This window comes from Lipotes vexillifer, unplaced genomic scaffold, assembly GCF_000442215.2.
Source record: "Lipotes vexillifer unplaced genomic scaffold, Lipotes_vexillifer_v1.1 scaffold493, whole genome shotgun sequence".
In the NCBI taxonomy this organism is placed as follows: Eukaryota; Metazoa; Chordata; class Mammalia; order Artiodactyla; family Lipotidae; genus Lipotes; species Lipotes vexillifer.
The window spans coordinates 741,044-797,883 of record NW_006786277.1 but is presented as its reverse complement, the minus strand read 5'-3'; the positions used below and the strand labels follow the sequence as shown (position 1 = coordinate 797,883).

At 36.5% G+C, this 56,840-nt stretch overlaps 1 protein-coding gene across 2 annotated transcripts; it reads right to left on the bottom strand.

Moving 5' to 3' along the window:
* Window positions 1-5,381: 5,381 nt before the first annotated feature.
* Window positions 5,382-50,020, bottom strand: CRISPLD1 (cysteine rich secretory protein LCCL domain containing 1). 2 transcript variants are annotated; one of them, XM_007458442.1, is made up of 15 exons: window positions 49,977-50,020; window positions 48,730-49,049; window positions 23,478-23,596; window positions 22,995-23,127; window positions 21,850-21,965; window positions 20,970-21,070; window positions 19,159-19,299; window positions 18,929-18,989; window positions 18,753-18,819; window positions 18,425-18,555; window positions 16,556-16,599; window positions 16,390-16,462; window positions 13,293-13,368; window positions 9,160-9,290; window positions 5,382-6,489 (listed from the first exon to the last, which is right to left on the bottom strand). In XM_007458442.1, exons 2-15 carry the CDS (start codon window positions 48,985-48,987, stop codon window positions 6,438-6,440), a joined length of 1,503 nt encoding a protein of 500 aa, XP_007458504.1. In that variant the 5' UTR covers window positions 48,988-49,049; window positions 49,977-50,020; the 3' UTR covers window positions 5,382-6,437. The 2 variants fall into 2 exon arrangements, with proteins under 2 accessions (XP_007458504.1, XP_007458505.1); XM_007458443.1 differs by lacking the exons at window positions 21,850-21,965; window positions 23,478-23,596; window positions 48,730-49,049; window positions 49,977-50,020 and having other exon boundaries at window positions 6,438-6,489; window positions 22,995-23,062.
* Window positions 50,021-56,840: the final 6,820 nt, after the last annotated feature.

Here is a 56,840-nt window from a genome sequence, read left to right as displayed (position 1 = left end):
GGTGGGCGGGGCGAGCGAACTGCCAAACTGCGCATGCGCATCCTGCGACTCTGCATCCGGGCTCTTTGGGGTCGGTCCGAGGTCGATGCCTTGTAGGGATGGGCCAGGCCCATGTGGCCGGGGACTCCCGGCCAGATCTCAGGGGAGCTTCTTAGTCTTGCCATCCCAGGCAGTACCGGGAAGTCGTCTGGTGAGAGACGCGTGGGAGGCCTGACTCTGGCTCTGTGTACCTTCACGGCGCAGAGCCTTGAGTCTGGCTGCAAGGAAGTTCCTCGCTCCTCTTCTAGAGTGCAGTTGCGGGAGCCGCTGGCCCTAGGAAGATGGCCGCTGGGCAAGGTTGGCCCAGGTTCACAAATGTTCATAGGATCCCCTGGAGTGTTTGCTTAATACCAGCCTGACTCAAAAAAGAGCAATGAGAGAAGAATAAATGGAACTTTTTCCAGAGCTCACCAGGACCCAGGAAACAAGCTCTGAGCATCCGGAGTGGCTATTCCTTGCGTATCAGTGGGAGCACTTCATAGAGACCCCAAAAAGATTAGACCTCAGTATGAGACTAAACAATCTCTACATAGTAATAAAGAGAAAATCTTGAAAGCTGCCAAAGGAAAAAGAACCATAATGTAGAGACGGATACAAATAGAATGATTGCAAAGGTCTCTTCAGAAAATACATAAGCCAGAAGGCAATGACATGACATCTTTAAGATGCTAAAAGCAAACAACTGTCAACACAGAATCTTATATCCAGTGAATAGTTTTTAAAAATTAAAGCAAAATTAGGACTTTTGAAGAACACTTGTAATAAAACACAAAACAAAAAAAATTAAGTTGCACTCCATCAAATTTAAATTTTCTGCTCTCCAAAAAACATCATTAAAGAAGCAAAAACATATTTACATATATACTGCTTAAAATACATATCCTTATATGTATATGGATGTATATGACAAAAGCCTTATATCCAGGATATATAAAAAACTTACTATTATAATTCAATAATAAAAAGACAACCAATCATTTAAAAATGGGCAAAGGGTTTGAATAGACACTTCACAGAGTAGATATATAAATGGCACATAAAAAAATGCTCAACATTATTATTCATGAGGTAAATGCAAAGTAAAACCACCATAAATGAGGGAGGATTACACATGTATTGAACAGCTAAAATTAGAAAGATTAAATGTAGTCAAGTTTGCCAAACATGTAGAGCAACCAAGAGCTCTCCTACATTGCTTGTGGGACGGTAAGATGGTACAGCCACTTTGAAAAAAAGGTGAGCAAAAATATTTTAAACACATATTTGCTATATAACCCAGCAATTCTTCTACCTATGTATCTAAAAGAAATGAAAATATGTGTATAGGCAAAGCCTTGTACATGAATAGTCGTAGCAGCTTTATTCAATATTTCCTAAAACATGGAACATTCATCTGCAATAGATGAATGGATGAGTAAATTGATGGAAATTCATACAACAGAGTACTATTCAATGTTTTAAAAAGAAAAATTACCGATAAATATAACAACATGAGTAAATCTTAAAAACATTAAACATTATGCAGAGCAAAAGAAGCAAGGCACAAAGCAGTACATACTATATAGATAATTATATTTATATGAAACCCTAGTGGTGTTCAATCTAATACTGATAAAAAGCACAACAGTGATAGCCAAATCTGAGGGCATTTGGAGGATTGACTGGAAATAAGTAACACAAAATTGGGGGGGTTTATGGAAATGTTTTATATCTCCTTATAATGGTAGTAAATACAAATGTATAAATTTGTCAACACTCATGTAGTTGAATTGTGTTCTCCAAAATTTACATGTTTAAATCCCAATCCCCAGTACCTCAGAATGTGACCTTATTTGGAAATAGAGTCATTGCTGATGTAATCAGTTAAGATGAGGTCATATTGGATGACTTGTGTACTTATACAAAAGGGAAATTTGGACTCAGGCACACACATAAAGAGGATAATGTGTGTATCTTGGGTTTATGCCACATGCCAAGGGAATACATAAAAATGTCAGCAAACCAACAGAAGATAGAAGTGGGGCATGGAACACATCATTCCCTAGAGCATTCAGAGGGAGCCTGGCCGTGCCAACACCTTGATCTGGGACTTCTAGCCTCCAGAACTGTGAGACAATAAATTTCTGTTGTTTAAACCACTCATTTTGTGGTACTTCATTAGAGCAGGACTAGGAAACTAATACAACTCATCAAAGTGTATAATAAATGCATACACTTTCTTGAATGTAAATTATACCTCAATAAATTTGATTTAAAGTGATTGAATCTAGTTCATTAATATCTGAAATAAAGTCCATAACTTTATTTAAATAACTTCTGAGCATTTACACGGAGATAAGTTACTTAACCTTTTAGAATCTACATTCTAATACATACATTTGGGAAAATAATCTTGCCTCACAAGTTGTGAGAAATCAAATAATATACATGAAATCTAAAGCAGTGTTTCTAACACATTGTTGGTGCTCAATACATGTCATCCCTTCTCCTAGAACAAATGAAAGCAGAAAGCTTCAGGAGGGGCTGCTATTTGTTCATTTATTCGTGTTTTTCATTGTATTGTTCCTAACCAAGTTGTTCCCATACGGCTTTAAAAAAAAAAAATCTTGGTTTTAGCATAAGTGAAGAGCTCAGTCAGGCTGGGATTTTAACCCTCCTAATGTTATTTTAAATCAATCCATACACTTTTAAATATTTATTCCTGATTTCTATTTCATCTTACATACATGTCCCTTTTTTTTTTTTTTTTTCTTGCGTTATGCGGGCCTTTCACTGTTGTGGCCTCTCCCATTTGCGGAGCACAGGCTCCGGACGCGCAGGCTCAGCGGCCATGGCTCACGGGCCCAGCTGCTCCGCGGCATGTGGGATCCTCCCGAAACGGGGCACGACCCCGCGTCTCCTGCATCGGCAGGCGGACTCTCAAGCACTGCGCCACCAGGGAAGCCCCATGTCCCTTTTTAAAAGTGAGCTTATCAGATACAGCCCTGTGTAGGTCCGCTGTTTTCATCTTCATCAGCATAGTCATAAATATAGTGGACAATTAGAGTTTTAATTAGAAGATATTTTTTAGTAGTCGCTGAAAAATTAGTTTTCACAATTTAATGATCTAGTACAAAGATATTTGCTTATCAGCATTGTTTAACACTCATTATTTTGCAGAACATGACAGCGATTGGAGAATTAAAAAAAAAGAATATCTAACTGGTGGGCATAATAGTAGAGTTCTAAAAAGTTTGTCTTTTAAAAATCTCAAAAGTATAATTTAGCCTTTAATTCCAACAAATTAGTGAAAGAGGTTCAGGTAATTTGACTAAACTATTTCTTCAGCTCCTAAATATTATGGTGCCAGGGTTGAAACACCACATCAGATAAGTGTTTTAAATGCACCTAAACAATGTAATTCTTTGTGCAATAAATTAGCTTAAACCCTAAATCTTGAAGTTTGGTATGTTTGCAAAAATCATTGCTTTGTTTCTTTGCTTAGCTCACCATGTTCTTCAAGTGAGTTTATATTTAAGAACATTGTAGAAATGCTAAAGTCAAGACTTCAAGTTACAATATTGAAAAATATACACTATAGCATGTAAATTATCAACAGATTAGGAAAGAAAAAAATTTTGATTACTCTGCTTTACTTGAAATTCCCACATTATTTTTATTAGATGCATAACATTAAAGTAATAGTTAACATGTGGTCTGTTAAACTTTGAAAGCTAAAATAATGATGTTAATATTGATACTATTATATAAGCATTGAACTCTGTTTTAAGTCCACATTTAGAATGTTTATCAATAAACTATTTTAATTAGTTATATTTTATTTCTGCTGTGACAACATGCACAATGTTTACTTATGTCATCAAGAATAAAATTAAGAATTGTTGGACTATATATTCAACAATACTGACCCACTATTTATAGAGGATAAAAATTACTGTGTCTCTGGGGTACAGAGATAGATAAGAGTATTACCATTATCCAGGAGCTTATCCTTAAATTTAAAGAACTAAATATAATATAAGGCAAAATTTAAAAATTAATATGGTTAAGTTAAAAAGGCACATTAGAGAGCATTATTTTATTCTTACCAGGAGAGTTGCAGAAACATTCCTGGAGGATTTCACATTTAGTTAAATGCTGAAGGATCAGTAGTGTATTATGACAGAGGCATAGTTTCCCCGTGGTAAATAACAACAAAAATGATTATAAAGATATTAGTAATAAAAACTAACGTATATTGACCATATATTGTGTGTTTAATGTTCTTTTAAGTAGGTTATACATAATATCTCAATTAATTCTTAGAGCAATCCCTATGAGGTATTATTGGTCCCATTTTTCAGGTGAGGTAATTGAAGCATAGAAAGTTATGTAACTTACTCCAGGCCACAGCCTGTAGAACAGCAGAGATAAGCAATATGGAGCAAGACTATGGAGGGTCTTAAATGCTTTTATAAGATGATCTGTTTTTCTTAAATAACGGACTTATGGAAGACAGTAATTCCAGTAAAAATTAATGATGCACTGAAAAAGAATGGAGAGGAACAAAATGAAAAGGCTCCACTTGGAGACGTGGCAAGAGTACAGAAAACTGATGATGAATAGCTAAACGAGAGACAAATATAACAATCCTTATACTGACAGAAGTAATGGGGCGTCCCTACTCAGGGGGGGAGGAGTGAGGAACAGAAGATGAATCTCACTATATGTGTTTACATTTTAATCACAGTATTTAAGAAGGTGTCTGTGTCTTTTGGAAAAAAATATGATCCCACAAAATTTGCTTTAAGTTTTGACATTTTTAATATATAAATGGTTACTTTTTGATTACCTACATTTTGAACCAATTCTCAGCCAATACTTGATAACCGATCGTGGTGTTAGTTTCTTCACCATTTGCCTCTCCAGCAGCTGTTTATGTGAGCCCCTCTTTTCTTTCCTTTTTTGGTATGATCCAGATCTCTTGCTTTCTCTGATCCCTCCTGTAATTTATCTCTCTTTTATCTGTTCCTAAACACCTACTCATTTCCTTTCTAAAAATATTTGAAGTATTTGTTGCCAAATTTTCGTAATCACTTTGTATCTTTCAGATTCCTTCCTTCTAGTTTATAAATAAATCTCTCTTTTTCGAAATTTCCCTTAATATAATGTTTCTAAATATATGATTGTCTGTCTTCTCTTTCACAAACAAATAACTAAATAATCAGGGTGACTCTGCAACATCTGATATAAGGGGTGTTGTTTAGATTAATGTCAAAACCCAAATTCAAAAGACTTACAATAATTTTGTTAGCTGAAAATGATTTCTAAATCAAAATAAGGATACAAAGGGGACTAAAAAAAATACTTTGAAACATGATTAATTTTAATATGTTTACAAGGAAAGAGTAAATTCACCAGCAGAAAAAATATTACCAAAATTAACATTTTACAGTTTTTTAGTCTTAAAGCACAATACATTTTTCATACAAACAAATATATCACCATTATAGATACCATAATATGGCAACATTTATACACAAGGCCATTTACCATTAAGAAAATCAGTGGCAATGGTGATGCAATACATCAGTTCATGTTTGTTAAACTTTTTGCTATTATACTTCCTGGCCCGCAGGAGTATTTGCCAGGATACAATATAAATGTGTGACCCCAGTTTGAACAATACATAGAAAGCTCTGGTTGCCCATGCTTAATCCTATATTTATTATATGATCACTAGAAATGTTTTCGTACCACTACTCTGACGTAATTCCATTTACTATTAAGACCGTTCCCAAGAAATCAAACATTTTAACATTCACTTGGATATTAAGGAATTATTTTATACAAAATAAGTGCAATATCAGGACTTAACATTCTATATGCCTAAACTTAATAAAAGAGAAAAACTATACAGGTATTATGTGGAAAATAATTTGATATTATATGGAGTAGGTAATCATAGCATTGAACTTGGGAAAATGCAGTATGTGTTTTTTTCATTTTTAGAGTTACTATTTTTATTATTGTTTTTAAACGCACCAGATGATTTTCTGAGGAACATTCACATTCAATGTTTAGTTTCATTTTACTAGTGGCATATACAAAGCACCATATAATATAACATATGAAATGTAGAACAATTATGACTATGTAATACTGTAGAAATAACTGCTAAGAAAATATAGCAATATTTAACACAGGATTTCTAAAACCATTACATATTCATTACTTTTCCCTAAACTAATAATGTCCCATGTTTTATTTTATAGACGTAGTCTAACACAATTTATATGCATTTGACACTCATGGGGGGTTGAAAATAGTTGATATCTTCTGTACAGTAATGTTACAGTTTTATACAAACTTCAGAAATATGGCATTTGGAATAGTGTTCCTCCTCCAAGTGTTCCATTTCACACAACAGCAAATACTCTGAATGCCTTTCCTCCTGGAGGATTCTGTAAACTGCAAAAAATACACAAAGTGTATTGATGTCATCTTCATATATAATCCTTCAAACAAATCATGCTTTCTTATGACAGTCAAGAAAGCAGCTCTGTGAATCCAGATGGTCAACTTTCTTAGACTACTATAATTTATAGTTATTGGAAAGCTTGAGTGAGGATGACATAATTCTTAAAATCTTGGTTGTACACAAGTTTACTAAATAAATGTAAGGTGCATAGTGGTAATAATAGTACTTTATATAGAACGTTATAGATTCCAGGTCATGTTTTCATATATTACCACCTTTAGTTCCAATAAAGTAGAGTTAAGTGGCTCTTATGCCATTTTACTGGGGAAATACTAAGATACAGGTTTACAACTGACCGGCATGGTTAAAAGCTAACTGCAAGTTAAAGAGATGGAGATACTTAAGAGATACTCTAGAATACTAACTTATTATTCCCTAAGTCTGACAAAATTTAAATTATATAGCTAGCATACTTATTAATATTTTAACATCTGTGGTTTCAAAAAAATCTTAGTGAGGAAATTTAATGGTCAAATCTGGAAGGTCCTAAGTATTTCTTCACTGAAATGGAAACATACACACACACACACACACACACACACACACACACACACGGCACTCAATCTCATTTCAGAAGTATTTTAAAACAGAACTTTAAAGCAATGCAAAATCATTCCTTTTACTCTTTATTAAATTATTTATATTTTATTTGACAATATTAATCAAGGTATGTTTTGCTTAAATGCCTCAAGTTAAAACTGGTTGATAATGGCATTAATCATTATTTATTCTAATCAAATGTAAACTTTTGAAGTCCATATTTTTTGCATAAAGTATTATTTTCTTAATAATACAAAAAAGCTTTTAGAGATAAACACAAATGCTAAGAGAGAGACAAAGTGCAATTTCTTTTACATAGTTATTCATGTGTAAGGAAAGAAAGGGGAGAATTTTAGAAGAAGAGATGAGAATGTCACAAGTGTGCACACACATTACGCAATAAACACACACACATACACAAGCCAGGTTTTTCATACAAGCAGACGGCTAACTGAAAGCCATTTTTATTTGTAGGAAACAAACTGACAAAGTGCCCTGGAAAGTGTCTTTTTACACAGTGATACACCGGAAAAATACACATTTTTGAACTTAACAGAACTAGTTCTGAATCTGAGCTCTGAGACTGACCAGTTATATGACCTTGGGCGTATCATTTAACCTTTCTGAGCCTCAGTTAACATGTCTGTAAATTAGGGTTTAGAGAACCGACTTTGTAAGGCTACTGGTAGAGCTGAGTTAATATACTTAAAGGGCCCTCCAGCATCTGGAAAATTCGTAGTAGATGTTAATAAATAATTATTATTCTGTTTTCTTAGGATATCATCTACCTTATAGGTTTAAAATAAATTTAAGAAACATGATAGGTAAATGAAGCCACATTACTCAGTTTAGCTTATAAAACTGCATATCATACTCTATAATGCCATCTACTTTATATATTGTGTCTTTCATATATATAGACAGAGAGAGAGAAGGAGAGAGATGGGGGAAGGGTGTGGGGAGTGAGCTATGTGTGTTTGTTTACATTTCAGTGAAGAAATTCTTAGGATCTTACAGGTTTGACCATTAAATTTCCTCACTAAATTTTTTTTAGATGTTAAAAATATTACTAAGTATGATGGCAATACAATTTAAATTTTTTCAGACTTAAGAAACGGTAAGTTAGTACTCTAGGGCATTGATATGAGTCAGCTAAGTCAGGTTGTGGAGAAGCCACCTCCTTAACAATGGCCTCCTGATACAGTCTCATCTGAAAATAGATGCTAAATACAAAGCTGTCATTTTATGAAGATGGCACCCAGATGCTTACGTGGAAGGCAATCTAGGTATCCTGCATGGCACCATCCTTTGGTGTCCTTTACAGAAACTTTACCATATGTGCAAACCCTCCACTGGCAATTTTGAAGAACCTAGTAAATGTTTAAAAGTTAGGGATTTATCTGTATCTATACAAAATACATGGGACTTAATATTACTTCCCCAAGTACCAATGATTTAAAAAAAAAATCACTACAGGGTTTTTTTCTCTTAACTTTTATTATTACTCGATAAAGTAAGTCACATGAATTTTCTCAAACCACTGAAATATATATTACTAATGAGCCAAATACCAGATGACCTGAAAGAGTTCATTTACATCATATTAGGCATCGAACTTCCAATCAAAAAGAGAATTTGGTTCCGGGGAAAATCAGACTCATTGTTTTGGTCAAACACTTTGCCAGACAACTGGAGTAGAGAAATATTCAGTGCCTCGCTCACCTAGAAAGAGTTACATGTAAAAACTAACCTAGAAAATCCAGAAGAGGATGAAAGAAATTTCCTTATTATAAGATCAATTAACAAAAGAGTGGTTCTGACTCATAATCCGATTTTCATGTTGATTTTTATAAGCCTGCAGGAGATAGGCATCTCTGGTACTGCAGCTTCTCCCATCCCTGGAAGACCTACTATTACACAGCGTGCAAAGGAAGCACACTGGCTCAGTCCCGAAACCTCAAAGCCATGCTAAGGAGAGTTGGTTGTAAAGCCAGTATAATGGGAAAGATGATATATCTAAATACATATATGTTTATAAACATATATATCAATTTATTTACCTTTCTGAGAAGATTCCATTCTGAAAAGAAGCAGTGTAAGTCTTTCTTTTGTCCACAGGCATCACGTCAACATAACCCCCGTGATTTTGAACCACGCCAGCATGTACAGCTGCTCTGCAGATACTGGACAGCTGAAGAAGAAAGGAAAAAACCACCATCATTAGAAAACGTCTGCTGAACTTGTCCAGCCTACTCTTCTATTGGACACAAGGTTGCTGACATCTGTCTCTGTGTGGATACCCAGTGAGCAGTTACAGGATGATGTTTTGTGCATAAAGGAATGTTTTAAAAGACACAAAGTTAGAGCCAAGCAAGTCGCACCTGAAGGTAGATCTTAAGGGTGGCTGCAAGGATAAGATCCTTTCACCAGCTAATCTGTCCAAACAGCAAGCTTTTACTACTGTCCAAGCAATAAAATGCAAATTGGCTCCTTTTATCTCTTCAAGGGCCTACTTATCACTCTTAAATTTCAGCCTTTGCTAGTTCCTACCCGGGTCACTCTGACCAAACGTTCACAGGGGGGATTATCTGGACCTCATTTTATATTCAGTTTTGACTGAGCAACTCAAACATAGTTCTATATATCTCTACAGTCCCTTTTCCAAAATACAGGCATACATTAAACGAGGAGGTTTTTCCTATTAGATAATATAACCTATGTAGAGAAAACTTGCCCAAAAGAATAAGCCCAAGAAGAAAAAAAGATGAAGAATAATCATCGCTTCTACCTAGATTTGCAATGTACATCATTCTGGTCTGAGTGGTCTGACATGAGGTACTAAGAAAGTTCTATTTTTGCATTGTACCAGTTATATAATCTGAATTGAATGGAATTTCTATAAAGGAGAAAATTGTTTCAGGTCCAACAAACACTTTCCATTTTTTTAATACGACTGAGTTCTAGAAGTCAATGCTTTTCTTTTGGCCAATTAAAGTCTTCTGTAGACTTTGACAATTGCTTTCATCCAAATGTTCTACCAAAATTTGTCAATAGCTGAGCATAGCCTGACAAAATCCTACAAAATGAAACGCTTGAACTCTTTCAGTATAAAGCAATCTACCCCATATCCCGATGGGTCTTTTCTGAACCCACTGGTGTATTCTTTTCTTATCTCTATGCACATGTGAGTGACCTAATGTGCTTTTCTAAGTTCACATAAGCATGTGCATCTTACGTGACCTTGCTTTATTACTGTGCTCTGAACTCTGTGGCATCAGTCAGTATTTATTAGGTCAGAGAGACCGAATGCCAAGCTGTCTAATACTTTGCATGTTTTTGCTATATCACAAAATACCATACATCCGAAACCCCATATCCTTACTCTGAGGACACATTTTATTCACCATTTAAAGTCCCTCACTGAATTAATATTTGTGTCCGATATGGTTCATAACAGATGGAATTAAAAATAACTGTACACTTTTCAGTATTTATCCTGTTCTGTTAAAAGGTTATCATCAGCATTTTTCCCAAGGCAATAAAAGTGCTTAGATATAACATTCACTGAATCCAAGCACTTAATATGGTTTGAAACTATTGTTTTGCCCGTAACTATGCAGTCAGCAGGCATTACGATTTGAGTTCAAAGGTCAGAAGAGATTTTCTTTTCCTACCCGCATATTATAAGAACTACTATACCACGAAAAGAAAAAACCATATCTGTGAAAACACTGGAACATTTTTAATGAATGCAGAAATTTAATTTCAGCTGTCATAAATGAGAAATAAAAGCTCAAAGCAATAGAATGTACAAGTTGTAACTCTATAAATGGAAAGAGAGAAAGATGGGGGAGAGAGGGAGATTGATAGATGGTTTCTCATTTTTCCACGTCTTGTATTTAGATAGATAATGTATTTGGTAAGGGATGGGAGGATTGCTTAATTAATGGCTGAATCTCTGATTCTGTACTTAGCACATAAAAATGTATATTTCCAACTTGTTCTATATAGTAATACAAAATTTCTTACCCCATTTCACTGAGATAGAAAAAGATAAAATGATCTCAGGATATAAGTTCCAATAAAAACCTGAACTCTAGCAAAGAGATGGCTTATAGGTACAGAAGTGTATAGGATATTTTGAAAGATTTTCACCAGACATGAGTAAAATTAAAAGTTTTTTTTACTTAAAGGGACAACCTGGGAAGAATGATTTCTTTGGAAATCTCTGATGATTCTAGATTTCCTCATTCATATATATTTATTAATTTTTTTTAAACAGACATTTATGTTTCAAGGTGTTTGCCAAATGTCTGATACCACTGTGTGCTCTAAGTTCTGTTAAAGCAGGAACTAGGCCCATCTTGTTCACAGCTTGGCACATGTAAAATTGTTGGTGAAAAAATAATGCATAATTTGCCCAGCTGCTGCCTTCAAGAAACTTTAATAAAAGAGGTGGGGAAACAATCATAATGCCTAACAGAATCAGTTAAGTGCTAAATAAAAGGAAAAAAACAAAGTAATAGGGTTAAAGAAAAGCAACACCGGGCTTCCCTGGTGGTCCAGTGGTTAAGAATCCACCTGCCAATGCAGGGTACACGGGTTCAAGCCCTGGTCCGGGAAGATCCCACATGCCGTGGAGCAACTAAGCCCGTGCGCCACAACTACTGAGCCTGAGTTCTAGAGCCCGTGAGCCACAACTACTGACCCCACGTGCCACAACCACTGAAGCCCGTGTGCCTAGAGCCCGCGCTCCGCAACAAGAGGAGCCACTGCAAGGAGAAGCCCGCACACCACAACAAAGAGTAGCCCCCCTCGCCACAACAAGAGAAAGCCCACGCACAGCAACAAAGACCCAACACACCCAAAAAACTTTTTTAAATAAATAAATTTATTAAAAAAAAAAAAAAGAAAAGCAACACCATACTTGGATTAGGAGAACCAGTAGTACACTTCACAGAGAAGGTGGCAATAATTCAGAAGGTAAAGAATGACCATGATGTTCACAGAAAAATTAGAAGAAGCATGTTTTCAGAGACAAGAAGATAAGCACAAATTGTGAGGACTACCAAATTAAGATACCAACAGGACATTGAAATTGCAGATAAGAATACTGCAAACCTGGAGCTGGGAGAGAGACTTAGATTTGGAGAATAATTTTAACGGTAAAGCTGAACTGAAAAAAAACAAAAAACAAAAAAACCGGAACCCGAAATGAATTCACCAAGTGGTGGTAATCCTCACATTTCAGGACTCTTCACAATTGAATTTACATAGTATTCTACTGAATACATCAAGTACCTCAAGAATATATTTCTTAAATTTCTTTTGGAACTCTTTGGATTAGATATTGGTAGTGGTTTCCAAATGTCTGCCACATAAAATCTAAACTTATCAGCATGTATTTAGACTCTCATTTAGACTCAATTACATGTTTCAAGAGCCGGATCCCTCCCTCCATCCCTCACACTAAGTTGGCTGCAGCCCCTTTTAGCTTCAAATCTCACCAGCTCAGATACAAGCAAACCTACAAGTCACACCCACTTTCAGCTCACTTGCTCTCACCTCATCTCCAAGTCTTTGTAGGTGCCATTCACCCCACCTAAAATGTGCGCTAATCCTCTTTACCAACCCACACTTGAAACCTGGATCAGAAAGCACTTACCGGCCCTGAAGCCATCACAGCTAATCTTCCTCGTCCAACCCCAGTCCTGGCATCCATTACAATACACCCTCAACTGGTTTCCTTTTGTATGTATTTTAATGATTACCTGTTTTTGATTCTATGCTACTTGCTAAATGCCCATTTGGCAGTGAAGATATTGTTCATACATTTGACAAACTCTTAATTATCCAGTTTATACTTCAAGTACTGAAGAACCAAAAGGAAGGTTAAAGAAAAGTAAAATGCTTTTTCCTTCCCAAGGATGCATCCAAGCTATTTCATTTAGTATCTGATGTAAGAGATATAGATAGGATATGTAGAAAAATTTAGTTAAGATAAATGATTATGCATGCATATTTGCATATAGATATTTAGTTTTTAGTGTTACTGATGATTGACCTTTCCGAGAATATGTATATCAACACAGAATCTGTTCCTTTTTCTGTATATAAATGTACATATATACATTTAAACACGTGTGCATGCATACAGATAGATACTGAGAGCTGCATAAATTAGGGTACTTACATCAGAATAAATTCGAGTTCCAATTACACGAGCATAATGTGGATTTGCCTGCATACAGTTCCGAGGACAGTATACTCTAAAAAATAAATATATACTTACAAATATTAAGTAGCTGGTTATTTCAGTCTTTCTTATTAGTAAGATCATAGACATGCATACACAAAAGTAAACTCAGCATTCTAAATCCTACTCATTATTTTTTATTGAAGTATAGCTGATGTACAATATTATATGTTACAGGTATACAATATGGTGATTCACAGTTTTTAAAAGGTTATACTCCATTTATAGTTAGTATAAAATATTGGCTATGTTCTGTGTTTTACAATATATCCTCACAGCTTATTTTATACCTAATAGTTGGTACCTCTTAATCCTCTACCCCTATACTGTACCTCCCCACTGGTAACCACCAGTTTGTTCTCTGTACCTGTGAGCCTGTTTCTTTCTTGTTATATTCACTAGTTTGTTGTATTTTTTTTTTAGATTCCATACATAAGTGATATCATAAAGTATTTGTGTTACTCTATCTTATTTCACTTAGCATAATGCCCTCCAAGTCCATCCATGTTGTTGCAAATGGCAAAATTTCATTCTTTTTTATGATTGTGTAGCATTCCAGTGTATATATACACACGTTTTCCTTCTGAAATAGGTCAATCGTACAATCCCAGCAGTAAGCACAATTGCTCCTGCTTACTTTACCTACCTCCAGCTTTTGGCACAGATGTGTTTCTTTTCTCTTTCTTTTTTTTTTAAAAAAAAAAAGCTTAGCCAGGAAGCTTTCTAATTTGGGGATCCAAAGCAGAAACAAACATCAGCAAGTAACTCTCTCTCAGTATCTGGGAATTTGGTACCCAATATGACTGCAGAATTTAGTAAACATATAACTTGGAAAAACTGAATCATTGTCTGCCACAGACATCTCATAGTTTCTTTTCTCTATGTTCACATCTTTGGTATCTCATCCAATTTCATGGCTTTGATTATCATCTATAAACTACTGATTTCCAAATTTATATCTCTAGTTGGGACCTCTTCTCTTAATTCTAAATTTGTATGTCCTACTGCTTACTGAATATATCCACATAGACCTAATAAATATCTCAAATTTAGCATATTTGAAACCAAATTCCTAATCTTCTCACCCAGTCCACAAATATCTTCTTTCTGTAGGCTTCCAACAATAAATGTCAACTCCATTATTCAGGTGCTCAGGCCAAAAAAACCTTTATTCTATCCTTAACTCCCTTCCTTACCTCAACCTTATATTCAACCCAATTTCTATTCATTGTACACTGAAATAAAATCAGAGCATCCTTAAGCACCTCAATCACTGTAACTCTGCACTTTATCTTCCAATATCTAGCTCACTGCAATAGGCTCCCCTATGGTCTCCCTGCTTCCGATTTTGCCCCCTCCAATCTATTTTGCCACACACTTACACTGAAGAATACAAGTCTAGTCATATCATTCCTCTGCTCCAAATATTCTAGTGGCTTTCCATCTAATTCAGAACAAGTGACAGGATCCTTATAATAGCCAATAAGCCCTGAGTATTCTGTCTTCCCATTACCTCTCTGACATTATATCCTACCCCTCTCTCACTTTCTCACCCAGCTCCTGTCACACTGGCCTAATAGTTATTCTTCAAACATACAGAATAATCTCATCCTCGGGGCCTTTGAGTTTATCTTTCCCTCTGAATGGAATGTTCTTTCTCCAGATATCCTACTCCCTTCCTGATACTTTGGCTCCTTTTTTCAAAGTTTCCAAAAGTTCTTTTATTTAAACATAGGGTCCAATTATCAGTGTTCAGTCAGTCACATGATATTTTTAAAAATTCACTCCCAGAGTTTAAGAAACTGCCAAGTGGCACTTATTTAAATTGACTGGCTCTTCTGAATTCACATACACACACACAAGTACACACACTCATACACTAAAAGGAAATCAAAGCTAAGACTGGAAAAATACATAATTCATTCTACATAGTAAATCAGAGTCTCAACAAAATGACTATATGAAAATAATTGTTTGATAAAAGTATCAGTTTTCTAAAAGTATTCTTAAAAAAAAACACAAAAAAACTTCATTGCAACTACCTTTACCAATTGAAGCCGATCTTCCTCAACAGTTTTTAAGAAATGACTACATTTCTTATTTAAATTTCATGTTCCTAAAATTTGTATAACACAGTACACTTTAGCATCTAAACCAGAACCACTTAAATATAAGTAATAAATGAATGAGTTTTTATAACTTTGAATTAAAGGGTTGATTTTTATAAAAAATGTCTTCTGTAGGAGGAAGGCTGTCCCCATTGACTATAAAATTTTATTTTTGCATTTGAGAACTGCTGCACACTCATTGCCCACCCTATGACGATAAAACCAGCTGCTCTGCCCTTAGGATCATGCTGTGCATGCTCTACCTTAACCATATTTAGCACTTGGTCTGTGGAAGGCCAAGATCAGTAGATTCAAACTGAGTTCATTTCTTCGTAGGTAAGTTCAGGTCAAAGAAAGACTGCAGGAGCTTTTTGCTTGTCTGAGTTCTAGTCTCTGGTTTTAACACCTTGTTATATATTTATGAGAATGTAGATAGTGATCTAGTAAACATTCCTTCGTCTACAACTTCCATTATGCTTTGAATAAAAATGCTGACACATTTTAACAGTACCTGCCTTTACATCTAATCATAGGGAAAGGGGCTTCTTGGCCCTGATGTGATCCATTAAAGAGTCATGCAATGACCAGACAAGTGCCTGACGTGTGTAACTTGTAACTTACTAGGTGGCCAAGCCTCATAAAGCTGTAGGGGAATGAACATGTGATTCTTTCTTTTAAATGCTAAAATAAAGATTTTCGTGGAGACAAAAAAAAAAAAAAAAAAAACCACGTTTTTTGGAGAAAGTACACTAGGAGTGCCTGGATTGCATGCAGTTTGTGGTGTCCATTGCTCCCTGCTGCTAGCAGTTCAAGACGATACATCTTCTGAGTCCTAGAGACACCAGAATCTCAGGCAAAAGCAGTTATCCAGGGTAAAAGGCTCCCTGTTTACAGGTTAAAAATGGAGAAAATCTAGAAAACAGTACCTTGGGCAATGTGAAGCAGGCTTATGAAAAGGACAGAGCTGTTCCACAGTTGTTTCACAAGTGACAGCCTGAACTGAAGAATTCAAACACAAAACAATAAGCAAATCTTTTAGAAAGAATAATGTGCAACAGAGTGGTAAGAAAATAAGACGAAAAAAGTGCTAACCTGTTACTTTAGAGACTGTGAAGGAATTAGCAGACTGATACTTGCTGAAGATAAAAACATAAAAATTTCAATCATCAACATATTACATGCATCACCATCAACATAAATTCTTATAATTTTTAAGTCTATAAATATTTGATTTTTTCTTAAATGTTCTTATTTAAGAATATTTTCTTAAATGTTCTTATTTAATATATTGCTTCACAATGGGAAAAACTATAAATTTGTACATTCTTAATGAAACTAGAAAATTTAGAGTTTTAGCATGATCTTTATAAGCAAAAGGGTTCAACTTTGAATTCTACATCTACACATGTAGCAGTATAAGAATTAATCATCTGTTTTATGCTAAATTCATATTACATTCAAGTATGAGCCAAATAAATACCATTCTTGATATCAGAGAAAGATCTCTTTTCATTATCAATCTCAAAAACTTATATATAGCATAAAATAATACACATTTGTATCTATATATTTGTTTCCTATTAAAATTAAAACTCTCAATATACTCATTTCCTGTTACCACAGAACCAAACAATTTAATCTTTCAAAATAGTCAATACAAGGCAGTGTAAAAAGACTACTAAATAATAAGTACCTTAAAGGAATATGCATCATTCATTTTTTTGTTCCCCCTAGTATCTAGTAAAATGTCTACAATAAATGAATGAATTCCTCCTTACATGTTTTATTAAAAAGCAAGAATATAAGAATAGGTATTTTAATTGGTTTATCTATACCCAGGCTTTCATAAAAAACATCTATTGCAAAAGGTAATGCTTATTTGTGATGGTACTTTAATATGACACACACACATCTCAAGAGAGTTTATATAATAAACAATTAAAAAAACAAGTTAAAAGAAAAAGCTAAATAATAGGAAATAAATGTTCTTTAATGCAACACCCAATGTTTGGCTTACTAAAGCTAAAAACTAATATTTATTATTTATTTAAGATAAGTATCTGCTGAGTGAATAAATTAATCAATAAGTGTTTCTGTAAAGCTTTTACTTAGAGATTAATCACTAATGGCTAAAAACCACACATCAGGCCTTTGAATAAAATTGTATACAGAGGGCATCATTCCACCAATTTACAAGGATTCTTAACAAATTCTTTCTTATCATTATGAATTCTATACTGTGGAGTTTCACGCAATTGTTCAGGAAAGGAGACTATCATATTTCCTCAGAAAAGGCATTCCATTATGAGGTTCAATAATGTCTATCATTTTACATAGGAGAAAGAGAAACTACAAAGATATTTCAAAAGGCTACATTTTTCTACTTTCTATAGATTATATATGAAAATATGCTGCTTTATAGTAATACATTTAGTATATTTAATATGACAAACATTTCAAAAGTTAATCAATGCTTTTATACTGGGTCAAATTACATTTTAACAGACAAAAGAAAGGTGACATAATGTATTACATATTTAGAGACTTTGCAAAATGCTCTTTTACCTAGTAATCTATCTTATTAACAAAGTTACTGTTGCATGAAATAAATAATTCTCCCAAACAGGGCAGGAAGAATATGCAAATCATTAGCCTTCTCAGGCACTTTTTATCATAGCTGAAAAATGTACTGCTTCACAATGGGAAAAACTCCACATCTGTACATTCTTAATGAAACTAGAAAATTTAGAGTGTTAGCATGATCTTTATAAGCAAAAGGGTTCAACTCTGAATTCAGATACTTTTCCTTCTTTTTGCCCATGGAAATTATGTAGTTGAAATGAACCTTGAAAATTACCTTCTCTCTTTATAAACTAAATTCTTCTATGCTTTGCTCTAAATGAATGTAACTTGTTGTTACAACTTAAAACCTCTGGTCCAAAAGATTATTTAGGTACTTACCCAATTGTTTGAACACCATTTCTATTGGATTTGATGAAATAATGTTTTCTTCCTTGTCTAGTGATATCCACCCAACCACCATCATTGTCTATTATACCATAATGAATTGCAGCTCTACAGATGCTGGATTGCTGGGAGAAAAGGAAGGGATAAAAGGATGTTAAAATGATAAGAATTCTGCATAGGATACAACTCGTTACTATGTATGACTTTAAACAATTCTGAGTAAAATAGCTATACATATATAAATTGTTATTTTTCCCATTAAAAAATCAAAATATTATATGAAAGGATCCTATCCTCAAATAATGATATTTATAATACCTACCATTTCATAATGTACACTGCCAATAACTTTAGCTTTACTATCCAAACAGCCAGCAGGGCATTCATATCTAAATTAAAAAAATGGGGAACAAAATTTAGCTTCTCTGAATGTCCATATAAAATGAAAATATTTTTTAAATCTTGCCAGTTAATTTTGAGAGTAATCATAAATATTACCTATTGCAGGTTGTGCCTTTGCACTGGTCTCTTAACCTTATTTCGCAAGAAACAATTTGAGCTAAAATTTAGAAAATAATAATAATTTAGATGATGCGACAGCTGCTCTAATTCATCCCATACAGTCTAACGCCAAGTTTTTGCCATTCTAAAAATGTTCAGATTAATAAAATATAGCTGAATATGCCAGCAATGTAAACTTTAAAATGTAAATAATGCAGAGATCTTACACATTTGCTGTGTGCTTATGACTTCATTTCTGTTACTATCATCTGCTATTGTCCGGATGTGGGTGTCATGGACTTGTGATTGCTGCCGTTCAATTTCATTTGTTTCTTCTTCTTGAGGAGGGTAATAACTATCTGATCCTTCTGTTAGAGAGAATGGATTTAGGAAATACGAATCCATCTTAAATGTGCACAAATTACCCATGATACACCTTTATATGCCTGTTTAACACTGAAAGCTACTAGAAAAATCAGTACTGTACACTGGCACAAGTTTTGGCTTAAGGTGGTGATCTTACATACTGCATTGGAATAAATAAAACAGATGCATAAACCTTTGAGCCCTTGACTCATTTATGCTAACATTAAATGGAATCATTTCTAAACTTTGCTTATATTTTAAAGTGGTATCAGTGATTACCTTTCATAATGACATCATGAGGTCTACACAGTGATCTAATGAAGTCGGGCTTAGTGAATTTGAATTTGTTTTCTCAAATGAAATCATATTTTCAGGAGGATAACACTTAAAATTTTCCAAAGGATCACATTTAAAATTCTCCTGAAAGGAAATTCAGCCTAAGAAGGATGGACATGCGCTTGCTATTTACCACAATATCAGTTTCCATGGAAAGGTTTCTACTGCAGAAGGAAATTCAATGTGCAGAAATTTAAACTTAACAATGGAAAATATGCAAACTTTGAATTTAATATTTTTTCCAGGTTGGCTTGTATTAAGGGCTTGACAGGGGCACATTTTGGAAATGTGGTTATTTGCATGTATGTCTAAGAATTCAGAATCTAGAGAAAGGAAGTACGAATTCAGAGGAAAGTCAGCTTTAGTAAGACACTGTGGTCATTGACAATGGAGCAAGCAGGTTGGAGGTTTGGGGGATGGAAAACAGACTCAGGCACAATGAAAAAAGCTTTCAGGAATTAAAAATGGCTCCTATTACACAGTGAACTATATGCTTACTTCTTGTCTACTTATTATAGCTAGTGAGCACTCAATCATTAAGGAAAAAAGATATCTCTTTATAAGTACTGAAAAGTGGCTGCATTTACACATATTTTCAAATACACCTGGTCTGCATTAATCTTCATTTAGTCATCATTAAGAACAAAGTAGTAAGAGTGTAAAAATGTTCACTTGGATGCCCAATAAAAAGCATGACTTTCACAAAGCTTTGTCAGGTAAGTTTTATCTTCATGTGTTACAAAAAGGACATCATATTTATATTTATTTTTGAGGACATCCAGTACATTTGAGACAGTAATTTTTGCAACAGTTTTATAATACTATTATATATATTTTTGTTGTTGTTATTTTGGCATGACAAATTGTATACTCTGCAGTAAGAAGCAGAGAATTAGTATAATTCATTGGGTATGGTTCAGTAAGATTCATGGATAGGTATTTAGGCAAAAACTCTTAAAGTGCTTAAAATAAATTGTGTTAAATTCTTCAGAAATCATGACATTTATGGAAATAATTCTAGTCAACACTATATCAAGAAATGAATGGCTTTTAAGATTGAAAATATACTTGTCACTCTGGGATAATTTCAAAGTAGAATTAAGTGGTTAACTGGAATAATCATGAAACTTTCCTTTAAATACATGTTGGTATAATAGACTTATTAATATTATAAATTTTTAAAAAATATTTTAAATGACTTCTAAATATTTGAAATAGAGTTCTAGGAACTTTTCATGTAATAATTAAATGTGCTTTTGGCTTTCAAACACAAATTAATGCAGAAGTTGGATGAAAATATAAATCAAACTGAATATTACAACACAGTATCACATACCTTTGTAGCACAGATTTTCTCTACAGCCTCCTCCAAAACTAGGTGGGCAAGCAGAACAGGGCCGGCCATGTTTGTAGGGGGCATGGCCCCACCAGTTTCCCCTTCAAAAGACAATCCACTCCATTAAGAGGTGGTCTAGTTTTAGTTTTTTGAGAAATCTCCATACTGTTTTTCCACAGTGGCTGCACTAATTTACATTCCCACCAACAGTGGACAAGGGTTCCCTTTTCTCTACACCGTCACTAACATTTGTTATTTGTGTTGTTTTTAATGATAACCATTCTGACAGATGGGAAGTGATATCTCATTGTTACTAAGTTTAAACATACACTGCTACCTCATTCTTTTGAAAATATTTGAAATAATGTGTTATGTATATTGCTAAAAACTGAAAAACCAAACTTCTGCAAAACACTAACCTCTGCTATGGAATATTCATCTATATCCCATTTGTTTTAATAAAAACAGATTTTAGACGTAGATTTGACCCTAAGTTCCGTTGTACAATATTTTCAATGTAATTATTTGAAGGGTCTTTACATAGGTGAAAATACATTTCTCAGTCTATAGTTTCTCATCTCTAGTAGACCAAAATTATTAAACATTTACACAATATAGTAGTGCAATAAATCAAACTGAAGCCCTAAAAATATGATTCCTATCTTTAAAAAGATTATATTTTCAATTTTCATATTCCTTTTAAGCACCAGTTTTACACATCAGGCAACCATAATTGCTGCCATATGACATAAACTCAGTTAAAACAATGCACTTTACTCAATAATACACACTGAAAATAAGGAAAAAAATCAAGAATATAAAGTTATTTTTATGTTGTTAAGAAATACTTACATATGAAAGTAGTGTTTTGTTTACTTACTTGGGGGAATAATTGCACACCAAGTAGACAGCTTTGGGCCATATCTGCCCCCAGATGTTCATGTTATGGCACAAATTAATGGCACAGCCTATTCTGCTACTTGTTGCCCACACCACCTACATTAGAGAAAGGAAAGGCTTAGAAAAAGTAGGCTGAGATGAAGTAAGACAAAAACATATCTGAGAGAAAATGCATAAAAGTGAACTGGAGAACCAACAGTTACTATTCAAAATGAAATGAGGCAATGTCAGAAACAATATTTTTCCTGAGACTTGGGGAAATACTTAATTTAACTTTAAAAAAAAGAGAGATACACAGGTATATAACTCTATCCAGATATAAGACATAAACATCTTATTTATTACTAAATAATTCAAATGTTACATCCTCACAAACCTAAATGCTGTATTAATTTTCCTGTGAAGAAACTTACCTACCAAATGAACAGAATTTCTCATCTTAAAGCAGAAAGTACTGAAGCAAAAGTTTAGGTGTTCAAATTTCTTACACAATGTGACATTTTCACTGTGCCACCGGCTATCAGGGAGTCCAATACTGATCTTAATCTTGTCCCATGCAAGGCATACAGAACCATTTGCTTTATAGTCACTAATAATCAGTCATAGAAATTCTAGAAACTCAGATCTGTAGTGAGCTTTATCTAGTCAAATCTCCCATCTGTTGTTTGATTTAGAAGTTTTAGAACATGTCCAATACCCAATCCAAACACTGAAAATTTAAAAACATGATAAATGCTGCACACATGTGAATATTGAATATCATGGTAAATAAAACCATATTTTTATTTTTTGAAAATAAAAAAATTGCCATCTGAATTTGAAGATGGTAACCTTCTTCCCATTTGCATTTATTGGGGTCATATTAAAGTATTTTATATGTAAAATCATTGAAATAATATTTTTAAGGAAATGTCTGTACTTTTTTCGATAATTATTCTTATTGTTTATAAAAATTTATAAGCTTGTGCTACATAAATCAATATTAATATATTTTAATAACCATACAAATGACATAAGGAAGGCAAATGTTCAGTATCCTAAGTTCTCCCCCCCCCACACACAAAAAACTGTTAGTTTACACGAACTCAAATTAAACGAATGAAGTGTAATATACCCAAAACATACCTGTGTATAATGAGTACATACAGGACCAGAACATCTGAATGGACAATACGGGTTGCACTCATGTTCATATGGGTAGCTAAAGTCTTTGACTTCATCATACCATGCTTGTACATGAAATGTTGGGGGCCTATATCTATTTGAAAGAAAATAACCACAAAAATCAAGTAAGGCTGGAGAAAATATAAAACCAACTATTGCCAAAAAGATTGACGAAGTTGGATAGAGAGGCAGTTTTGTGTAACTTATTAATATTAAATACTTTTGCACTTTACATCACTAATATATCAATTACTTCAAACAAAAATAAGTTTAAAATACTACTGATCATTCTGGCATGGTATTTATTTTTTCTTATTTGTCTTGGTGTGACTGCTTGTTTTCCTTTTAGGGACTAAGCCTTTGAAAACTTACAATGATGAATTAGTAAGTATTACATTTCACGCTCTTATGTTTTCAGAAACAAGAAGTTGTATTTTAAGCTACCTTCCCCAATGTGCTCCCAAATTCTGTCCAATTGATGGAAGCATGCTTGCAGGTCCATGTTCCCACAAACAAGTTTCAGCCCAGGATTCTGCAGATCTTTCCAGTTCTACATCCCATGTCTACAATTCAAAACAAAAACAAAATACAGACACGAACAGATAATGTATATATAGAGTGTGGATATTTCTTTAGAATATAGTGTTACTCAGTTCTTAGGTTTTCTCCCTTCTTCTTTGCAAAGTCAGCATCTTAGTCTGGGTTCTCTCCATCTCTCACATAGATTTTTGCACTAGCCTCCTAATTAATCTCCTTTCATCCACCTCTCATCCCTCCAATCTGCTCTACAAGTGTTTAGAATTACCAAAGTGGACACAAACACGCTTAAGTGATTCCTCTAACCGCATCCAACAAATCTCTGTATACTGCTCCCTGTCATAAAACACGTTATTCCTTGTATTCCTTGCTTTTGCTGGCATCGTTTCCTCTGCCTAAGACTTCCTTCTCCCAATTATTTGTCAGACAGGCTCTAACTCTTACTTCACAATACAGCTTTATGTAATACATTCTTGACACATTTTCAGTTCTCTTAGAAGTAAGCTATTCCCTACTTTGGGCTCTTAAAGCTTTGTTATGCTCCTTTGTTTAGCAGCTATTACACAGCAGTGTTAGTATTCGTCTATATGTCTCTTTCATGGGACTGTGAGTTGCTTGGGGGCAGTTATTTAACTCATGCTGGTATCTTCGGCCTATTAGCTGTGTCTGCCATATGGCAAGGTGGTTAATAAACATTTGCTCAATACATGAATGGTTAATGAATCTGTATCCTATAAAATATAAATGCATTTTTGTGTACAAAATTCAATAATATTAATTCATATTTTAAAAATTATTTATAAAGTGATATTTAAAATTATAAAATTATTACTGAAATAATTTCATATGTCCTGGGTTTAATATTCAATTTGTTAATTTGAAAATCAGGCAGTATAGTGAGTGTGGTGGTAAAAACAAAGAGCTGGATAGAACTGGACTCAATATTGGCACAATTACAGGATTCTGGGCATGTTAAGAGGGTAGAAAAATAGTCCTGGAACTAGAAAATGAGGACACAACCTAAGGTGATAGCAGTGAGACTGGAGAAAAGCAGACAGTCTGAAATAATGTTTAGGAATTTAAATTCGTAGAAGTTGGTGGATGACTGAAGGTAGGTGGTGAGGGGAAAAAAAAAAAAGGGTGAAGATTGATGAGGTTACCAAACTGTGAGAAAGAAAAACAGAAAGAGAAATAGATTGTTGTAATAGAAGTGTATGTCTATTCACTTCAATGCATATTTCAAGGATGATGTGTCAGGTGTCTGTGATACATGCAGTATATATGTCAAGTAGAAAGTGGAAATAGATGACTGGGGTTCTGGGGAAAGAAATACACTCTGAAGATACGGATTTTGAAGTTATTCACTCAGAGATGAATTTCTTCAGGAAGATGATACAGAATGAGAAAAGAAATGAAAAGAAAATTCTGGGGTTATCAAAATTGAAGGGGAGAAAAAAACAATGAGTTAGTAAGATGAACTAGGGAAAATGGAATCAGAAAGGTTAAGGGAAAAGTGAAAGAGGATTAAATTATAAAAGTGACAGGACAAGAGATTCCAGGAGAAGACAGTGGGCAATTAAGGTCTAAGGTCACAGAGAAGTCAAGGAAGATGAGGTCTGCTAGGTGCTAATTCATTGTTAAGAGCAATTTCAGATCTGTCCTAGGCAGAAAATCACAACACAGAAGGTTAATAAGTGACTGGAAAGAGAAAGTGGAGAAGGCAAGCGGGAGTTACTTTGTTAATACTTTAGAGAGGAAGAAGAAAGATGGGCAGAAGCCAAAAAAGATTTGATGCCAGGCTCTAGAGAGAATTTTACTTTCTTTGATTTTGAAAGGATGGAAGAAACCCAGTCATGACTATAGGCCAAATGGACAAGACACTAGAAAGAAGCACCAAAAAAAAAGTATGTGTGGGGAAGGGAAGTTTCTTCACTCTTCATATAATCTTTTTATATTAAACATTCCTCCTCATTCACTTGTGGATCTGAAATACATAAAATCATGCTTTCAAAGCCAAAAAGTAAAATGTATACAAAATTAGGGTAAGTATATTTTTGTTATAGTGCATCTTTATTATCTAGCAAAAACACACACAAAAAAAATGTATTTACATGCCACTAAAAAATTAACAGCAGCCAAAGTATCCGGTTTTCATAAAAACTTGAATTTCACTTTGAATTAATATCAAATGTTCAAGATGACTGATTCTGTGATACAGACATCAGTAAGTATTTATCAGGCAAGCACTTTATTCACCAAATACAAGCATACTATTAATTAAATTCATTACTTAAGTTAGACCTAATTTTTATAATTACGTATTATATAATATGCAAAGGCATAATTCAACTTGCTGTCATTATATCCCCAGACAAATTAGGTAAGAAACAAAGAATTTGGCTGAAGTCCCAGAAAATGAGTAAGATGCTGATTTCCTTTTGTTTTCAGAAGGTTGGAGAGAGAGTCATCTCTCAAAAGCAAACATGTTCCAAAGTAGCCTTCCCTGGAAAGTAAGTTGTCCTTAAGAGACAATCAAATTTTTGTTTTCAATCTTGGAAATCAGGTTCTCATATAATACTTTAGTCATAAGCATAGTGAAACTATACTTATCCATAGGTTTCTAATCTAGCAACACAGCAATCTCATAGTCAAAGAGCAGCTGGGAACCAGAAGAAAAACGTAAACATTCCTAGATGGAAAAAAAAAAAGCCTTGAAACCACTGGGATGGTTTTAAAACACTCTTCCCACAAAGGGTGGAGTTGAATTACCTCCCCTTCACTTCAATTTAAGCTAGATAGTGATTCCCTTCTAACAAACAGAATGGTGCTGTAAGACTTCCCAAGCTAGGTTAGGAAATACAGACTCTATCTGATTCTTTCTCTTTTAAAGACACACCTCTTAAAAGACCTGAGTCCACAAATTAATTAGGAGTTCAGCTACCCTAAATAGGTAGCTGAAAAAAATCAGATGGAGAGACCACACAGAGACACAGATGCAAGAGGAGTTCCCACTGTCTGAGTTTTCCTAGCCCAGTCAAGAGATCTGTGTTTGCACATCCAGGTCACTGCAAACAAGTGAGAGACCCAGAGCAAGAAACCCCACCAAGGGAGTCCTTAAGACCCTTATTCAAGGTCAATTTAGTCTTGTTTTACACACAATTCTACAACCTTAGATGTCAGTTTTTCTTACGAAATTGAAGATGGATCGTTTTTAGAGAAGCTATACAACCGTTTCCAAATTCACAAATACGCTGTATTTCCAAAGTTTGTTTATATATCTGTTGTGTAGAAACTGGAAAAAAAACTAAGACATAACATTAAAATGCTTTAAGCTATGTTTTCTTATTTGTAAAATGTGTCAGTTGAGATAGAAGATAACTCAGGTCCCTCTGAGTTATCAATTGTTGAGTATATATTATGGATAAGTTGTTTTATAGCATAACTTGTCTTCTATTTAATCCGTTAAAAATGGGGGGTGGAGCATATAAAATTAACTATTATCATATTAAAATAGGGACATACATTATTTTAATATAAGAACTGAGGCAGAGGGCATGCAACTGAAATTTGCTATCAATATTTAATAAATATTAGTGACAATTTTAAAAGTAATCACTTGAAAAATCTAATCAAGCATTGGTGTTTAGGGCAAATTCAATAATACAAATCAAGGACATTCTTTTTAAACAAATCACTGAAAATATAGCTGTCCTGTAAGAAATACGATCATTTAACATGACAACAGCATGGAATGTATATTTTTATGCTACAACATAATGTTTTAAGACTGGCAGTAATTCATACCCATCCCATTTAAATGCAGGTTACTCTCTATACATTTCTATTTAAATTCTAGATTGCAAATTAAGTCAAGATGGCCTAACTGGCTTCATTTTTTCTCTATGAACTATTCACCCAGGACTAATTTAAAGCCAAGCCACACTTAAAATTACCATTTCTTTATAGAATGGGTACTTGAGGTGTGCAGAAATAAAAACCACTCTATTTTCCATCTACATAAGTAAGCTGTTCCTTCTGAGAACATAGTAAAGTCTTTAACTGAAGTTTTATTACTAAAAGAAACATTTAGAATACTATTAACATACTTTGTCTCCAGTGACATTTTTCAACGAGTTCACCATAGTGGCCTATCGTTTCCTGTGTGTGTGTACATAAGAAACCTTAAACCTTGACAAAGGACTTTCAAAAGTAAACCTAGAAACATATAGTCGTTTTAGCACTAAAATACTGTTTGTAAAAATCAAAAATTATGCAGCTAGACATGTACAGAAAAATTCCATTGACTGCTATCGTTTGTGAAATATGGTGGGCATACACAATTCATATTCCTATCAGAATACTTGTTATCCTATTATAATAACCGTCAATGACAGTTGCAAATCACTCAGGATTGTAGTTTTTAATAGAGTTAATATTGCTAGCTTACCAGAAGTTGTATCCCTATACATTAGGCAAAAACAGTCGTTAGTAATATGACTCTTTCTTTCTCTTTGATATTGAGAATAGCTTCTCTCTTACAAAGGATTAAGTATTTTCAAATATATTCTTTGACTGTTGTAAATGTATAGCTCTTTCCAGATTTACGTAATTCTAAAATTCATGTCCTGGAAATCACTGACTCTTTATAGCGTCAAAATTATTATTGTAGTACATTAAACAAGAGTTGAAAGCCAATGTTAATTAGTCACTATGAATTTGTCTGAAGACCATTTTCTTAAAACTGAGGCTTCAAAAATATTAGTATACAAAACTAAAGTGAACAGTAGACTCTTTTTCAAATATGTCAAACATTAATCTGAACTTTTAAATTAATTATTATTATTTTAGATTGCATTAAAGCACATGAAGTAAAGTTTTGTGATATTATCTGCTTGATGCAAATTTGTGTAATTAGACTCTTCATACATAAATCCTCAAAGATCAGAGGTAGGGATGGAGATAATGGAAATCCCTTTATCCACAAAGGTATTGATAAGCACTTCTTGGTGAAGGTACCATGATAGTTAGTCTACCAAAAGAAATACGCTAGGTGACACTGAAGCTGTGAAGCAGTTTATTTTATATAGTTAAGTTCAGCAATGAAAAAATATATATGAGTAAACAAAGAAATTTTAACAGGAAATTGACCTGCATGATCTGATACCTTTAAAAGCACAGAGAAATAATCTCCTGACTGGAAACTCTCACATAATTGAATAACTGTTCAGTGTCATTCTAAGCAGGAAGAAATAGGATTGCAAGATTTTCTACCATTCTCTAGAAATAATGTTTTAATTCATTATAACTTTTTGCAGAATTGATACAGCTTTACTGGATTTCCAAGATAAATGCAAAAAAAAAAAAAAAAAGGTCTTTGACTATCTTACTATTAGGTATCTTAATTAAATGGCAATTAACACCAGTCCATGACACAATTTGCAACTTAATATGGACTTTTAAAATATGCATTGCCCTCTGGCAAAGTAATAACATCAAAGCACAGTGGTGTTGAAAATGCAGTTATGCTGGAAATCCAGATCTAGGCTGAAAGCTCTGGTCTTACCTTCCTACTAAAAATGATAAATAACAATGAAATTATTTTAAAAAAACTATATAAGCATTTGCAATAAAATTTGAAAATGAATCCCACAAAGATTTGTCTTTTTAGACACATACATATGCATACAGAAAACCACCCTCATGTCTCTAAGCCTACCTCAGTTCTGAGCAGTCACTGGCTGTCAGAAGTAATGATACCATTCCAGCTTTCCATATATTGAAAATACCTTTGAGTATTGAAAATACTCTTTCCTTAGGGCTATGTCTTCTAGACATACGCAAGCAAGGTCATTAATGATAAGTGTTTCTTTCGTTCTTTTATATAGACAGAGATAAAACTAAGCTTGCACTTGTTCCAATTATTCAAACTAAGGTTAATTAAAATACATGATACACCCTGGAAGAGTCTTCTTTCCCATTTAAATTGTGTACTTTCATATTTATCTCTTTGATTATGTCAAGTTTGGCTTCTGTTTCCTTGTCTCTGACATTAGTAAGCTAGAGTAAGTCTCTTCAATTCCTTTTAGCTTTAAAATTCTATTATTTTGTACTTATAGTCTCTTCTAGAGTGCCCCGTATTGCTTGTAGAATCCCATGAAAACTTTCAAACATAAAATAATATTTCTGATGACAAAAGAGGCTATTTCTTAGCTAAGAAGAAAAAGTTGATTTGTGATTTTCAAGACTGCAAAGCCAAGAAGGTTTCAAATCTTCAAATTATGAGTCTAGAGAACTGTTTCCGAATCACCTCTACTGGAGAAAGTTTTAATATTGTCCAAAACAGAGAAATACAACTGAAAACCTTCCGTAAACCTTCCCAGTAAAACTTCAACATAATTGAATATGACAAGAAGACATTCTCAGTAAAAAGTTCTTAGTCCTGAAAACCAAATGGTAAAATCTTTGAAATAAGGCACAGACTTTCACACGTTAATTTTTCTACACAGCTAAAAGGAAAACCAGGATTTTTCAACCAGCTCATGAATATAGAAGCAGTTGAAGAAAATCAAAGACATATAGAGCTATCTCTTTCTAAACACAACCTTTAAAAGATAATTCTTAGAGTCCGCCCTGGTTCGTGCCCCGGTCCCGGAAGATTCCACATGCCGCGGAGCGGCTGGGCCCGTGAGCCATGGCCGCTGAGCCTGCGCGTCCGGAGCCTGTGCTCCCCAACAGGATAGGCCACAACAGCTAGAGGCCCGCGCACCGCAAAAAAAAAAAAAAAGATAATTCTTGTCCTGTCATACCTTCTGGAAAAACAGGTTTGTAAATATCCATCATATGTCACAACATAAATCCCTCCCAAATCACTGTTGTTTTCCTACTTAAACCAGAAAGTGCAATCCCAAAATCTTATGGAATAAGCTGTCAGTGTTATCTTCTCAATAGCAATAACTTGATCTCCAGGAAAGAATTTGTTTTCCTATGGAAGTAACACATTTGACGGTTCACAAAACTTCAGATTCAAATTCCAAAAATAATGCCTCATCATAAAATCTTAGCCACCTTCTTTTCTCCCCGATGGTGGAATTATCAGAACTATAACAAAGAAATAGACGTCAATGAAATCAATTAATCAATCATTCAATCTACGCTGAAAAAGTGTATGAGGTTTCTGTGACAAAGTCATCTGGTATAAAAAGCACTAAGGAAAACAGTAGTAGTACATTCTTTACAACTCAGATATTACCTCAGGTGTTTAACTTCTGTGCTTCACCTGCTTTGAAAAGACTGTAGTTACAGGGAAAATGCACGAGGCTCAGATTTCAAAGGGAACACCTGTGTTTCAGGACATAGAGGCTTTGCCAGGTACTGAGAAAGTAGCAGCATTACCTCAGGGCAATGCACGTATCAGGGTCTCCTGTAAATTACAGAGATGCGAGGCAGATGTGGCAGAGTTTTAAAATCTACTTCAAAACAAAGCCTTAAAAGTCTTAAAAAAGATCATTTAAGGGAACTGCCACTCCCTTTTACTAAAATTTAAATAACTTTTGGAACGGAAGTTTAATGTGTGGATAAACTGACAAGATCATTTTAATTAAACCCATTGTTTCAATATTATACAGATAGACCGAATGCATGGTGTAGGGCGGATTGTCTCTGTGAGGCAGCCTAGACATTAATTCAACAAAATCCTTAACATTTCTACAGAATATCTGCTGATTCATCTCTCATCTCCCTGCCAAGGCCCTCTCAAGTCTGGCGATAACTTACCTACCTCACTTATAACCCACTCCTCAACATGGGTCCTCTACTGCTGGCTCTCTGGAACATTAAAGTGCCGGTAAATCATCAGGATATCTGATTCTGACTTGGTAGGTCAGGAGAGAAATCAAAGTTATGACATTTCTAACACTGGTGCCAGAACCATACACTGAATACTTCAAGAAGCAAGGTTCTAGTACCTATCTGTTCATATTTCTCGGCCATTGAATCCATCAGAAATTTTCCCCTACAGGACTGTTCTTTCTTTCCCCCGCTCCTTAGTTACTTAAACTTTATCCTTTCACCAAAGTCCTGTTCACAATCACTCTCCTCTTGGAAGTCATTCCAACCACAATACATACTCCATTTATCTCACCCTTCTCTGAACCTTCTTAAACATATAATTTACCAATTACTGTATGTTCTCCTAGATCTGTTTCTACTACTTTCGGTCTTAATTCTCAAACTAGAATTTTAAATCAAAAACTGTCTCATACTTTTTCTGTGTTTTCCTAATGTCACCTAATATACTTGGCATATAATATGTTGCCAATATGTACTCATCGATTATCTCTAGACTCAGCTGGCCTGTTCTGGGCAATAACTTGGATCAGAGATACAGGAACCTAAATTCCCTGCGTCAAACATACATGTGTGATATAAACTCGGGCGAAAGGGTGTTCATGATGTACCTAGGCTAAACAAAAGGTAATTCTTGAAAAGTTGAACTCGGATTATTTTTGTAAAGGTCATATATATCTATCTTTGTATTGACTTTGTGATAAATTCAACACTATAATGCTTTCATTATTTTTGTTGTCATTTAGGAGAAAAGTAGTTAATCTGCAAGATTATATTCTGAATGTTTAAGGAGACCTCAAAGGAGACTTGAGAAAGTACAGTACCACCTAACAGTTATTTAGGTCTTCATCTACAAATATTGAGCCAATTTATAAAAATGAGGACCTATGTTTTAGTTTATTTATAGCTCATAAATTTAGATAGATATATGATTAATCTAAAAGTCAAGCCTACAATATGCATGCTAGGAAAGATAAACTTTCATAATAAATCACTCTGCATGCATTAGTTCATATATTTAAATAGCAAACTGAAAGTAACAAGTTTTTCAAGGAAATAAAATATTAATTGCTTTTATTTATTGTACTTGGGGATGTCTTTTTAATTTTCAAAAAGAAAAAAGAGATGGGTTAACGAATGAAAACTTCTTTTTGGAAAAATTAGTAAAAGATAAAGTTTATGGACAAATAGAAACCGAAACCTAAAATTTAACACCATTACTTCAACTTAAACCAAAGGCTAATATAAGAAACATTTAAATGCATATGTTTACATACTTTTTTTTTTTTTTTGCGGTACCCGGGCCTCTCACTGTTGCCACCTCTCCAGCTGCGGAACACAGGCTCCGGACGCGCAGGCTCAGCGGCCATGGCTCACGGGCCCAGCTGCTCCGCGGCAGGTGGGATCTTCCCGGACCAGGGCACGAACCCGTGTCCCCTGCATCGGCAGGCGGACTCTCAACCACTGCGCCACCAGGGAAGCCCTGTTTACATACTTTTAATGAAACTGCTATAGTAAGCTGCTCATTGTTCCTATGTTGGGAATTCTGTGTTAAGTTTTCACTAATAATTCCTGCTTCAAGAACGATAAATTATTATGCTTCCAAACAGTCATTGAGAGCCACGTAAACCATATGGTCTCCTGTTTTCCTTGGCTGCTAGGAAACTCAAAGCTGGTTTAGTAACCATAGCATGGTCAATCAGATGTTTAGGTGTCCCTTAGGAACTTGCCTATACATTTGTCTTCAACAACTAAACAATGACTTAAGAAGATGACGTAAAAAAAAAATACGGTTTACCAAAGTCTTTATTTGAAAATCTGAGAAAGAATATTGTGTTAAATATTCTTCATTTTTTCCCACATAGTCACTCTCAGCCACTTGCTGCCACACTCTATGTTCCAAAACGCTCAACTCTACATCCTGAGTTACTTCAGGCTCTCTTGGCTCCTGGGTTCTAGTTGAATTTGGACAGTAGAAGACATGGACAGGAAGTCAGAGGGTGAGAGGTGAATTTAAGTATGTATTACCCCCTCTTCAACCCCACTCATCCCCTGAGTACTCTGCCTCACAGTGATGGCGCCTGTGTCCTTTCATACAGCCCTACTACCAGGCTCTGGTCCTCACCAGGCTATGGTACCACGATTCATGCCTGGGTGTCTCCCATCCTTGTGGCTCGCCTAAGCCCTGCCCACAACTCTGCATACAGAGCCTTCATTAATTTTTTCCTGTTAAATCCTTGTTATTGTGGCATTTGTTTTCCTAATGAGAAATAATATCTGAGAATAAAAACATCTCATAGAATGTGTATTAGTAAGCTGCCTAACATATTACCTGATACCTAATATATCTTAATAAATGTTCTCTTATTTCTCTGTTCCTCTAAGAATCTGCTTCATTTGCTGTGATTCACATAGCCTTTTTATGGCACATTGTTAATATTCACGAGACTAAGGAAGAAATTTAAATCCCAAATTTTGAATGATTAAAAAAAGATAATAAAGATAATAAATTTCCAGTGAAAAAGTAAATTTCTTAGAATTCAAATTTAACACACTGTTAGTTATAAAATGAAGTTTAGAGTAAGTTATGCCTAGATTTGCTTTGAATCTATTGACAATCAACTGTAAGTCAGGACCTTTGTTCACATTAAATTTCCAGGATGATATTTCCACTGAAGCCTCCAAGTGAGTACCTGTGTAGTTTAGGTTTAGTTTAGTGTACACACACACACACACACACACACACACACACAGAGGAATAGTTTAAAAAATGTTAATAAAATCAAAGTTTGGAAATCCTTTGTAATAACTGTATAACTTACAAAAGTCAAACTAATACCAAATTATGTCAAATAAAATGCTTCTTCATAGGTATGCAGAGAAGGAAAATGCATAGGGCTATGTTGTTCAAGTCTGCCATGAGTCGCACTTGATAGAGCAAGATTATTTTCATCTTTTCAGCTGTTCTCACAGATCATGACTGCCATGCCCTCTTCTTTGAATCAACTGTACACATATTCTCATATCAACATCTTATCAGTTAAGGTTCTCATCATCCAATGCCCTCAACCACGGTCCCTACCACACATTGACTATAACGTCTTCCAAACCTATTTCAAAATGTACCTCTTCTAAGAAGACTTTCCTGGTTACTGCTTTATTCTGAAATACTTTTAGTTAGATTTATATACAGTTTAAAATATATTCATTTGTACTTCTTATCACACTCTGATTTACATTTTGAAAACAGTTCTCCAGCAAAAGCCATGGCATTCTGATCATTGTATCTCCTGGAAGACTCTATCCCTACTTGCTGAAGGGTCTGGCCATCCCCACTTCATGAGACAGAGGTGTCCATAACCCAATATAACTCTGAAAAGTCACTAAAATCCAATGCTAATTTAGCCACTTGTCATACTTATTAGAATGATTTTACCCTAACCAAAAAGCTAATGTACTTAAAAATAAAACATAAATACTTTGAAATGAATGCTTTGGGAAATTTCTAATAGTATTTTCTTGTCAAAACAAATCAAATCCTCTTTCATTCTGCCCATTTTAGAATTACTGTTGAAAATCCAATCATCTTTTTTATTTTTTCATTCCTTCATTCCATTTTTTCCCTTTCAACTAGCATAAACTGAGCTTAGAGCATGTGTCAGCCTCTCAGCTGGGGAAATGCAAAAATTACGAAAGACAGTTCCTTCCCACAAAGGAAAGTAAGGCTAGAGAAAGAGACAAGGATGTAAATAACAGAGGCAAAGGCAGGTAGGAAACGCTGTGGAAGCCAGGGAACTGGAGTGAAGTGCACCTAACTCCGTACAGGAGGGTTTAGACAAGAGAAGATTCGTCTTTAGAGGTGAGTCTTGAAGGAAGAGCAGAAATTCACTAGAGAGAAAACGAGATGCACATAAGTCATTCTAACATCTGCAAAAGCAACAGGGCTTGGCAAGGTCCCTACAGCATAAAAAAATCCAAGGTATATGGAATAACGGTACAGATGTTCCTGTGAAATAGCACTGCTTTTTATTTGTTTAGATGTATTCACTATGTTCAGGGAATTCAGTTCACAAAGCTCTTCTCTCAGCCCTTTCTTTCTAGACAGGAGTTCTGATGCTTTATTCCATCTTCATTCAAAAGCCTCCCTCACCCCCCCCCCCCCCCCCCCTATTCCCCCCCCCCCCCCCCCCCCGCCCTTTTTTATCTCTTTGGTTTCCTGCCTCTGGGCAACATCTGGTCTCACTGTAGCTTCTTTTGAGCATATCAGTCAGTCTTTCAGTATTTCAGATTTGGATTTGCCATGTCTTCAGCAAACATAAGAAATAGTTTTATATTTTACTCCCCTGTTTAGATGGTTACTTTGTACTGTTTGGTTACTTTGTACTGTTTGAGTTGCAACAATAACGCAAAGGGCAGAGTTATAAAGAGTAACTCCCATGCTCATTCTTGGGTCTTATCTAATAGCTCATTATCTGATCTAGCTGACCCTTCCCAGTCCCACACTGCCACCTCCTTTCTTGCTCGCTTTGGAATTCTACTTCCTTCTCACTCATACGGCCTTTAGAGTCTCTCCTGTCACTGACTGCACTTCACTTTCCACCATCCTGCAGAACTGTGCCATCAACTAAATTTGACATTTCATTTTCTACCCCTCCTCCAAGCAGATTTAAACATTGAGTCTTGGGGACTCTTAACTGTTCAAGCTTCTTTATCTTTTTGGTTTCTAAGCACTTCATGAAAGGGAGTGAAAAGGAATTTCTATTTTCCTGCACTAATAGCTACAGTTGCTACCTTATAAAAAGGAGAAGGTGAATGTGAGAGTTGAGATGAAAAAGAAAGAATCTGGATCCTCGCGTCAACTTTTAATGTCTTAATTTAGACCTCGCTTTCTCCAGGGAGCCTACAGCTTTCTACTCAAAGTTCCATTCCCAGACAGCAGCTGCCTCTTCACCTGGGAGCTTGTTAGGAATGCAGAATACTGGGGCCCACCCAGACCTACTGAATCAAAATCTGTATGTTAACAAGGCTCCAGGGAATTCTTATGCACAGTAAAGTTTGAGTGGCACTAGACTAAAGCACCCCTTATTTCTATTCCCCAAATCATACCTAGCTGCTTTCCCATGAAAAACACTTGCTACTCAATTTCCTGATGTTTGACTTCAAATTTTTCTTTGATTAAAAACAGAATATAAAGCATGTATAGACTATTAAATAGATTGTATCCATATTCACATACTGCCTTTAGGTTAATGAGTTTCTAATAGAGAAAATCTGTTGCCTTTTTCCCAATAAGTTATATCTAAGCAGTTGACTTAATTGCACCTCATTGATTCTGTTAACTAGTTAAAAGAAGAAAAAAAAAAAAAGTAAGCTTCCCTGGATCATAGTTCCAGGTTCCTACATTTGGTGAGTTTAATAACCCACTAATCCAAGTCACATATTTGGGTCATTCCCATAATTTAATTTTTAGGGTTCCCATCCAACTATGTGTATTTAACCTCACTCTGCAATTTGAACCTCAAACACATTATTTGGTCTATATCTGTATCTGTACTTGATCTGTATTAATGTACTATCTGAATACTTAAAAAAAATCAACCGTCCTCCCCCCACGTGGGCTAACATGCCTTTAATGTCTTTCACACCTCCAGGAGCTGCCTAGTCAAATGTCTTCAGAGGTCAAGCAAGTGACACCACATGATGTGGCTGGGAAGAGTGGGGGGACCAACGGCAAACCAGAGAAATCATTACTTTAAATCTTCCTGCTTTTTGGAAATACTTTACTACTACATACTCTAGTAACACATACACTAGTAAGCCTCTTCCCTATCTATCAGATTTTGTAACTTAAAGCATGGTGAACCAAATGAACTTCCAATGAGTACTTCCAAACATCTCAGACATTTGACTCCACAGAGATCTTTAGATAGTAACTCCAAAATTACCATTTCATAATATCCTATCCTCACACCCCTCCATTCCTGCCTTCTCAATCTCAGCTGACGATCTTGCTACATACTTCACTGGGAAAAACAGAAGCACCCACATGAAAATTCTTTTTCCATTAAATACACCAAACGACCTGCCTGTGTACCTACAACCTCAGCCTTTCCTGTCAAAATAAATGAACTGACTTTGGAGTTATATTTTCTCCATGTCAAGTGCTTTCTCAACTTGTGCATTTCCATCAACTTACAAGCATGCTCTTTAAAAAAGAAAACCAAGGGTTTCCCTGGTGGCGCAGTGGTTGAGGGTCTGCCTGCCGATGCAGGGGACGCGGGTTTGTGCCCCGGTCCGGGAGGATCCCACGTGCGGCGGAGCGGCTGGGCCCGTGAGCCATGGCCTCTGAGCCTGCGCGTCTGGAGCCTGTTGCTCCACGGCAGGAGAGGCCACAACAGTGAGGGGCCCGCGTACCGCAAAAAAAAAAAAAAGAAGAAAAGAAAACCAAGAGCATTGCCACATACCCGTGTAGCGCTAGCTACTTCCATTTCTCAGATCTTCACAGCAACGTATCTTGAGCAGTTACTTAGTTCCTTCTCAACCTCCCCACCTTTCGTTCTCTTCCTCCCACTTCAGTAAGACTTCGGGTCATACTCCACCCCTGAAATGACTCTTATCAAAGTCACCGGCAGCCTCCGTGTCCACAAAACCATTGTTGGCTTTTCTTCCTCTTACTTCACTCCTCAGCAGTACGGAAGCTGTTGAACTCTCTTCTCCTGGCTTCTGGGACACCAGTGTAGCCTGTCTTTTCCCCCAACCTCACTGACCACTTGTTCTCAGCTTCCTTTGCTAGCTTCCCCTTTCTGCTCAACCTCCATATATTGCTGGGCCAGGGCTCAATTCAAGGCATTCAACCTCCATCCATAAAAATCTCCTCGGATGGTTTTGTTCAGTCAGTTAAGATGGTCCCTAATAGGATCTACATGATTTCCACATTTTTATCTCAAGTCCCACCTCTCCACTGACCATTAAACTCAACTAAGGATGACATGGTGTTGCAAGATAAGCTTGGCCAAAAAGAGACGCCTGATTTCATGGCCACCTTCTCCTTTCTGTTTCTCCTCCTGTCTCAACGAATGCTTCAACTACCCACCAACGTGCCTGAGTAAAAATCTAAGATCCTTATCCTTCACCCTTCACATTAAAGCTATCAGAAAATTATCAGCAATACCATCTAAACATACCCTGAAACTACCCACTTCTCTCCATCTTTACCACTATCACCCTGGTCTCAGTCACTATCATCTCTCACTCAGAAGATACCAGTGGCTTCCTAACTATCTCTCTGCTTTCAGCTGTGACCCTCCTGCAGCTCACTCTCCGTAACATAGAGTAATTTTATGAAACCAGAAGTATGACCGGGTCAATCCCTTGCCAAGAATTTTCCAATGACCTTCCGTTTCACTCGAAATAAAATCCAAATTTCTCTTCACCAATGACCCAAAAGGGATTCTGGCCCCTGTTTATATGTCTACTTCATTTTCTAACACTCCTCATTTCTAAATAAAATTCGGCCACCCTAGCCTTCTTTGTGGTCCCTGAAGACTCCTACCTCATTCCTGACTTAAAGACCTTTTGCCCAGTATTCCTTCTGCTTAGATCTCTGTAGCTTTGTTTAGCTGACTCCTTCTTGTAATTCAGCTCTCAGCTCAAAAGCCACTAACTCAGAGAGGTCTTCCGCAACTGTTTAACGTGTTAGCTCCACCTTTATCATTCTCTATCATCTCACTTTGCTGATTTTCATTAGCTTGTTGAACCTTTTATACACTAATGTATGCTTTAGCACCAAAAAACAGTGCCTGGGGCTTCCCTGGTGGTGCAGTGGTTGAGAGTCCGCCTGCCGATGCAGGGATTGCGGGTTCGTGCCCCGGTCTGGGAGGATCCCGCGTGCCGCGGAGCGGCTGGGCCCGTGGGCCGTGGCCACTGGGCCTGCGCGTCCGGAGCCTGTGCTCCGCGACGGGAGGGGCCACAGCAGTGAGAGACCCGCGTACCGCAAAAAAAAAAACCCACAAAAAACAAACAAACAAATAAAAAACAGTGCCTGGTACAAAAATGCTCAATCAGTAGTTGTTGAATTACATGTTTTTCTAATCACAAATTTATCAATGAGAATAACAAATTGTTTTAATCAATTATAAATGCCTTTCTGTAACTTCTTGAAATTATGAAGACAACAAATACTTAGAAAAATAAGGAAAGGGTTATTAAGCATACTTACTGTAATACCTTCACCAGACAAGTCATTACCACTTGAATTTTCACATTTTCTTCCAATGAACTAAATGTTTTATGTTATATATATATATATATATATATACATATATATATGACATAATAACATATAAAACGAGCATAGATTTATGCTAGTTTCATAAACTTTAATTCAATTAGTCAAAATCATCAAAAATATGAGAATTTAAAATTTAAATCGTGTACAATTACGTGGTTGTATAAATTCCTAAAAGAAGTATGTGAAAGAACAAAGCTGAACAAGAGCAAAGAATGTTCTTGAACTAAACGTCACTCTTAATTGTGATTATAAATGATTATAAATGACCACGTTTGCTTTTAATGAAGGCATTCAGTAAAGGTAACTACAAAAACAATTAAGCTAAGAAATTGCATTCTCCTACTGACCATAATTATAAGTTTGGGATATGTTCCCTAACTCAACTACCTCTTCTAAAACTAAGTTAAAACTTTTGGTTAGAAGACAGTTAAGGCTGCAGAGCCCACCTGGCCCATAGGAGGTGGTTCATTCTTCCTTGAACCATCCTAGGACCACTATGATGCCACCCAGACTGTTTTATCAGACCTCCAGTGTGGCCTCCATATCTCAAAATTCAAGGGTCCTCATTTTACTTGATCTTTGTAAGCAACATTTAACAGAGTTGATAATCCTTTCTGCCTTTCTTCACTTGGCTTTCAGGACATGTTGCTTCCCTGGTTTTCTTCCTGGTCCTCCATTCCCTTTGCTGCGGCTCCTCTCCTTCCCTACGTCTACACTGTAAAGTATGTCGAGGGCTCACTTCTTGAACATTTCTTCTTTCTGTACTCATTCCCTTGATGATCTCATCTCTTCTACTGCCTTTAAATGCCATCTAAATCCTGATGAATCCTAACTGTATGGTCCAGATTAGACTATATATATCTAATTGCATACGTGACAAATTCTCTTGGATATTTAAGGGAAATCTTAAATTTAATCTATCCAAAATTGAGCTCCAGCTTTCTCTACCAAAAGCTGGTCTATCCACATCCTTTCCTATCTTAAAAAATGGTAACTCCAATACTTCCAGTTCCTCAGGCAAAATCTGTACAGCCATACCCCACATCCAAAATCTGTCTGTGTTACCTCCAAGATGGAATAAAATCCCAACAACACACTCCATGATGGTGCAACTAGTACTTAATGAACAGGAACTGGGCCACTGACCTGTTCTGCTAAAGTTCTCACCTTCTCTTGTTTTTAGGGGGGGTGGGAGAATAGACTGGAGGTGAGGGCAGACCACGTGGAGAAACAGCAAGCACCTTTATCCTGGGAAGCAAGGAGGCAGAGTTTACTTCCACCTCCTCTGATCTCTTGGAATTGGGTTGGCAAAATGGGTATCAGTAACCTGCTGATTTCTAGAATCTCTGTAAACCCCTCTGAAGTCAGTACAAGTTGAAAGTTCCCCATCGATATTTAAACCAGAATGGAAACTGCCACCAGTTTTCAAAAACAGCAGCCAGGGCTTGGGTGGGTTTAGACCTTGCACCAGATGCAGTAACTCCCAGCCTATTGGCTGCCTGGCTGGCCAAGTCAATTGCACTAGTCTTGCAACAAGGCTTCCTTGAATTTATCAATATTGATGTCATGACTACAAAGGAGTTTCAGTGTGGATTCACCCCATGCCACTTCTCTTCACCTTCAAAGCTACCATCCCACACCTAGCCACCATCAATTGCTGGAATGATTGTTGCAATAGCCTTGAATCCCTGCTCACACCATTGCCCCACCTCCCACCACTTTAAAGTCTGTTCTCAACAAACCAAATCGATTCTGAGTAAGTATAAGTAAGACCATGATATTCCTCTGTTCAAATGGCTCAAATGGCTTGTCACTCAGACTCAGAGTGAGTCTTTAAAATGACTACAATGATGTGTATCTGTTCTCCTCAGATAAAACTCTGACCTCATTTTCTGCATTACTTCCACACTCACTCTGTCAGCCACATGGGCCCCCTTGCTGAGTTGGGATATGAGGATCTTTACACCTATTCCAGGAAAGGAAGAATGTTTGTTATGTTTACTGCTGGGTCCTAGACAGTGCCTGGCATTTGATAAATTCCTAATACCTGTTGAATGAAGGAATAAACAACAATAACAATTTCAAAATTTTGGGACACTTTTCTGGCTCTGGGTGTTCCACTCCCATAATGAAACTGCTTGTCGTCTCTTGCCTTTCTAAGATCCTAGGTTTGCTGCTTACATTTAATGAGGAATCTTAATCTCCCAGAACTCCAGGGTAGCAGAACTGAGCTACAATGTCACTACTAAATTCAGTAGAACTGAGTTACAATGTCACTCTCTTCCTATAGGTACTGCCATCTACAGTGGAACTTCCAAAAAGGAAACTACATTAAAGTGTCAATGTCTTTAAAAAAACAAACAAACAAAAAAACACACAACTATGTATCAAATTAAGGTTTTGAAAACTTTTAAATTCAGTAGAGGAATAAACAAAAACACTTTAAGAAAATTAAATGTTATTTTAAATATAGAATAAACTTTAAAAACTTTAAATAAGAATAACATTCTTTGAAGCAAGAAAGATATTTCATGTACCTCTAAGTGCATATGGATTATACTGTATGTCATTAAGAGATGCAAATATTTAACTTTTGAAAGCTACCAGGCAAGTGCCAGTATACAGAGAGAAAAATCATTGTTTTAGGAATCAAGAGTTGCAATAAAACCTTCCTGATAGTGAATTCTTGCCACTTTTAGCAAAGATAAGATATGTGTAGACACTGAGCTTTGGTAAATAAGTTATGATGCCATCATTTCATTCTTTACATTTATTCTGGATATATGTCATTGGTGGCAAATAATGTCAGAAAATGTGAAGTTATGAGAGTTGTTTTGTGAGAGCAACTCACAAGCTAAAAATCACTTTTTCAGGCTTGGATTCATGCTACAGATAGTCAGAAATAGGACAGAACTCAGACTAGTGTCACCCTGTTCAGCAAACTAGGTTATCCCCTGTCCAGTTTCTGGAATTATCTGCTGCACTGAAGCACAGAAGAAAAATATCTGGATTTCCAGTGTTAAACATGACCATATAAAGAATATATGTGCCAACTGGAACTAAGCCATTGTTTGCATCAATATGTACCATGGACAGCAAGTACCACTGGCTATTTGGCTTGGAGCCTCTAGTTGCCCAGCAAAAGGATAAATATCCACATATATTTTGTTCTACATTTGGAAAAATGCTGTGCAAAGTTTCTGCCCCTAGTCTCACCATATGTGAAGTGAGAGCAAGCAGGCACAGCCATCAACCCTCCCAGCAGAGTATCTGTCAATGGGGAGATGGTGGTGGTGGGATGAACTGGGAGATTGGGATTGACATATATACACTAATATGTATAAAATAGATAACTAATAAGAACCTGCTGTATAAAAAAATAAATAAAATAAAATTAAAAAAGCAGTTCTCTAAAAGACATGATAATAGTTATAATAGTGGAAAATGGCTTATATAATTAGCATGATATAATGACACATGTCATTTTTAGGTAACGTGTCCTTATGTTGCTAAAATACATTCTAGACTTAGGTACGCTTTCTATCACAGTGAGCTATTTTGGATTTTAGCCAATCAATAAGTTTTAGAGGCTCTATTAAAAATTTGTTAGAAGGGGTAAATTCATTAATTTATTCAGTTGTGTCAAATAATAGACCTTTGTTTCAGTTTTTGTTTCTTCCCCCTTGAACAAGGTTTTTATTGTTTGTTGGTTGGTGTTTTGTTTTTTAATTTTTACTGGATATGCTCTGAAGAGTGTCCTCACTTTTTTGATCACATAGACTTCTTTCTCCAGAGATTCTCAATTCAGAACCATCAGGGGTAGGGGTCTTCCCATGGCAAGTGTTTTTGTTTGTTTGTTTGTTTTTTGCTGTGTGCGGGCCTCTCACTGTTGTGGCCTCTCCCGTTGTGGAGCACAGGCTCCGGACGCGCAGGCTCAGCGGCCATGGCTCACGGGCCCAGCCGCTCCGCAGCATAGCATGAATATTTTTTAAAAATACTGAATTATTTATTCCTTCATCTCTGGTATTTCCAGTTTCCATGTCACTATCTCTGGTGTTGGTGATATCCTACCTTCCAGAACTTTTATTATTTTAATTCCCCTTTCTTACCTGTCTTTCATATTTATCTCATATATAATCTTACCTATTCTTCCATCCCTCCCTTTATTCAACACATATTTACTATCACTCAGCAATGTTCAGTCAACAAGTATTTACTGAGTACTTCTTTGCCTCAGGCACAGGGTTATAAATATATAACCCTGTTATATATTTATATATATAAATATTATATTTATATATTTATATATATAAATATAATATTTATATATATAAATATTTAAATATATTTACCCTTCTAGGAATTCAGTCTTGGAAAGGGAAATAGATACATATATATCGAATCGCAACAAAATTTCAATACTATAAATAGGCTTGAATAAAATCCTTTAGGAGCACAGAAGGAGTGGGGCAGGGGAATGAGCGCATCAGAGGAAGCTTTACAGAAAGACAGAGTCTGAGCGCAGTCTTGAATTTGTCAGGAGGAGACAGGATGCACAGGCATTCCGGGCACAGAGGAAACTGAACTAGCAAAGAGGCACAGAGGCATGAGGAACACCACCATCTCTAAGAACAGTGTATATTTTAAGTGTGAACACAGATTCAAAGATACGCAAGGGAGTTGAGGCTATGGGGCATATTGGGCTAGACCTTTTGTAAGTTATTCAAGGTGGGCTTTAGCTTGCGAGCAGCCAGAAGTTCACAGAAGCTTTGGGCAGCTGAGTGACCACCAGAGATTTGTCTGAGGGAAAAGACAGACTGAGTAACAGAGAGGAAGGCGGACTAAAGTAGAAATAAAGTAGGACTAGACGGTACAGTCCATTGCAGGGGAAGCTGCGGTACCCATCACGGGGGTGGTAGAGGAGGGCGAGACCACGAGCATCCGTTAGGATGAAACAGAAGACATGGATTCAAAAGACATTTCTGAGACAGAATCTAGAGAATCTGGCAAGTAACTGTGTATTTATGTTCGTGCGTGAATTTTACGTGGAAGTGGGTAGGAGGAATAAGAGCAAGGCAGCAGCTGAGGATGTGCCCAATTTTCTGCTTTTTGTTTGTTTGTCTTCTGTCTAGAGAGGACTAAGCCGATGTCCATGACATCCAGGGAGAAAAGTAGGACCCTGGGCAAGGATGGAACAAAAGCAACTCATTTGCTTTTTAGAAATCTTAACCTTGAAGTAACTGGGGAGTCAAATTACATGGAGAGGACCCAGTGGGCAGTAGGAAATAGGAAAACAATGCTCAAGGAGGACTGTTGGATGGAGTGTCAACTACAGAGCCATCAATATACGGATGGTATTTAAAGTCAAAGGGGTAGATAAAGTCCTGTAGGAAGGGAGAAGGCCCAAAGTAAAACCGTTGGGGCCAAAAGTAAAGTTTTAAGAGATGAACAGCAAACAAGAATATGCTGAAGAAATAACCAGAAAAATAAAAGAACCAAGTGATGGGGTCAAAACCCATGGAAAGCAAAGGCTTGAAGAAAACTAAGAGTGTGCTCAACAGGGTCAAATCTCTTACCTCACTGCAGCCTGTGGGTTTTATATTCCTACATCGATTTTACCGATGAGAAAAGCAATGCCCAAAATGATTGCTGACCGTCAGACTTCACATACCAGTAAGCAGCAGAGACAACACGAGAACCGAGGTCCAGCGCCAGTGTTTTTTCCTCAAAAATCCACCGCCTCTTCAGTAACAGCTTCATTTGATGACCTAAAAGCCCCAGTTTTTCAATGTATCCTAAGTTAAATGCTGGTAATCTCTCTCCTTAAGTTGACTGGTTTCTATCATTAACAACGCGTTTCTCCCCTTCCTGATTCTGCCACAGGGCTTTGCTTTCATCAACCTATTCTGCTTCTAGTTTCCTACAACCAGCCTGCCACTTACCCCATGTGTGTTGGTTCCTCTTCTTCTAACTGAGAAATGGCCTCCACTCTTGGCCACAATTTGTGGTCCTGATCACCTTCCAGGAACAATATAAACCTCATCTTCCCCGCTGATTAACTCTCTCGCTTAGGAATATTCCTAAATTATTCTCCATTATTCTGTGCTCCCCTGGCATTATTCATACATGTGAACAAAGAACTCTGTGTCCTTGCTCACTTGAAAATTTTCAAATATGTCTATTCTTTCTTCTCAATCAGCCTATAAGCTCTTCAAGGGAAAAGGTGGCCTTGCAAAAGCCATTATTAACCCTATTAAATGAGCATTAGAGTATGGGTAGCGTTGTGATGTTAATAAACGTGGATGTGCCTTGGCTGCCAGAGTTCAAGCACAAAGAGTACACTAAAATAAGCACCAAATGTAAATAAGGTAACTGGCTATGCAAATTTTTAACATAATATGACACATAGAGTGTAAGTGGCCAAAAGTGGTGGCACTTATCATAGGGCATTGCAGATTTTATAGGAAGTGGCTCTTTAGTTAGTTTTTAATTTTGTTTTATCAAAATAAATACACTTTAAACAACTATTTGAACAAATTTTGTTTTCACGGGTTGATCTACATCTGTACTTCCATTATTAATATGTAAGATATAAACCAACAGTATTTCAAAGAAAATAGTATTGTTCATTTAGACTTTCCTATAAATATGTTTTCTAGAAAATGTGTTCCAGTACTACCACTGGGAAATAAACTCCTCTGCAGCCCAGTTATTGGCCAGGACATAGTTCCAGTACTAACAGTATCTAAGGGCAACACAACATAAACGCTGGCTGGTTTCTGAATCTACATTTCAAGGACAGAATGAAACCAGTGAAACTAAAAAGAAACTCATATAAACATCCTAGACCAGACATCATACAATAGGCAGTTATTTTCTTTGGAAGTCAGACATGAAAACAAATCACAGAATGTTCTTTCATTATTCCCATATTACTTAAAACACACACAAATATTCTCAGATTTCTTTTTGTGGGTTTAAACTCTCAAGTTCTTCCTTATTTTAAATAAAAAGTAACTGAATACCTATCCACATGGAATAAGCATACAGTGGCCCACTTGAAAAAGCTCCATAATTGACTCTTTCTGTTTGAAAGCTCACAGATGAAAAAGTCATAGAATTTTGTACTTTGAACACTTTAAAATACACAAAAATCAGAAATGTGAGACATTACAGATGTCATATCGTGCACAGAATTTTGAAAAGAGCGAACAATTTCCTCAGATATTCTATTTAAACAGTATAAGGAGACATAAAATTGGTTATATGTCTTAGTAACATTTACTGGGACCTTGTAATTGCAATATGCCTGATAATGAGCTAAACTTTACACAGGTCATCTCATTCCTCACATAATCCTCACAACAACCCTCTGAGGTGAGTGCATGTGCTAGACATGAAGAAACTGAAGTCGAGGGAAATTTATAAGCTGCCTACAGTCACCTAGCTAGTATCAGTGCCAGAATTTAAACCCTGATGGCCTGATGTTTGGCCCGATTCTTAATCTCTGATGAGTTCTCTTGAGTGCTACCTACTTTCTTTAGGGTAAAATATTTTTCTAGAAAAAGTTAAAACAATATAATGAAATATTTTGTAATGTGTAATGTTACCTTAGAATTTCCATGTTTCATGAAAGTTACCTAAATAGAGAATACCTATCAAAACTAATGTTAAGTGCAAAAAAAAAAGTAAAAACCAGAATGTATTCAAATTAACTGCACCCTGCAATGTGTCCAAAGGAGAAATGTTAGCACCACTGTTCCTTAAGTTTGCGGTCACCAATGATTATTATCAGCCTTTGCTAGTGCATTCCTAATTCATGCAAGTAGTATAGATTTTTGAATTTTTTTCTGAATATTTAGGGTATGAAGTATGCTAATATTAATGAGTCATAGTCTTACAAGAGTAATAACTAATAGTCTTTAAAAAGTAATTTTGTTTCCCCAACTTGCTAATTTACTCTCAGAGTGAATATAAGGTTATTAAGGATAAGTCACATATTTTTATTTAATCCTTCACCCAGGCTTATTTTCACACGTCAAAGTTCACAAACAAATCCAGAAGAAGAAAAAAATGCCATTGCCAAAGTATTCCTTAACAAAAAGCAACCACAGAAACGTACACTTTACAATATGTCATTTACATACTTCTAAGAAACAATGGCCCATTAGAAATGATATAGTTTGCAAGGCAGAAATAGAGACACAGATGTAGAGAACAAATGTATGGACACCAAAGTGGGTAAATTGGGGGGTGGTGTGGTGGTGGTGTGATGAACTGGGAGATTGGGATTGATATATATACACTAATATGTATAAAATGGATAATTAATAACAACCTGCTGTATAAAAAAATAATAAAATAAAATTCAAAAAAAATGTAGCGAAAAAAGGTAAGCTGGGGGCATTAGACAGTTAATAAAAATACTCTTTTCTAGGAAAAAAAAAGAAATGACATATATCTATCTACCTATCTATGTAGGGAAAAAAGGTAAGATGGGGGCATTAGACAGTTAATAAAAATACTCTTTTCTAGGAAAAAAAAAGAAATGACATATATCTATCTACCTATCTATCCATATATGTATATCAGCCATCTGGAAAGCATCTTCAAATTATTGATCCTTGATTTTTTTCAGATCCACCATTCATAAGAAGATTCCATCGGTTAGGAATTAGGAAACAATTATTCTACTAAGTCACTTAAAAGCAAATACACCAACCATCAGCACTTTCATCATAGGAATCTTTCTCCTAAGAGTAGAATTTAAAGTACTTAGTAGGAACATTAGACCTAAAGGTATTTACTTCTACTCTGAAAATCAAAGAGCTCTTAGAATGAAAGGAGCACTAATAAAAGAGTGTGCAGAAGAAGATACGCTTGAAGAAAATCTTTTTTTTTTTTTGAAATTTTATAGAGGACGAATAGTAAAAGATTAAATACTAGCATGATGGAATTTAACCATGGAAGCTAATAGCATTATTAAACATTTCTATGTACATACCATCTGAAAATTTTTCTTACCATATACTCCATATTAGAGGCTGCTGGATACACCTGACTTCGTAACTTATTATGAAGGTCCAGGATACTCTGCATGTCATTGTCCGTGATGGCCCTTTTTCCTCTTTGCTTTGCCATCCACCACTCACCATCCTCATCCATGTACTTTTCCAAAAGTTTGTCCAATAAAGTGGCATTAGGAACCACCATGGCTGGAATTGCTCTGGCCATGAATAGCACTGTGGTTACTCTGAGCCACTCCCGCGCAGTACACTTCATAATGAATGATCTCAGGATGTCCCCGGGAAAAGCTCCAAGAAAGGTTCTTCCACTCCGTCTGGCTATAAGGACATGCAGTGTAATTAGGGTGAAAATCCCGGCAGATATTAATTTTCTAATAACAAAAATAATCCAACAGTTACAAAGGGATGGAGCCAGTTTGATTTGTTTATATAATGCCAGCAAATGGACATGCACTTTTTGAAATAAATTTTCTCCCATCCATTTTTCCTCCAGAGGACTTTTCACAATTGTTTCCACAAAACAGACAGCAATATTTTCCAAGATAATGTGCATGACGCCAAAAATAAATGGCAAAAGTAACCGAGAGGAGCCAAAGCTTGAAAATAATTTCTGAATTACAAAGCTTTAAATGGCTAGATACTACATACAGCCTGCAAAGGGTATGATGTCCCTAGAATGTTTTATCAATCAATCCAGAGCTTCACGTTTCTCTCTGTTCTAAGGTATTATCTCAAGTGTCCCATCTCTGGTTCAGAATGTCAACGAAATTATGAAATTGAGGGTAATGTAAAGAAGTACAAACTGTTATTCACACATATATCCATGGGTACTTCTAGAGGGACTCCTGAATTAATGCGAGTGAATAGTTACGGTCGCTGGGGAAAGTCTCTTCTTATACAGCCACAGGTCAAGAAGAAAATCTTTATTTCCTAGAAAGTGTGTGCCTAACCTGTGGCCCGCACCCGATAAAGCCAACAGTACGCGGGCAGCTTCACAGCCTCTCCTCCCCCCCGCCGCAGGCGCGCACTGTTCACTTAACACAAACCAAAGGGCGCGACGGGAGGAGGTGAAACTCACAAACTCAGAAGAAGGAGCTCCCACAAATCATCGTGGCTGCTTTCCGAGCACCACGCTCAGTGACCGACCATTCTCTGCACGTTGATTTTTTTTTTTTTTTTTTAAGTTGAGTTTAAGAAGCCAAAAGTAGATTGGAGAAGACGGTGCGGTTTTAGAAATGCCCTTACCTCTCCAGCGTGAAGTTCCCTACGAGAGTTGAGCCGAACAAGACGGCCGGCTTCCCGCAGCCCGCACGCACGACTGCACATAGACAGCCCGGTTCGGGCAGGACCCGGGCACGGCGCTTCCTCGGGCGACGGGGGCGCTGCCTGCAGGGGAACGTGGGCCCCGGCCTCCGCGGCTCCTCCCTGGACCTGGAAGGAGGAGCAGGCAAAAAGTGTTCCAAAGTTAAGAGCCCGAGGCTGGGGCGGAACAGCGGCTGCCCGGTTAGCTCGCCAGGGTGGGCGCCCGAACTTCTCGGCGCGAGGGGCGGGGACCCGAGCCGGGCTGGGCGGCGAAAGCTGGAGACGACCTCGCTCCCCAGCTCCGTGCAGCCGCCCCGCGCAGAGCCAGGCGCCGAGCGCTTCCGCCGCTTCCTAGAGCTCCCGGGCATTTATTGCGGTCCTAGCGCGCGCGCACGTGACGTGAGCTCCCCCTCCTCGCCCACCCCACCTCTGCCCGGCCCTGGACGGGGGCCCGCGGCGGGAGCGACGAGAGGCCGACCTGCTTCTCCCCACGCCCCTCACCCCCCGGCCCAGCGAAGCCGGGACACTTGGCCTTTGTGCGTGTGCTTTGGGCTTCAGGGACCCGGGCGTGGAAGGTCTGGACCCTGTGGGAGGCGTATGCAAGGAGGCCCCCAAGTCCTTCCGCCCCTCACAGCTCCCCTGCTTTCAGAGGCCCTTCTCCTAGTTCCTTCCTGACTCGATGCTAAAATGGCTCTAACAACCCTTACAGAAAAGGAGCTGCCCCCCAGAGGGCCTGCGGAGAGGGTGGAGGTGGGGTTAACACGTTGGGTTTTGGAGACTTAGAAGGAGAACTGGGGCGGGAAGAGGGGACTGGGGAGAAGGTAGGCTGGGGAGCAGAAGTCTTTTCCTTTTATTTTCTCCAGGGCATCACTTCCATTATCAAGACCCATATTGTCTAGAATTGGGAAGTTGTTCTTTTTGGCTCCGTTAAAAGCTTGATGATGATGACCAAATGCGGAAGAGGTTTCATAGGATGGTGGGTGATCTGTGACTCAGGATTACCTGACAGTTGAGAGCTCCACTTCATGCATAAAATGCGTTGCATTCGGGTCCTAAGGTGACCACAGAACATTTTTTTTTTTTCTAATGATGTAATCATTTATGGAATTGATATGAAGGGTAGCCTCAGTTAATTTATCAGCGCTACCTTGACAGGAATTCAAAATCCAAACCTAGAACTGATAGTGAACTGAGTCAGTTTCGCTGTTATTCACGCTATACTTGGAAGTAGGGAAATTACTAATTTTAAATTGAAAAATGCTCACCCTAATTAATGTGGTGCTCTTCTACAGGTATGTTTTTTATTAAGCATTTATTTAATTTACTTACCTTTGCTTCCCTTCTGTAGTGAGCCATGAACTCAATTTTTTTTCTCTAAATTCTAGCGTCTATGGCCTATGGTCAAATAAAGTAAAACATTCTGATAGTTTGACTTTCCCAAATCATCCCAAGTTGTTACCTGTCTCTTTCCACACCACCCAATTACACTTTATCAGATCAAAAAATTCAAATCTAAGCCCCTGGTGAACATGAGACCTTCCTTCGTCTCACAATACAGAAAAGAGACAAAAGGGAAACATGACCTAAAGGAAGGGCACAGAAAGTGAAGTTTTGGTGCACGTACCACTTTCATAGAAGGTGTAATTTTGCAATTTTGTAGCAGCTTAAGCACAAAAGAAGACTTACATTTGCACTTTTCAGATAGTTACTTATAACTCTCATGCATTGGTTTTCCTTCCTGGAAACTGATGGAAGACCCCAAAGTATGTGGTAAAAGAACTGTCATTTGTCACATCGGATGAAGAACACGTTTATATACTGCAATTTTAATGTGGTATTGAAAAGTATACTGAGTATCAAATAAAAAACAGTTTAAAGTAATAACATTACTTGAAACATTTTCAAAGAGAATTTAAGTTGTGAAGAAGGGAATTGAGATGCTAGGAAATGAAGTTAAATCACTGACTCTTGAATGTTTCTATCATAAACCTTTCCACACAATACACAGATCAGACACCTAAAGGCTCACATTAAAGAAAAATTAGATTTGGTTTTAAGGTTTTAATTCCAAAACTTTCTCCAGGTAAGGGAAAAAAAAAGTTTGTATTCCTTGTCTCAGTGTTTCTATCGGCTTCCAATTTGGTACTGCAGGTCATATTTTTATATAAAATAATTAAACATTCACAATATTAAGTATTAATACTTCAGTAATACATCGTGTCATGTCTGATTTAATGTATATGCTGAAAATGTCATTTTCAAGAGTAATCAAACACAATATTCTGGAATACTCAAAGATAATAGTGCTCAATTTTTAATTTGTTGTTGAGAAATCTGAGTGTAGACAGAAGAAAATGTCAGAGAATTCATGTAAAAGGGGCACTTTGGTTTGTGGCTAAGGCTGTTACTTATAAAGCCACAGTCGCTTTTAGCATTAATACTTTCTTGTGGCAGACACTGTTGGTTGACTAACCCAAAACCAGCCTCCTACCCCCTTTCTTCCAAGCCCATAGCCTCCAATTTACTGGGGGTGTTTGCCCTCTCACACCCTCTCAAACTGGCATCCTTAGGAGGTGAATGTTAATTGGTCAAAGGCAATCATCACACTCCATCCCTGCTACCAGTAATTGACTTAGCATGGGCTTGCCTTGCAACCTTGGCTACTGAAAAAAAGGAAGAAATCTGCTTGGGGGTGAAGAGAGGGTTGGCAAGGGTTTTCTTTTGTGATAAAAAGAGATGCAAAAAGAGGAAATGTCCCTTCAGGCACTGATGTATCAGTTTGTGAAATTGAAAGATGCACCTGTTGTTGTGCAAAGAGGGACAAGCCTGAAGACAGACCTATCACCTTGGCTGAGCAGAAAGGCAGATACTGCCTGAGTCTCCCTGACACTGAACAATCATTGAACACCTAGCCTCCGTTTTTCTAGCCATAACAAGCAGTAAATGTATTGTTTAAGCCACACTGACTTGGGAATTCAGTTACTTGCAGCTTAAAGCATTCTAATAGATACATTTCTACAAAGAAGATGCCTTCCTCTGGCGATGTCATGTTTTCTCCGTGCTGCTGCTGCTATTATGTTCTGCTCATGTGCATACTTAGGAATTATCTTTAAGTATATTCTTATGTGTTTTTTCTATCCCCATGATTGCAAAATCGGGTATATATTCATCTCTGGGTATTTCACCCACTGTATACTTTCATGACCCCAAACCTCAATCTCGAACTGAGGCACACTGACTGTTCTATCACCATATTGTTAGTAAGTCCATCCTCCATTGGAGGATGTAAGAATAGAGTTTGTGTTATGTTTCGTGAGGTGGAATCAGTGTAGTACAGTGTTTTAAAGCACGTAATTTTAAATTAAGATGCCCGAGTTAGTTTCATGACGTGTCACTAGTCCTTGGACCTTGATTATGCTACTTGGCCTCTACCAGCCCTGGATCCTTTTCCCTTTTAAGAAAATAATAACAGTAGCTATCTCACTTCTTCACTTTATGTATTAAGATTAGTTAATACATGGAAGCACTTAAAACAGATAAACAGAAAGTACCCAATAAGAGTTAAATATTATTATTATGAGAACTAAAACAGAGGATTTATAGTTGCTATTTTATAAACTCAATGGGCTTTAATTAAAGTATTGTGCAGTATAAGAGTTTAATTTTTAAGTAGAAGATAGAAATAACTGGCCATACACGTGATAAAAAGTCTATAATGTTTCTGGCAGTGCTTAGTGAATTTTCCTCTCACAGCTGTTCTGTTTACAGTAGAACACAGTTTCCATTTTTCTCCAAAACAGCCATTTGTCTCTGCCTCAAGACAGTCACACATAAGTCCTTCTACTCTAATTACAAGTGTTCAATCAATTATTATAACCTTATTTTTGAAATGTAACAAACATGCATTAAAGTGCAAAAATCTTAAGTGTACAGCTCAATGAAATTTTACAAAGTTAACACACTGCGTGAAAACCACTGGGATCCAGATAGAGAACATAAGCATCTCCTAGAAGTTTCCTTTGTGCCTCCTTCTTGGTGCATTCTCCCCAAAGGTAAGTAATATTCTAATTTCTTATCTAAAATTGGCTTTAATCTTTATGTGCATGGAATCATACAGGAGACAATTTCATTGGCTGGCTTTTTTTTTTTTTTTTTTTGCGGTAGGTGGGCCTCTTACTGTTGTGGCCTCTCCCGTTGCGGAGCACAGGCTCCGGACGCGCAGGCTCAGCTGCCATGGCTCACGGGCCCAGCTGCTCCGCGGCATGTGGGATCTTCCCGGACTGGGGCACGAACCCGTGTCTCCTGCATCGGTAGGTGGACGCTTAACCACTGCACCACCAGGGAAGTCCCCATTGTCTGGCTTCTTTTGTGTCTTGTTTCTTTCATTCAATATGTCCACAAGATTCATCCATGTTGTTGTACATAGCAATACTTTGTTCTTTTATTTATTTTTTATGAGCCTTCTACAATTTTTCTACCCATTCTGTTGTTGAATTTTAATAGTCCTGTTTAGGACTTAATGCTGCTAAGGACATTCCTGTACATGCCTTTTGTACACATATTCACACCTTTTTTATTGGCTGTATAGCTTGGAGTAGAACTTCTGGGTACTAACATATACTTATGTACAATTTAAGTAGGTAAATTGAGTTGTATACATTTTTCTTATTGAATTGTAAGAATCTTTTGTAAGTGTTGTGAACATGTCCTTTTTAAAAGTAAAGTATATTATAAATTTCTTATTCATTTCATTTTTTTGCCTTTTCACTCTGTTAATCAGGTCTCTTGATGAACAGAATGTCCTAATTTTAATGAAGTTCAATTTGTCAATCTTTTCCTTTATGGTTGGTGATGTGTAAGACCTGTTGGATAAATATTTGCCTATCCCAAAGTCATGAAGAAAAATCTCCTATGTTATCTTCTAGCTTTATTATTTTATGTTTTACTGTAAGGTCTTTGATCCATCTGGAATGGGTTTTTATGTTATGACAAGGGAGTAATTGAGTTTTTATAGAAATATTTCAGAGATTATATTAAAAGTCTGCATATCTTATAAGCATCACTATAAAACTCTTTGTGAATTTGCTCTGGAAAAGAGGTAAATTTCAGAATTAAGGGATAGAAAAATGTCTTTGTTCTTTAGAGTTACGATGCTTTAATCAGATTATTTAGAAATGCAAGTGCTGAGAACCATGTTGATGCCATAACCTGGAAATTCCTTAATCTGTCCCCTGATGTAAAGGAAAGTAATTATTTTAAGCTTCTTTTTAGATTTGCAGAGGACCTATTTTGTCATCCATTTGAAGTTTGAGTGATCTGCAATCACTAAATGCAATGATTCATTTTTAAGTTATCTACTACCACCAATACTGCTTCTGCGCATTTGAAAAAAACATGTTCAGTAATTTCTGTGCATGCTTCTGTGCCTTCCTTGGTAAAGTTTTCACTGGTTGTAGTTTCTTCCATTCATTCTCTTCTGAATATTCACACTCTAACCATCCTCCACAAAGAAAATCACTGATCCAGTCAACCATTTTCTCTATTTTATTTTCCTCTAAATCTTATCAATTTCTATTATATAAATTATGGCTAGTCCTATATTTTCTTAGCTCTCCAACAATGCTAAAACCTCCTTGAGAAAAGAGATCATGTTTACGTGACCTCTGTATTACTTACAATATATGTTAAATGAACAATTGAATTTGGATTTTTGAAATATTCTCATTGACCAGAAAAGTACACACATGTCTCTGGATGTACAAGCTTGTAGGCAGGAGCACAAGAATACACAATGCAAACAAAGCTCCACATCATGCTGGAGATGACTTTCATCTAGAGATTTTTCTTTTCTTTTCTTTTCTTTTTTTTTTTTTGCTGTACGCAGGCCTCTCACTGTTGTGGCCTCTCCCGTTGCGGAGCACAGGCTCCGGACGCGCAGGTTCAGCGGCCATGGCTCACGGGTCCAGTTGCTGCGCGGCATGTGGGATCTTCCCGGACCGGGGCACGAACCCGTGTCCCCTGCATCGGCAGGCAGACTCTCAACCACTGCGCCACCAGGGAAGCCCCTGCATGTCTTTTTATAAAGATCTGGCACGTGTGTATTGTTAGCATCTGCAGCATTGCAGATTATAGCATGAGCTGTAGATGCAAAACTGAAAAGAGCTATTCATTGCTATAAAAAACTCCATCCCGGTTGAAATATTATATTTTAATTTCTGTAAATCAGAATATCCACAACAGTAGGCAATGCTAGAAACGTTTTAAATTGAAGAAGTGTCTCTGAAGTACATTCAGGGTGACATGAGGACTCTGGCTGCAGCTTCATCCTTTGATGATCACTTCTCTTTCTAGATCTGCACAAGTGCTTCACAATGTGCCTGGGTTAGAGGTTGCCTTTCAGGTTTACTGGGAAGGGCTGTTGAAAGGCAGGCATGATAAGAGGAAAAGTATCTACCCTTTCATCTACAGCATTAATGTCAGAGACAGGCTTTTCATCCTAATAAAAGGAGGATAAAAACCTTCTCAACTACCATTAGCTAACCCATGAAGAAATAGTTGGCAAAAACCCTGCAGCCCACTTTTAATGGCAATTTTAAGGAACCATATTTAACAAAAGTGGAAAAATGAAAATCCCTGATGTTTTTCTGCAAATACACCATCCACAATTAAATGATTTTTATATAATTATAAAATATAAAAATTATATATATGTAAATGTGTAGATAGTAATTGAATGTTAAGCATTATTTCACTAGATAATGAGAGAGATTAAGAAAATTTAATTTTAGTTAGGTAAGTTGTAGGGAA

Bases quoted from the DNA above. Each gene is read 5' to 3' on its own strand.
- CRISPLD1 (XM_007458442.1), bottom strand. From the start codon at position 48,987: ATGAAGTGTACTGCGCGGGAGTGGCTCAGAGTAACCACAGTGCTATTC. The intron at 23,128-23,477 runs GTAGCTTAAAAT...TCTTTCAAATAG, and splicing joins TTGGGAGCACATTGGGGAAG to ATATAGGCCCCCAACATTTC. The intron at 16,600-18,424 runs GTAAGTACCTAA...TTTTATCTTCAG, and splicing joins AATGGTGTTCAAACAATTGG to CAAGTATCAGTCTGCTAATT.